Source organism: Pipistrellus hanaki (assembly GCF_964339955.1).
Source record: "Pipistrellus hanaki genome assembly, chromosome: X".
Classification (NCBI taxonomy): domain Eukaryota; kingdom Metazoa; phylum Chordata; class Mammalia; order Chiroptera; family Vespertilionidae; genus Pipistrellus; species Pipistrellus hanaki.
Window position 1 is genome coordinate 26,543,604 of NC_140524.1, and position 69,030 is coordinate 26,612,633.

The 69,030-nt window shown below is 37.9% G+C and overlaps 1 protein-coding gene and 1 pseudogene across 6 annotated transcripts; one reads left to right on the forward strand and one right to left on the reverse strand.

Moving 5' to 3' along the window:
• The first annotated feature begins 8,275 nt into the window (after positions 1 to 8,275).
• ZNF280C (zinc finger protein 280C) lies at positions 8,276 to 58,870 on the forward strand. Of its 5 annotated transcripts, none has more exons than XM_084870717.1 (22): positions 8,276 to 8,422; positions 15,318 to 15,363; positions 15,480 to 15,526; positions 15,861 to 15,934; positions 16,695 to 16,849; positions 21,857 to 22,003; positions 25,281 to 25,346; positions 25,442 to 25,575; positions 29,151 to 29,265; positions 34,286 to 34,453; positions 34,589 to 34,692; positions 35,374 to 35,594; positions 39,189 to 39,346; positions 39,992 to 40,092; positions 40,765 to 40,911; positions 45,278 to 45,409; positions 49,910 to 50,220; positions 50,670 to 50,810; positions 53,676 to 53,738; positions 56,782 to 56,900; positions 57,048 to 57,084; positions 57,209 to 58,870. In XM_084870717.1, exons 6-22 carry the CDS (start codon positions 21,868 to 21,870, stop codon positions 57,222 to 57,224), a joined length of 2,169 nt encoding a protein of 722 aa, XP_084726843.1. In that variant the 5' UTR covers positions 8,276 to 8,422; positions 15,318 to 15,363; positions 15,480 to 15,526; positions 15,861 to 15,934; positions 16,695 to 16,849; positions 21,857 to 21,867; the 3' UTR covers positions 57,225 to 58,870. The 5 variants fall into 5 exon arrangements, with proteins under 5 accessions (XP_084726843.1, XP_084726842.1, XP_084726840.1 ...); XM_084870718.1 differs by having other exon boundaries at positions 8,422 to 8,523; XM_084870716.1 differs by lacking the exon at positions 15,861 to 15,934.
• Positions 48,028 to 49,124, reverse strand: LOC311615345 (midkine-like; annotated as a pseudogene). Its single transcript has one exon. The product of its transcript is annotated as a midkine-like (transcript).
• Positions 58,871 to 69,030: the final 10,160 nt, after the last annotated feature.

The window sequence follows — 69,030 nt, forward strand, 5'->3', positions numbered from 1 at the left end:
TCCGAGTTCGATTCTGGTCAAGGGCATGTACCTTGGTTGAGGGCACATTGCCAATAGAGAGTGTGCAGCAGGCAGCTGATCGATGTTTCTCTCTCATCAATGTTTCTAGCTCTCTATCCCTCTCCCTTCCTCTCTGTGAAAATCAATAATATATATATATATATATATATATATATATATATATATATTTAAAAACCTGTAATATCCTTATAATAAAATATATGTATATTTGACTTTGGATTATTCACATTTCTTAAACATGGCACCAAAAATGCAATTTTGTCTTCAGAAAGAACAATGAAGAAGAATGCAGCCTTCGCAATTTCAAAACTTACAGCAAAACTGAAGTAATTAAGACAGTGTATTTCTGTCATAAGGATAGTATCATAGAAAAGTAAAATAGAGTGTACAGAAATAAACCAATACTGAAACAGGATGAATTCAAATTCTAAGCAAGGTTACAGACAGAACTTCCTTTTTTTATTAAAGAGCCAGCCCTATGTGCACTTAGTGGTTATCTCGATGCTGGCCTTGAAAACAATGCTGTTCTATCCAATTAAGAAAATGCACCTGGCATGGTATTCAGACTGTGGGTATATCTGGTCTCTGGCCTGCAAGGTCAGACAGCTAAGTTTATCTTCATCATTCTTCAAACGGGCTAAAGCAAACTAGAAAGCAACATTTTATCTAGGAAGAACAGCAGAAAATTCCAAACAACAGTTTGTTGTAGAATGGGGGTTTTCCTTCTCAGAACCTTTAAAAATAACTACCTGCCCCTAAAGCCTCGCAGTCGTGTAGGGTCCGCCTGCGTGTGGTACTCTTGCGGCTGACCTGGCTAGTTCAATAAATCCTTGTTTGCTTTTTTAATAAATTATCAGCCTCTGGTGGTCTTATTTTGAACCCAGGGTTCGACCCCACAACATTTGGAGGCCCCCAGCGAGATACCCGAGAGGAGAGAGGGACCCCCCAGGAGCAGGAAGCTCTCCCTCCAGCAGGAGGAGAGAGGGACCCCCCAGGGGCAGGAGGCTCTCCCTCACGCAAGAGGAGAGAGGAACCCCCCCGGAAGGGGCAGGAGGCTTGTCCTCCACAGGAGGCTCTCCCTCCTTTCGGGGACCTTAGCTGGAGAAGCCGCAAGGATTTATTGAAAAAGGGAAGACCGGTCTCATAAGGTAAGGCGCCCGGGTTATGGTTGAGATCTCAAAAGGGTAAGAGTCCTTGGAGGGCTGGACGCGGCTTAACCTCCAGGCTCTGGCCGGACTCGGCCCGGGAGGACACTACGGTGTGTGTCCTCGGACCCAGGTGTCCGGACGGGTTGTCTTGTGTTTTGTCATGCTTGTGTCAGGCCTATTTGTTTTGTGTTTTGTGTCTTGTGTTTTGTGTTTTGTGTTTTGGTCTCCGTCAAAATGGGTCAAGGTCTGTCAGTGTCTCTGTGTTCCCTTCTACAGTGTTTTTTGAAAAATTTACAGGACTTCAAGAAACGGGCGGACGAATACGGCTCTGATGTTAATGCTTTTGATTTAACCACTCTTTTTCCCAGGTCAACGCCGGTCTGTAGGATAACTTTCCCCTCACAGTTCCTAGAGTATGTCTTATTTCCTTTGTCCAACATGAGTGCCATTTCTGTTTTGCTGAAACATTGTAATAATACTTGTTTACTGAAAGGGTATAAGTACAGACGTTTGTTTGATGTTTTGTTTATCTACTTGGGTATAATTATTTGTTCATATAAGTGTGAAAATCTGTAAAAAAGGAGAAAGAAACCTTTAATTTGTTTAAAGCTGAGTGCCCTGACGGCTAGCAAACCGCCCCGAGTGGCCACTGGGATTCCTTTTTCCCAGGGGTGCTTTGCTTTCTGTCAGAGGGGAATCAGCCCGCCTAACAGGATTTACGTCTATGTGTATTAATTTGAAGGTATGAAATTGTAACAATTGTGGTACAAAAAGTTAAAAGCAGAGACCAAATTCTAAAGTTAACTATTTACAAGAAGGTCGCCAAGTCTGCCCAGCAAGCTCAAAAAACTAAATGAATCTCATTTCTGCCACCACCCAGTCTTGATCAGTTTCAATTGATCAATTTAAGTTTGATGTGATTAATGATTACAGTACATTGTAAAATCTTTAAAAGATAAGGAAAATATTTTGAGGGCAGCTTGGTCCTTATATGTGTATGTCAACTCTTAAGTTATAGTTTTAAAATCAGTAATATTAATAGAAACACACGCAGAAGAGCTTTTCAAAAAGTTCAGGGAGTCTGATTGCAGTATAGGGGTCACCAGTTCCCCCACACCACCTTAGTTAGCAAGAGGCAAGCGATGAAAACGCCTTGCCTGTGTGGGAGCTCCTCCTTCACCACCTGGGACCCATGCACTCCCTGCCTCCGCCCACCTCCAGGGGTTGTTTTGAGTTAATGGAGGCGGCTTCGGGCTAGGAGAGAAATTCCTTTGTGACCCCCTGACCCCAATGAGACCCCAAACCCCCGGGTGACTGCTTGGACACTTTTCACCGTGTTCTGTTAGGGGGCTTAAAGGCGCAGTTAGAAATTCTCCCATTCCCCGTTTCAGGCCTACAGAATCTGAGATCTATATCTGTAGGAAAAATGTGGCATTTTAAATTTCAAGCGGCTTAGAGGCCTGGAAACAGGGTGCTGGGCCTGCTCCCTCCTCCCTCTACCTTTCCTAAATAGTTTAAAATAATGAAATTTGAGACATGGTTATACATTTTTGAAAAAACATAGAAAGAAGGTTTAAATGCTAATATAAAATAGTAAAAGTTTTTGTGAAGATTATACATGTAATGAGAAGGAGAAACAGGGAGAGAGAGACATGAGCAAGAGATGGGAAGGGACAGAGATTAGAGAGGGAGAGAGACAGAAGGTAAGGCCGGAAGAGACAGAGACGGTCTGAAAGAAAGGGAGACTTAGACTCCAAGGGTTTTTTAACTTAGAGGAAGAAGACTGACAGGACCGGGGCTCCTTTCAATTAAGCCCCCAAGGGTAACCTTGCAAGTAGAGGGCAAACCTATTAATTTCCTGGTGGATACTGGGGCAGTCTATTCAGTCTTGACAGAGCCGATGGGACCTCTAAGAAGATATCAGTCCAGGGAGCCACCAGACAAACTGCCTATTTTCCTTGGACATCATTTTTTCTAGAAGCTGCTCTAATTGGGTATTTTTTTCCATCTTGTCTTCTAGCTCACTGATGCGGTCCTCTGCTTTATCTAGTCTACTCTTGATGCTTTCTATTGAGTTCTTCATGGTAGTGATGTCATTTTTCATTTCTTCTTGGTTCTTCTTCAGTTCCTCTTGGTTCTTCTTCAATTCCTCTTGGTTCTTCTTCAATTCCTCATTGTTCTTCCTCATTTCTTCTTGGTTATTGTCAAATTTCTCTTCCATTCTTTTTAGCCATCCTATGATCATTATTCTGAATTCTTGCTCTGATAGGCTGCTTGCCTCTGACTCCTTTACTTCCTTTTCTGGTGATGCCTGCTTTTCTTTCATATGCGGGCTATTTCTTTGTCTCCCCATGGCCTCTCTTTTCAGGATGTCTGGTTATGTGGTGTTTCTTCTCCGTGAACGGAGTATGCAGGACTAAGTTGCTCTGGGTGGGTCAGTGAAAGGTGAGTAAATATGAAGGCCTAGAACATAGTGTCGTCAGGCAAACCGTTGGCAAACCGGTAGACGTATCCTCCGACAGAAACTGAAAATACTCTCGAGACTTATAATCTGATGGAAGCACATCTTATACAAGGCCCTGTACTCTCATCCAGGGTTTTTCTTTGTTACTGCTTCTCATGTGGTCAGGTTCAGTGTCAAGATGTCGAATGCCTAAAGAATTCAGGCAGAAGGCCGGATGGGAAGGCTGGGGGGGAAAACCAGCCGCTTTTCTGTTTTCTCTGTGGTGGCAGCAGTTGGGGTGAAGGTGTGACCTGCGGCAGGTGCGCCTCCTCCCACCCCGCGCCGCTCTGTTCCTCCCGTGCATCTCCTTGGACATCATGAAGGACTATGGACCTAGGAAGGAACACGTACTGGGGGAACGCAGCCGCTGAACTGAACCAAAGTGGAACAACGGGCCTTTGCGGAGCTAAAGAAGGCTCTCGTCTCAGCACCTGCCCTAGCCTTGCCAGATGCCAGATTCTTTCCACTCCTAATGGACTGAAAACATGCTCACGCAATAACTTGTCCATAAATGTTCATAGCAGCATTATTCTTAATAGGGAATAAGTAGAAACAACCCAGATGTCCATGAATGAGTGAATGGATAAACAAATGAGGTAAAATCAAAAAGCAAAATACTATACAGCCATAAAACGGAATGAAGTACTACTACGTGCTACCACATGGAGGAACCCTGGATACATTTTGTGCAGGGAAAGAAACTAGACACTAAGGCCACATAATATGCATCCTAATTGGTCTCCCTGCACCTAGTCTTAATTCCTAAGACTCTTTCCATTTTGAGTCTAGACCGATGAAAGTAAATCACAAAATATGCCCTTCATTTTTCTATCAAACTCTTCAATGGTGTCCTGGCCAGGTGGCTCAGTTAGTTGGAGTGTTGTCCCATACACCAAAAAGGTTGTATTTCTCTGTGCCCCTTTCTAAAATATAGCATAATGCAAAGTACTGATTACAAAAATTTAGAACATTCAACTGCCTGCAGTTACCAGAGGAGCGTGAAAACTCTTTATGTAGTAATTATACGTGTGGGTGAATCCTCTTTGAGATTTATTCAAGAGCCCTCTAGTGCTAAATCGGTTTAATAAGAAAGGCCTTAACCAGAATCTTAGAGACATAGGTAACTAAACGAGTTACTTCCACTAAAATTTATAATAGGAGTAACTTTCTCTTTCTTTCATATATATATATTGATTTCAGAGAGGAAGGGAGAGACAGAAACGTCAAGGATGAGAGAATCATTGATTGGCTGCCTTCTGCACATCTCCTACTGGGATCCAGCTGCAACCTAGGCATGTGCCCTTGACCGGAATCGAAACCAGGACCCTTCAATCTGTAGGCTGGCGCTCTATCCACTGAGCCAAACTCAGCCAGGAGTGACTTTTTCTTAATGGGAGATTCATTCTGATAAGTATTTACCCTATTGCACTTATTCTACATGAAGGCAGCATTGTTTGATATCCCCTTTAAATTTATATATCCTCAAGAATCTTTGATCCCAGTCTCTTAAACTATCTATACATTTATTCATTAATTTAACACATGATTTAGATCTAAAATCTAAAGAGATAGGAGTCTATAATGGCTAAGATTATAGAACCAAAATACCTGGGTTCAAATCCTGGCTTTATCATTTGTTCAAATCCTGGCTTTATCATTTGTGTTGTGTGACTGCAAACAAAATATTTACTATATCTGTGCCATCTGTGTACGGGGATGATAAAAACAGTACTTTCCTGATAAGGTTGTATGAAATAATTAATATTAAAGAGTACTGAGAACAGTGCTTAGTACACAATAAATGCTATATAATTTTTAGCTATGGTTTTAATTATTACTATATACCCACTGTTTCTAGAGCTAACTCTCCTGTCTTTCCTGCATTCAATTTCTTTCATTCACTAAAGTGTTCTGTGGAGGCAATTCCTCTAAAAGGCCCACTCAGAATAAATATACATTTCCTGGAATTTTGATTACTCTATCAGATGTACTACTTGACATGTGGGTTTTTTTGTTTTGTTTTGTTTTGTGTGTGTGTGTGTGTGTGTGTGTGTTGAAAAATATTTTTATTGATTTCAGAGAGTAAGGGAGAGGGAGATAGAAACATTAATGATGATAAAGAATCATTGATTAGCTGCCTCCTGTATGCCCCCTACCAGGGATCCAGCCCACAACCTACAACCCAGGCATGTGCCCCTACAAGGAATGGAACTGTGACTTCCTGGTTCATAAATCAATGCTCAACCACTGAGCAACACCAGCTGGGCTTGATATTTCTCTCTCTCTCTCTCTCTCTTTTTTTTATGGGATGAGAAACAGAACAGGGAAACTTGAGGAAGACTTTTAAGAATAAAGTAGTCAAAATCATCAAATTTCCCATGTGTGGATTCCATTCTCACCAGGCATCCCTTTTATTATATCAATAATTTGGCTTCTCATGTACATTTCCGTTGTTGTTTTGTTAACCCTCACCCAAGGATTTTTTTCCATTGGTTTTTAGAGAGAGAGGAAGGTAGGTAGAGAGGACAGAGGAGAGAGAGATTGTTTTCCTTTTGCAAGCACCCCTACCAAGGCTGGGATTGAACCTATAACCCAGGTACATATCCTTCACCAGGAATCGAACCCAAAACCCTTTACTCTCTAATCGCTGAGCTAGGGTACATTTCCCTTTGAGAAAACATTTGCTGACTAGAGTTTTCGGGTCTTCTTGACTGTTATATTTTTTTTCATGGGGAAAAAAGTAATAATAGGTTGGATCGCAGCCAGTGTGGCTTTGTGGTTGGATTCCTGGTCAGGGCACATCCCTGAGTTGTGGGCTCAATCCCCAGTAGGGGATGTGCAGGAGACATCTATTCAATGATTCTGTCTCATCATTGGTATTTTGTCTCTCTCTCCTTCTCTAAAATCAATAAAAACATACTGAAACGGAATAAATAGGATTGAAATTTTGCTTTGGTTTATACATGTTTTCTGGCCATCCCACTGAGGCATATTTTCCCCTCTCCCCTCCTAATTTTAGTTGCTTTGTGCAGGCTCTTGACACTGTATACACGGAGAGAATCTGAGATAAATTTTATTAGTCTGGGGCTCCTGGGAAATAAATGGATCTAAATAGATCTGCACTGGCTTGAAAGGAAGAGGGAATGGGCTGGGACTTTGCAGTCTCTAGGAGGGTGGGGCCGAGGTAAAGCTCCACATGATGGGCTGTAGATTTGCAATTTCCCAGTGACAACAAAGGAGAAAATTCTGGCCTTTCTTATCCGCCTGCTCAGAAGTGTGTGTGTGTGTGTGTGTGTGTGTGTGTGTGTGCGCGCGCGCGCGCGGAATGGGGGTGGGGGTGGGGGTGGGGGTGGGGGTGGGGTGGGGAACGTACCTATAAATGCTCGAAGATTTTCCAATTTTTAACTTTCCGTGTTTTTTTATTTTTATTATTTGCTGTCTTTTCTTGTAAAGCTTATTTTCAGGGTCGGTCAGTGGCGAAAAACATGGGGATAAGAAAGAAGAAACTAGCTCAAATAGAATTGGCAGGATTCTGTGATTGACTGAACTTGCATATGCATTAAGGAACTATTATGGCAAGGTTTTCAGTCTGGGTTAACTCTTGAGAGGATGGCCACTATTGCCACAAGAATTTGTGAGGTAAATTGAGAAAGGAAATTTTCTTTACCGTTCAAAACGCTTAGAAAATGTTTGTGCAAGCGGTGTCTTGGCAAATGTTTTTCTCCTAAACCTATTTTTCCCTTAGCATTTTTTTTTCATATTTTGCTCAACAGTTTTATTTATTTTTATATATCTCTATTGATTTCTGAGAGGAAGGGAGAAGGAGATAGAGATAGAAACATCAATGATGAGAGAGACTCATTGATCGGCTGCCTCCTGCAGGCCCCACGCTGGGGATAAAGCCCGAAGTCCAGGCTTGTGCCCTGACTGGAATCCAATGAGGATCCTTCAGTCCGTCCGCAGGCTGATGCTCTATCCACCAAGCCAAACCAGCTTGGGCCCTTAACATTTTCATAACTACTCTAAGACATGTATATGGCGGGAATAACGTGCAAGCAAAACCATGCGTTTAAAACAAATTCGGTAAAATTAACCTGATTTTTATGCATTTTATTCACCACGTTTAGGTCTTCACCGGTCGGCTATTATTTTATTTATTTTTTTAATGGTATCTCTAACCCTTAAGCACAGGGAGGATCCTAAAATCGTGTGCTTAGATACCTTGGGCAGCCCGAATTTTTGCCATTGCTGCTCGGATTGCACATCGGGGTCGCGGAGGAGAGGGCCTCAGCCTCCAGCACTTCGCTCTGGCTCGCCGCCTGCAGCGCGAGACCTGCAGCCCACCGCGCATGTCAAAGCGCTGCCGCCTTCGAGATTGTATAAGGCCGTGCACATACATGTACGCGCCCACCCCCTCCCCCTCCCCCTCCCTCTCCAGAGCCCTTTCGTAAAGTATCATAGAAGCCCGGATGTGCGGGGGCCCGCGCGGGGGCCGGAGAGCGGGCTGGAGCGGGAATGGCGTGGGGGCCGGAGCGGGGGCCAGCGACAGAGGAGCTGCCGCGTACCCATGAGGCAGCGCGCGTAGTTATATACCCCGCCACCGCGGGCCAGGCAGCTCATTCGGCGCCGAGAGGCACAGGGGCGGCTGCTGTCGCAGTAGCCGCCGCCCAGTCTTTTCGCGCTCCTCCTTCCCTCCTTCCCTTTCTCCTCCTCCTTAGAGCCCCATTCGGGCGGGCCGGCTCCGCTCGCGGTAAGTGTCCACCACCCCGCCTTCGCCTCGGGGAAGCGGGCGGAGGCTGTCGCCCGCGGCGGCGATCGCCGGGCAGAGGGGGCGGCCACGGAGGCCCGCGGGTGAGGAGGGGAGGCCGAGGGTCTGGACGCGGCGCGAGTCCAGAAGAGTCGAGGGCGCGCGCGGTGGAGGAGGAGGAGGAGGAGGAGGAGGGGATGGCGGGGTGGCGCGGTGGCGCGGTGCCGGGTGGGCCACCATCTTGAGCCATCGCTGGCGGGGGGAGGGGGGGATCGCGGGAAGGTAGCCGTTCGGCGGCGGGGGGTTTGGCGTGCGGCTCAGGCCGCGGTCGCGCGGGTTGCCGCCACTGCCTCTTTATAGTCTGGGGCCTGCGCGTGGCCGTGGGTCCCCAGACGGGTTTTGGCTTTTCTTTCTGGAGACAACTCCCCTCGGTCTTTTGTACATTTGATGTCGATGTCTGAGGAGCCCCGCTTCCCCCCGAGTCTCTAAGCGAGGCGAGAGGAGGTTCCGAACTTAGAGGCTTCAGAGGCCCTTGGGGCCATCGTTTGCGTGTAGGTTTCTCCCACCCAGATTGCTGGGCGTCGAGTGCTCGCACCTCGCACCCTCGTTCTAGCCAAAGGGACTTAGCTCCTCCTCATAGAAACCTCGCTCCATTCCGTTATTGTCTAGAGGAGAACAGCCCCGGGGAAGAAACGTGGAGTTAGAGACTCATTTTTTTTTTTTTTTTTTTTTTAACAATGAGCCTTGCAGGTTTTACTTAATGGAAAAAATTATCTCATTCTGGGATTTTTATCCTTCTCGAGAGGCGGAGGGAGCTCCTTTTCACTTACCTCGAGTTTTAATGCTTTTGTGAAGGAGAAATTGGAATAAAATGTTAAGGGTAGCAGCTTCTTGCGGGCACAGGAAATCTTCAAGGGGTTCTCTTTGTTTGCAAAGATTTTTTTTTCGTGGTTTTTATTTTTCATATGCGGGCTCAAATTTCGCCTTTCCCTCAACCCCCATTTTTGGTCTGTGAGTTTTAATGTCTTTGAGTGCCATTAAATATAGTCTTGAAACCAAGAAATAATGCTTTAAACACAAAAAGTCTTCTTAGCATTTGTGAGATGTCCCGCTTTGGGGGTTACTGTGAAAACTCAAACCATCTCCTGAAGGATAGATTTTATTGAACCTATGAAGGCACTGGTTTGCTTATGAAATCAAATTAGGGTTGTATGCCCTTGATGTTATAATAACATTGGTACATATTCCACTATAATTGTATTCTGCATTTGTATATTTCATGGATTATTGCCCATTTTGAGGTATTGATAGAACTATTTGGAAGGTGAGGAAACAGCCTAAGTAGAAGACTTTATGAAGTCATAATGGGTAGGAATTTATATATCTGGTTCTTAAACCTAAATCTTCTAATTCTTCAGACAATGTTTAATTTACTGTATTCACTTTTCATTGCAGTGAAGTGGTTGAAGAGAATAAACAAGGAGGCTCACCCCTCCAAAAAAATCAAGAAATATTTTCAATTCCCCTTTCCTTTAAATTTTTATTTTCAATACTTCAGATCTTTTAAACTTTTTGTATTTGAATAATATTGTTATTATTTCCAAGCATGTTGAAAAGTTGGAGAATAGTCCATTGAAAAAAGTTCAGATGTTGAAAGGCTCCAAATTCCAGTTTCCCTTGTTCAACCTATTTTCCTCAGTTAAGTTTTCTAGTCTAATCCCATTTTCTTCAGCCCAGTGTTTTATTATTCAGCATCAACTTTTTTGTTTTTTAGTTGAAGAGATGAGTTAGGGGAAAGGAATATATAATTCTGTATATCCTCTTCTCTCCCATTTGTTCTCTTTATTCAAGAGGGCATTTAGAGCCATCCAAAAATATTTTTGTTGCTGTTGTTACACTGATAGAAAAGGGGAAATACCTAAATGAATAAAAATTTTTGTAAATAAAAAGCAATCCATAGTTTTAGTGACAGGATATTGGAAAATTATGTTTAAAATATTTTTCATCTCAAAAGTAACTTGAAAGGTCAGAAATATTTATGACTTATTCATTAATTAAATATATAACTGAATATTTTTTCTGTCTTCCTACACCAAGAGGGACTTAAATATATTTGGTTTTTAGGCAGGTTGTTTTAAATAATTACTCAAGAAGATGTTTACTCAGTAATTTATATTTTTTTAAAATGTGTGTCTTGTCCTGGCTGATGTGCTTAGTGGTTAGAGCATCAGCCCTTGAACTGAAGGGTCTGGTGTTCTTTATTTGTGACAGTATTTTAACAGTTCTTTACATGAACTAGAATTTGTTTTATTTTTAGTGCAAAGTACTGCACAATGATTTTTCATGTGCTTTATCTTCTCAGTAGGTATTACTGTTTTAATTTTACAGAAAAACTAAGCTCAGAGAGGTTAATTAAGCATTCTGTATGTTTGGCGACCAAAAATGGCAGACTCTAAATTCACACTCATTTATTCAGCCCATGTCCAGTGTTCTCATCATTGTACTGCAGTTTTTACTTGACATTTCCTCTAGTGGATAAAATATATCCCTCTAAGATGTGTGTCAGTATCCAGCCTATCAAATAGGCCCCCCCCCCAAAAAAATCACAATCTTTATACCCAATGATGATTGTTTGAATTTTATTGAGGAAAATGTTCTATTCGCTGTCTTTGGTCACAAAGGTCATGCTGTTGGTGATATTTCTGTAGTCTGCTTTAAGGTTGTCAAAGTAGCCACTGTCTCTCTTTTGGCTTTATACAAAGGCAAGAAGGAAAGAACAAGATCATAAGTTTTGATGGTGAAAACAGAGTAGTAATAGATTTTCATATATCAAAAAACAAAGTAATTAAGTAAAACTACAAAATCAATGCTATCTGAATCAGTATTAATACATTGAACAAATAATATATTTTTATGAAACAAAGTCACTGCCTATGTTTTAGTTTTCATACCTATAATTCATATCTATCTAAACAATAGCAAGATTTTTCTATTTGAAACTTTTCAATACCTTCGTTTCTGTAGCTAAATGTATTATTTAAATACTATCTCTCTGATATTTTATTAGTCAGCATCAATTAAAGTTACGACACTTGATGACAATGCAGTAGTAAATACAGACAAAAGCATGAGCACTCATAGGATCCAGCAATTCCATTTCTGGGTATTTATCCAAAGGGAACAAAAACATTAACTTGTAAAGATACCTACACACACACACACACACACACACACACACACAGTGTTTATTAAAGCATTATTTACAACTAGTTGCCTGTTGCACGAAATTCGTGTGTGAAGTGTGTGTGTGTGTGGGGGGGGGATCCCTCTGGGAATAACGGGCAGTCGGATGTAGGGATTGGGCTTAAACTGGCAGTCAGACATTCCTCTCGCAATCCTGGACAGCTAGCTCCTAACTGCTCACCTGCTTGCCTGCCTGCCTGATCGCCCCTAACCACTCTGCCTTCCAGCCAGCTCTCCCCCAACTTCCCCCAGCTGGCCTTCTTGCCAACTGCTTTCCCCTCCTCTCCACCTCCCCATGTCTGCCTGCTCACCCCCAACTGCTTCCTCTGCCAGCCTGATCACCACCACTGCCTCACAGCCCGCTCAACCCCAGCTGCCCCCCCACCAGTCTGATCACCCCCAACTGCCCCCCACTGTCAGCCTGCTGGGCCCCTCTGATGGCCTGCTTGCCCCCACTGCCCTCTCCTCCTTGCCTGATCGCCCCTAACAGCCTCTGCCTCAGTCCTGCCACCCTGGTTTTGTCCAGAAAGATGTCTGGAAGGTCTCCCGGAAAGTCTCCAGGTCTAATTAGCATATTACCCTTTTATTAGTATAGATAGCCAATGCATGGAAACAATCTAAGCATCTATGGGCAGATAAATGAATAGAGAAGATATGATGTGATGTGGCGAGGTGTGTGTGTGTGTGTGTGTGTGTGTGTGTGTGTGTGTGTTTATTTTTAATAGCTTTATTGAGATCTTTCATATAACATACAATTCACACATTTGAAGTGTACAATTCATTGGTTTTTAGTATGTTCACAGTGCTGAGAAAACACCACCACTATCAATTTTAGAATATTTTTTAGATGGCCACTACTTTAATATATATTTATTATTGATTTCAGAGGAAGGGAGAGAGAGATAGAAACATCAATGATGAGAGAGAATCATTGACGAGCTGCTGGGCTGCCTCCACATGCCCCACACAGGGGATCTGGCATGTGCCCTGACCGGGAATTGAACCGTAACCTCCTACTTCATAGATGGAGGCTCAACCCCTGAGCCACACCAGCCAGGCTAGAATATTTTTATCACTCCCAAAAGAAATCCCATACCCCTTTAGAGTCACTCCCCATCTCCCTCCAGCCCTCCCAGACCTAAGCAACCACTATTCTACTTTCTATCTTTATGAATTGGATATTTCTGGGCATTTCATATAAGTGAAATCATAATATGTGGTCTTTTTTACTGGCTTCTTTCACTTACTATAATGTTCTCAAGATCTATTCATATTGTAGTATGTATTAGTACTTCATTCCTTTCTATGACTGAATATTATTTCATTATATAGATATGTCACATTTTGTTTATCTATTCATCAATCAGGCATTTGAATTGTTTTCACTTTTTGGTCATTACCAGTAATGCTGCTATGAACATTTGTGTACAAATTTTTGTGTGGACATATGTTTTCAATTCTCTCTTGCCAAGATTGCCATTGCTGAGTCATATGGTAACTTTATGTTTAATTTTGTGAGGAACTGTCAAAGTGTTTTTCCAGTGTCTGCACAATTTCATATTCCCACCAGCAGTGTATGAGGTGTCCCTTTTTTCCATATCCTTGCCAATTCTTGTTATTATTTGTCTTTTTTTTTTATTATAGCCATCCTAGTGGGTGTGAAATGGTATCCATTAAATTTTTAGGTATTTTTTCTTGTGATAAAATACACATAATGTACCATTTGAACTATTTTAATCCATTGTTTAAAACTTTTTTGTAGAATGAACTCTTAAAAGAGTGTTGAATTTTAAATAAATCTGAAAACAAAAACTATCTAAATAGTAATTGCAACTACTTAAAGGCAATCTCCAAAATCTGAATGGGTGTGTTCCAAGAGTTGTTTGTCAGTTACTTGGAAGTCATTTACTTGAGATTTATTCCCCCACCCTCACAGGAACAGTATATTAAACATGGGCATAATGTCTCTGAGTCAACAGCTGGAATGGAGAGGTCTTTACTCTTCAGCCTATTTTAATGCCAACTCTGAGTTGCATAACCTAGACATCCTTTGGTTGCTATTATAGGAGCACCAAGGTTCTCACTGTACATTTTGCTGAATATTCCATTTCTTTAACAGATCTCCCACAGAATTCCTTGCTTTGGAACCAAAATTCTGAAATGATGACTTAAGAGTTTTTTGTGGTGATAGCTTTGAAGGGTTCAGCTATCTTATTGGGTTTGCACAGCTTTAGACTGAAGTAGTGGTTCTAAATGGCACCTGAGTATTTCTGGCTTTTTTTAGAGTGTTTGTGAATATATTAATTGAGACTCCTTGGTGGTTGCTAAGGTCCCCAAAAGCCATCTCCATAATCATAGGCAGTAGATGGGACATGTTTATGTATATTATTTGTATATTTAGTACTCATTTTAAGATACTTGTGTCAATAGATACTTTATATGACCATCTAATAAAAGAGTTCTTTATGAGTCTCATGGGCTGTGCAGTTGTGACTCTTAAAAAATATTCTGTATTCTTGACATTAGTAGTATGTTCCTCATGCTGAGCAAGAATTGTCATGTATTTATCTACTTGACATGTGCATTATCTTAATTCTAGTTGCAGGACAAGTGATAACTATTCAAATAATTGAGTTGAAGAAATTTAATAGTCAAACTTCAGAATTACAGAAATTTACTTATGCATTGAATCACTAGAGATTCTTGTAGCAGTAATTCAAACATTTATAGCAGTAACTTCTTCTGGAGTTAAATTAGTTTATTTCCCCTTTGGTCTAGTGCAGGCTAAATTTGGAATTAGAAAAACTAGGAAAGCTTGCTTTTGCAGTCTGCGGATAAAGACAAATGTGAAGGCTCGATTAGTTGTTTATCCTAATATGTCAGATTTCTGATGTCTATTTTTTTTAACTTTTTTATTGTATAGCAACTAGTTTTAAGTATGTTTATTTTATATGTAAAAATATGTTGTGTGCATGAGAATTCTGAACACAAATTCCTGTTTTAAAGAAAGCAAAAATGTTGATAATATTTAATGCACCACCTTTTATAAAAGCCTAAAGAATCATAGACATATAAGTTTGTAAACTTTTGAAGGCAAGGCTATGATTTATTCATCTTAATTATTTTTCTAGAACTGATCACATTACCTTGAGCACAGAAGGCAATGAGTAATTATTTTTAATCAATCTATGATGAAATTTATCCAGTCGCTTTTCTGTTCCTTTTATTCATCATTGATAAGAAACCATAAAAGTAAAATAAAATTTTATTTGAATATGCTTTTGTATAATAATTACATTTATTTATGATATGAAGAATAACAGTTAAAAATTAATGTCAGTATTTCAAAATTCACATTTAATAAAGCATATTGAAGGGTAATTACTCATTTTTATAAAAGGGTACCTTTCATAGATTATTTATAATTTAATAATTCAGTAAGTTTCTTAAAGTAATAAATGCTTTGCACATTCAGCATTCTATTTATTAAATTTGCATTCATTCAGAAATGAACCAAATATGGAAAGTAAGTAGCATGTGTGTATATCAAACACATGAAACTCAAAAGGTAAGCTTTCCATAGGAGAAAAATATTAAATGTGTGTATATCTAATTTAACAAATCCACTCTAATAGTAGGTATGTTTATTTTATAGGTCAGAAAATTAAGACCTAACTTGCTACCTTGTCTGGAGTCATATGGTGAGTTTGCTGGAAATTGAAATCAGACCAAAGATTTCCGAATCCCAATTTTATGTTTCAATATTTGGTGTTAAAGTGACTCATAAAATTGATTGTTGTTATATATTGGTGCTTAGGTGACTCTACAACTTGATGGATGACAATAATTCTTTTCAACCAAACAGTAAGTATTGTTGCTGCAAGTGATACTAGTATGCGTGACTTTCTAACTTATAACCTTGCTTCATGAGAAAAGGTAAGAAAGGTATAGGTGGGCACAGTTTAAACACATGTATTAAATAATACATACTCATAGTTAAAAAAAAGAACAATATACAATAAAAAATGTTAGTAAACTAGAAATTAAATATTTCTTCATCCCCAGAGGTAATTACTAATATCGGTTTGGTATACATAATCAAACTTTTTTTATATATATAGACAAACTAAATTATTTCTAAATAAAATGATAAAATTTTATTTTACTTTTATGGTTTCTTATCAATGATGAATAAAAGGAACAGAAAAGCGACTGGATAAATTTCATCATAGATTGATTAAAAATAATTACTCATTGCCTTCTGTGCTCAAGGTAATGTGATCAGTTCTATTATATCCCTTTTAAATAATTTTACTCAACAATATACCTTGAAATATATCGAAAGTGGCAGTACCTAGTTAAAACAATGAGGGAGATCTATAAACATAGATGTAAATGATTTTTTTATTATCAGTATACATGAGTATCCCTCATTTTTAAATTTTTTCTTAATCTTTATTGTTGAAAGTATTACAGATGTCCCCTATCCAGCCCTTCCCCACACATTTGCCCATGGGCTATGTATTAATATATAAGTTTTTTTTAAATAATCTCTTCCCTCCTCTCCCCTTCCCTCTGAAATATGGCAGTCTGTTGAATGTTTCAGTGTCCCTGGATCTGTTTTGTTTGTAAAAGATAGCACTGCCTGATTTTGCTTAGTTTCTTAGCCTGTAAATTACCATATGTTAAGTGCCTAGTGTATATCCAGTAGACTATTGTGTGTAAGAGGAAATACAAAGGAAGAAGAAAATGTGTTCTTCACTGTTAAGGAGCTTACTTTGGAGTAAGACATGTACAGTTCAGGCACATTAATAGTGAGCAGTTTGAGATCATGTATGATAAATTTTGAATTGCATTGAATATTCTATCAATGTAGTAAGAGGCAGAAGAAAAACAAGGTTTAATGGTTTATTGAGGAAATTTTAATTGAACCAAGAGTTGGGAAGGGGCAGAGAATATTTTGTTGATTATATGTGTGAAGTTAGGTACTTTGTGTGACATTTTCATAAATTTACCTTACCACTTTAATTAGGTTGATATTATACCATTATTAGAAGTGAGGAAACAGATCCAAGCAATTTCTCCAGAGTCATATGATTAGAAGTGGTGCAATGAAGATTTGAATTATTCAATTTGATGTCAAGTTCATGCTCTGTCTACTATACTTAATAATGTGGACAGTCTAAGGTAAGGAGGAAGGATATTATAGATGGAAGAAGCAGTACAAATGAGGGCTTCAAGGGACAAAATGAGGATCATATTTTCAAAGTATTCAAAATATGCAAATGCTAATCTATAAATTACTTTTTAATTTTATTTAGAGCAAGCATATTAAACTTGAGGCCAGTCACCAGCTGCAAGTTTGGCATGCTTGACTTAGAGCATTCTGCATGTATATGTATATTTTTTAAAGTATAGTTTAGAAAATAAAGGGACCAGTTCATAAAACTGGTTATATTTGGGAGGGTGGGAAGGTTTTTTGTTGTTGTTGTTTTCTTTTATTATATATAGGTGGACTACTAACCATGAAGCAACTTTATGCCAAGAAATCATTTAGGCATACAAGTATAAAAGGGGAAATATTAAAGCTTTTTAATAATAACACCAATACGCTGAAACCGGTTTGGCTCAGTGGATAGAGCATCGGCCTGCGGACTGAAAGGTCCTGGGTTCGATTCCGATCAACGGCATGTACCTTGGTTGCAGGCACATCCCCAGTAGGGGGTGTGCAGGAGGCAGCTGGTTGATGATTCTCTCTCATCGATGTTTCTAACTCTCTATCCCTCTCTCTTCCTCTCTATAAAAAAATCAATAAAATATATTTTAAAAGTTCTTTAAAAAAATAAAATAAAGATGAAATACATATATCATTGTCTTAAAAAATGTATTATTGTCTGAGCCAGAACCCTGGGATTATTTTTGTTTTAATTTTATTGTTTATTTGTTCTCACTCTACATATCTAGCACCATTTCTATCCATCCATATTGCCATTATATTAATTAAGTGTTCCCTCAAATCTTTTTAAGAAAACAAAGTTCTTCCTTAAGTGTCTGATTTTTAAACCAGAACAATACATGCATAGCTTTAAAAATAAAAATAATCTTAAAGTTATAAATTGCATAACCATCATTTCTGAAGGGTGTAAAAGAACAAGAGAAAAGGTTGTGCACATGGTTTACATATATTTTGGGTCTGTATATTCCCATGTTTTTTCAAGACACCCACTATTATTAGTTTAGCTGTTTTTCTAATCATCACTTCAATATTTATAAATTTTTAAAACACATGATGCTGTCTCTTGAATCATAAGTTTTTGCCATTATCTAATGATTTTCCTATTAAGTACTATGAAGAGTTTAGGTTTCTTGTATTATCCCTACCCTCCAAGCACCTCCTATTGTAGTTATAGCTTAATTTTTGGTTAAATCCTATTTGATGTTTTTATTATGTTGGTTGACCTTAATAAAATTGTTCCCTGATAAGTATAGTACTATGGTATTATATGTTATAGATACATTTACTTTTTTTCTGTTTTTTTAAAAATATATTTTATTGCCGAAACCGGTTTGGCTCAGTGGATAGAGCGTCGGCCTGCGTACTGAAAGGTCCTGGGTTCGATTCCGGTCAAGGGCATGTACCTTGGTTGCAGGCGTTGGGGATGTGCAGGAGGCGGCTGATCGATGTCTCTCTCTCATCGATGTTTCTAACTCTCTATCCCTCTACCTTCCTCTGTGTAAAAAATCAATAAAAATATTAAAAATAATAATAATAATAAAAATATATTTTATTGATTTCAGAGAGGAAGGGAGAGGGAGAGAGAGAGATAGAAACATCAATGATGAGAGGGAATCATTGATCCACTGCCTCCTGCTCGCCCCCCACTGGGGATCAAGCCCACAACCCAGGCATGTGCCCTTGACTGGAATCAAACCCGGGACCCTTCAGTCCCCAGACCCACTCTCTATCCACTGAGCCAAACCAGCTAGGGTACTTTTTTCTGTTTTAAAATATATTTCTTTATTGATTTCAGAAAGGAAGGGAGAGGGAGAGAGAAATAGAAACATCAATGATAAGAAAGAATCATTGATTGGCTGCCTCCTGCATGCCCCCTACTGGGGATCGTTCCCACAACCTGGACATATCCCCTTGACCAGAATCAAACCTGGGACTCTATCCACTGAGCCAAAACGGCTAGGGCTACTTTTTTCTGTTTTAAAAAATATAGGCATCAATTTAAATTTTTTATTTTTTAAAATTTGCTAAATTTAGTTAAGGCCTATAGCCAAGTTATCTCACACCCTTCTATGGCCTCTTAACTCAATTTTCTACATGGCAAAACTTGTAATCTATCAATTTAATTTTTAGTGTTTGTGTGTTTGTATGTTTTCTCCTGGAGACATTCCTCCTGGGGGTAATGTTCTCCTGCTCTACATTGCCTGGTTACTCTTTACAGCTATTGTCCTGGGACTTTCTTTTGTCTTTGCATTGTATTATATATTGTATATATCACATTTTCTGCATCCTGGTCTTCCTCCTTTCTCTCTTTTTTTAAAAATATATTTTATTGATTTTTTTTACAGAGAGGAAGGGAGAGGGATAGAGAGTCGAGTCAGAAACATCGATGAGAGAGAAACATCAATTAGCTGCCTCCTGCAAACCTCCCACTGGGAATGTGCCCGCAACCAAGGTACATGCCCTTGACCAGAATTGAACCTGGGACCTTTCAGTCTGCAAGACAATGCTCTATCCACTGGGCCAAACTGGTCAGGGCTTCTTTTGTTTTTGTTTTTTTGTTTGTTTGTTTTTTAATATATTTTATATTGATTTTTTTACAGAGAGGAAGGGAGAAAGGATAGAGAGCTAGAAACATCAATGAGAAACATCAATCAGTTGCCTACTTCACACTCCCCACTGGTTATGTGTGCAGGAGCCCTCAACCAAGTCACATGCCCCTGACTGGAATCGAACCTGGGATCCTTGAGTCCTCAGGCTGACACTCCATCCACTGAGCCAAACCGGTCAAGGCACTTTTTTTACTTTTTTAAAAATCTGTTTTTAGCTGAAACCGGTTTGGCTCTGGATAGAGCGTTGACCTGCAGACTGAAAGGTCCTAGGCTCGATTCCGGTCAAGGGCATGTACCTTGGTTGAGGGCACATCCCCAGTGCAAGAGGCAGCTGATTGATGTTTCTCCCTCATCAATGTTTCTAACTCTATCCCTCTCTCTTCCTTTCTGTAAAAAATCAATAAAAATATATTTTAAATATATATATATATATATATATATGTGTGTGTATATATGTATATGTATGTGTATATATATACACATTTTTAAAAATTGATTTCAGAGAGGAAGGGAGAGGGAGAGACAGAAACATCAATGATGAGAAAGAATCATTGATGGGCTACTTCTTGCATGCCCCACAATAGAAATTGAGCCACAACCCAGGCATGTGCCCTGACCCAGAATCGAACCGTGACCTCCTGGTTCATAGGTCGATGCTCAACCACTGAGGCACACCAGCCAGGCCCTTTTTATTTTTTAAATTTTCATCCAAGGATTTGTTTATTTTAGAGAGCAAGAAAGAGAGCATTGACATGAGAAACATCCACGGGTTGCCTCCGTTAAGCACCCCAACTGGGAATTGAACCTACAACCTTTTTGGTGTATTGACAATGCTCCAGCCAACTGAGCCACCTGGCCAGGGCTCTTCCTCCTTAAGTGTCATATTTTGGTGGATTCTTTCTAAGAACAGATGAATTGGGAGTAAATTTTATTTAATGTTTCTTGCCTTTATTTTTTATGAAAATATGTACCTTATGCTTAATGAAAATCTTGGCTGGTTATACAATTCTAAATTGAAATCTATTTTTACTAAGACTTGTGAAAACAATATTCTTCTCTCCACTCTCACTCTCTCAGATGTCACAATATTCCCTTATCTTCAGCATTCTGAAATTTCACAATATGTCCCTCAACTGTTTCTTAATTATTGTGCTAGGTGCTGGTGAGCCCTTTCTATCTGGAAATTTATATCCTTAAGACCTGGGAATTTTTTATTGTATTTTTTCATTTGATTATATTCCCTCTCCTTTTTCTTTTTCTGGAACTTTTATTACGGTAGGTGAGTTGTAATTTTGAAATTTATTTGCCAACACACACGGTGGGCAAAAATAGGTTTACAGTTGTGAGCACACAAAACAGTTTATTCTTGTATTATTATTTATTAAGTATTATATTATTTTCCATACAAACAACTGTAACACTACTTTTGCTCAACCCTGTATATATATTTTAGTTCCAGTTATGGGACATTTACTCAAGTATGGCATTTGGTTTTTTACTGAATTTTGGCTGTATTATTATAATCTTTTTGTTTTCTAAATGTTACTTTTAATAGCTTTCTTGTCTTATCTCTCTAAAAATGTTAATTATATTCTCTCTAATTTTCCTGCCCTATATATTATCTGTTTCCTTTAAGATCTTTTATTTTGTTTTATTGTTTTTGTCTTTCACATTGGAAGTTTTAGTCATATTTCTGATGATCATTAGTTGTACATCCTTATTAAGAATGAGGCACCAAAATGATCATTTGCTCTGTCAGCACTGTAGCTTGGTGGTATTCACAGTACTGTATGCTCTTTGCTTAGTTTCTTCATGTGAGAAATGTCTAGATCTATCCTAAGATGGAATAAGCCTCGCTTAACATTCTCTATTTTCAATGTAGCACCACATTCCTGCTTTGCTCTGTGCCTAGTATCCCTCAATCTGGTTCAGTTTTTCTATTATAATATATCTCCCACCTGTTGCCTCTTATTCTTTATTTATCTCCCTTTTAGTTAATGTAGGAGTTGGGGGAGGGTTCAGATAATAGGTATAGGCAGTCCTTTTCATAGATATAATCATATTCTAGTTATAAAACTAAAACTCAGTTTGATTGGATTTTAATGTCCCTAAAATCTATTGGCCACTGTAAATAAAACTATTGTCATCCATTATTTATCTTTCTAGCATAATTTTACTAGTTTAGATATTAGATATTGATTTTTATTTTCTTAATTTTGCTACTATTTACTGATTATAAATATCAATTCAGTAATTGCTATTCGGATTATCAAAGTATACATTACATATACTATGTGTTGCAAGAAGTATTTTAAAAATAAGATTTGCTTCCCTCCTTTTGCAAATTAGATAATTCAAAAATGGCAGAACTCTTTATGGAATGTGAAGAGGAAGAACTGGAACCATGGCAGAAGAAAGTAGAAGAAAAGCAGGATGAGGAGGATGATGAGTTGATCTTTGTTGGAGAGATATCAAGTTCAAAACCAGCCATTTCAAGTAAGCATTAACTTTCAGTGAAGTTTTATAAGATGTTTCCAATGGAAAAATATGTGTGCTGTCTTATATCAATATGCCCTTGTTACTGTATAAGGTAAGAAGGAGCATAGAGGTCATTAATAATTTGTGAGAATCAGAGGGAGAATGTGGTTGGGACTTTTACTTAGTGGCATTGTAAGCCTTCTGAGATTGGAAATCATAATTTTTAGTAGAACCAAGTAGCCTATTTAACTGTTTTTGTTTTTTGTTTTGTAAATTTGTCTTTATTCCCCTAAAGCCCAAATGTACCTAGAAAAGGAAATGTTTGGACTGCTTTGTTTAAAATACCAGAATACTAAATAAGTTTGTGTTAGTGTCTAAGGGGGTTCTCATATCACAGTGTCATCTTGATTCATGGCTACAAAATGAACATACACTGCATGATATACAATCTCTGATCTGTGTATCTATGTGGGCTGTAACTTCTGAGCACAGCCATCTTCCAGCAACTCCTGATTATATTCGTGAAGGAGGAGGGCATGGTGTTCAGCCTATGTACTTGGATGATACAGGCAGTCAGCACACTTAATCCTCATGCCTTTCTAGCAGAACATGACCAGTACCATTGTGGATTATTAGATTTCATTTATAGTAATTAGACTTATCATTGTTATAATGTTAAAGTGAAGATATTGATGACATTTCTTTAAATGTCCAATAATAAATGTGAATATCAGGGAGAAAGAGGAAACAGATTCTTTCCCTTTGTAGTTACTTTTTTTAAGCTAGGAGAATTTACAAAAGAATGTAGCCAGCATACCAGTATTTTCTTACTTACCATGGCAATGCATAATAGTATGGTTGAGAGACAAGTTTTTTTGTTTTTGTTTTTTGTTTTTTTTTCCTGAAAGCCTAGTTCTTTCTTCTCTTGATTCTAAAGTTGAAATACTACTTCTATTCAGTTTCATCAGTGGTAGAATAATTTATTTAATTCTCAAAATTATTTCTTGTGGCAAATTGAAAAGGACTAAGTGGAGTGCCACTTCATGTATAAAACGAACTAGGCATGGCTCTGTCCATTGTTCTCAATGGTTAGAGCACTGGTCTGTACACTGAAGGGTAGTAGGTTCAATTCCTGGTCAAGGGCATGTACCTGGGTTGCAGGTTGACTCTCTGGCCCCGGTCAGGAAACCTTACCTTACATTCAGGAGGCAACCTATTCAATGTGACTCTCGCACAAATCATTCTTTTTTATGACCAAGTAATATTTCATTGTATATATGTACCACAGCCTTTTTGTTTTGTCTTGTTAATCCTCACTGATGATTTTTCCCCAATTGGTTTTTAAATTGTGTGGAAGGGAGGGAGGGAGGAGAAGGGGAAGAGAAACATTGATGCATCAGAGACACATTGATTATTGCCTCCCACACCTGCTCCAATTAGGGGCAGGGCTGGAACCTGCAAGCCAGGTATGTGCCCTTGACCAAAGAATTGAACTTAAGACCCTTCGGTGCAACGACCGATGTCCTAACTACCAAGTCACACTTGTCAGAGCTGTACCACAGCCTTTTTATCCATTCATCTATTGATGGGCACTTGGGTTCCTTCTATATCTTGGCTATCGTAAGTAATATTTCAATGAACATAAGGGTGCATATATTCTTTCAATTTAATGTTTCAGGTTTCTTCAGACATACTATACCCAGAAGTAGAATCACTGGGTCATGAGCCAGTTCCATTTTTAATTTTTTGAGAAAACTCCACACTGTTTTCCATAGTGGCTTCACCAATTTGCATTTGCACCAACAGAGCATGAGCGTTCCCTTTTCTACACATCCTTGCCAAAACTTGTTTTTTGATTTATGGATGATAGTCTTTCTGATAGGTGTGAGGTGGTTTTAATTTATATTTCTCTGATGATTAGTGACCATGAGCTTCTTTTCGTATGCCTTGGCCATCTGCATGCCCTCTTTTGAGAAGTATTTATTTAGTGCCTCTGCCCTTTTTTTAATTGGATTGTTTTCTTGGTGTTAAGTTGTATGAGTTCTTTTTTAAATCTCACCTGAGGATATTTTTTCCATTGATTTCTAAAGAGAGTGGAAATAAGGGAGGATGGGGGGAAGGAGGAGGAGGGAGAGAAACAGACAGACAGGGAGAGAGAGAGAGACTAATGTGAGAGAAATACATCTATTGGTTGCCTCCCACATGCGCCCCTACAGGGCTGGGGAACCTACAACCGAGGTATATGCCCTTGACTGGGAATAGAGCCCAAGACACTTAGGTCTAAAGGCTGATGCTCTAGCCACTGAGCAAACCTGGTCAGGGTGAGTTGCATGAGTTCTTTATAACTTTGTATAGCATTGGAGAATATTTTCTCCCATTATACCCAGAAGTAGAATCACTGGGTCATGAGCCAGTTCTGATATAGCATTGGAGAATATTTTCTCCCATTCAGTAGGTTATCTTTTCATTTTGTTGATGATTTCATTTGTTATGCAAAGCCCTTTTAATTTGATTTGGTTTGGGATTTTTTAAATGTCTTAAACCTTTTCCTGATTATCAATTTTAGGCAAATCTCTACTGTTCCAAATTTTCATTTGATTCCTCAATAACCTACAACTTATGGGTTCACATGGATACAAGAGTGAGCAATATTAAACTGATCCAGAGGATCATATCAGCCACAAATTTACTTTTGGTATAGTAGTAGATTTGAGATACTCTGATAAACTCTGGTTCAATTTATTGTGCAGTCTCTGACAGTGTTCCTTATAGAGTTCAGGAGTAATGGTACAGATAATCCAGTCAGTTTACCCATAATGAAACTTCTAGATTTTTAGGGGTGTGAATGTGGCATGGGGATTAGGGAAGGGCTTGAGTCACAGGAACTTATGCATATATACAACCTTGTTCTATTATTATCTATTAAAGTCAAATAAGTTTTTAAATAAATTTATTTTTCAATTACAGTTTACTTTCAATATTGTTTTGTATTGGTTTTAGGTATACTGTATAGTGGTTAGACAATCATACACTTTACAAATTGTTCCCCCTCATATATCCAGTACCCACATGGCACCATACATATTTACTGCAATGTTATTTAATAGATTTCCTATGCTGTACTTTATATGCCCATGACTCTTTTGTAACTACCAATCTGTACTTTTCAATCCTTTAACTTTTTTCACCCAGTCCTCCAAACCTCCTCCCCTCTGGTAATCACCAATCCGTTCTCTATGTATATGAGTGCATTTTAATTTTGTTTATTTGTTTATAATAACTGTAATTTTTATAGATATTTTGAACAGAGGTAACTCCAGCTCGTCTTCAAAGGCAATAAAGAATGAGGTACTCAGTCAAGGTAGAGTATTATTATGTTAATTTTAAAGTGAAATATTTTGACAAAATTTCTTATAGAGAAAAATATTTAATGTGTTGTGTAATTTTAAAATACAGGTGTTCCTGATGCATTCAAGCCTACAAGTCCACACTACAAAGACCCAATATCAAATCCAGTGGCTGCCTTACCTAGATTTCATCCTCAGCCTAAACCTTCACAAAGCTCTATTATTCAGAACGTGTCTAAATCTGTAAGTGTTTCTGAAACCACACAGTTAGCTCAAGGACACATTGGATATTATAATAACCTAGTTATTCTAACCCAGTTAGAATTATGGACTGTCATAGCTAGTCACCATTTTGGTAGAAGCATAATCACTATGAGAAAATATCCCCATCTTTATGATAGCTCAACCAATACTCAAAGTAATAACTGCAGGAACTAACTATCCAACCTGTTAATAAATCAGGCAGTTACATTTAAACTAGAGGCCCAGTGCACTACATTTGTGCACTGAGGGTGTGTCCCTCAGCCCAGCCTGCACCCTCTTGCAGTCCAGGACCGCTCAGGGGATGTCCGCCTAGCAGGCCTAAGCCAGGGAGTGGGCCTAAGCCAGTAGGTGGACATCCCCCAGGAGGTCCTTAGTGCTGCTGCAGACGTGGGAGAGGCTCTCACCACCGCCACTGCACTCCCCAGCCATGAGCCAGGCTTCTGGCTAAGTGGCACTCCCCCTGTGGGAGCACACTGACCATCAGGGGGCAGCTCCTGCATTGAGCGTCTGCCCCCTGGTGGTCAGTACACGTTCAGCCGTTATGTTGATTTGAATATTAGGGTTTTATTATATAGGATAGGTATAATATTGAAAACAATGCCATCTAAAAAGTATAATTAGTAATGAATATTGCATAATGGTAAAATTTTTAAGATGATTATTTAAACCAGGTATTCTTAATTAGAAGATTGTTCTAAGGTCATTGTTGCTGTTTATTTTGAAAACATACCTCCAGAACTTAGTTTTTAACAGAAATAATAGGTAATGGTAATATTTAGTATTTGTTAGTCTGTTAATATCGATCTCTGTTCTAAATGCTATATAAAAATTAATCTAATTTAATTCTTAATGACTTCTCTAAGATGGAGGCACAATAGTTATCCCCATTTTATAATTGAGAAAACTGAGGCTCAGAAAAGCTAAATAATTCACTGAAGACCATATAGCTAGTAAAAGGTGAGTTTGAGATACCAATCCAGGTTAACCCAGAGTTTATTTTAAAAATTTCACATAAGCATATCTATCCATACACTTAGGTATATACTTTTAAAAATAGAAGCATTCTGCCTTAGCTGGTTTTGCTCAGTGGATAGAGCATTGGCCTGCAGAGTGAAGGTCCCAGGTTCGATTCCAGTCAAGGACACATGCCCAGGTTGTGGGCTCGATCCCCAGTAGGGAACATGCAGAAGGCAGCCCGTCAATGATTCTCTCTCATCATTGATGTCTCACCCTCCTCTTTCCCTTCTCTGAAATCAATAAAAAAAAATTTTTTTTTAAATAGAAGCATTCCCTTAGGGCAACAGTATAGACCTCAGACTATTGAGATTCCTTGAGACTCTTTCAGGGTTCAATGAAGTTAAAATTGTTGTAACAGTATTTGCTGTTTCACTTATCAACATTTGCACTGGTGCTACAAAAGCAATGGAGGGTAAGACTGCTAGTACCTTAAATATGAATCAAGGCAATGGAACCAAACTATAATAGTATCTTTGTATTAGTGACTGTTGTGAACCCAGAGTAGAAATGTTTTTTTTTTTAAGAATGTTTCATTTAAGAATATTCTTGAAGTAATTTTTACTAATTTTATTAATTCTCAACCTTAAAATATACTTCTTTTTAAAAATTATGTGTGATGAAATGGGTAGGGTGCATAAAGTATTTCTGTATGTGCAGTATAAGCACTTGAGAAAAAGCAAGTGTGATTCAACTGCAAGCTGAACTTGCTGTTCATTTTTAAAATATATTTTTATTGATTTTAGAGAGGAAGGGAGAAGGAAAGGTTGAAATGTCAGTGATGAGAGAGAATCTGGATGTCTGCCTCCTGGGGACTGAGCCTGCAACCCAGGCATGTGCCCTGACTGGGAATTGAACCATGACCTTCTGGTTCATAGGTCGATGCTCAACCACTGAACCATGCCAGCTGGGCCCACTTTTTTTTTTTTTTTAATGGAATGCCATTTTTACTTTAAGGAAAGATTACAAAGCACATATATTAATTACTCATTGGTGCATGAAAATACCATAAACTTAGAAGCTTAAAGCAATATACACTTATTTTCTCATGATTTCTGTAAGTCAGGAGTCATGGCATGGCTTAACTGGGTCCTCTGCTTCAAGGGCTCATGAAGCTGCAATCAAGGTATTTGCCAGAGCTGGGTTGTACTGGGAACCTTGCTTAACCATATTTAAGCTTACCTATTTATAAAATGAGAGATAATATTAGGCCTTTATTAGTACTGATAAGACAACTACTTGGTAGAATACATGTTGTGAAAGAGGCAAGTACATTTTAAATAGACAATAATTGGTGGCTCTTACTTCAGTTGGAAAGTTGAATAACCTGAACCTTAGAAGTGACTTGCCCAAGGTTTCATAGTTAAATAAATGGACAAGTTTTCTGAATCCCCAGTAATTCCCAATTAGAGAATTATTTTAACATGTTATTTGTTGAATAATGTGTCCGCTCTTTGAAATGGTGGTACTTAATTGACCAGAGTTATCAACTAAGAAAAGGTTTAAAGTATTAATTTTACTTGGAGGAACTTCTGTTATAGGAACTATTTTGGATCATCTCTAGTGAATATTTTCCATTTCTAAGAACAGATATTTTGAAAAAATCTATCTCGCAGTAATATTGTGCTTGGTTACAATTAAGTCTAAAGTCATTATTGAGTTTATATAAACACACAGTAAGATTCAAATGCAGAAATCTGCCTGCTCTGCCTCAAATTATAGGAATGGAATGGCTTGGGTCACTTCAATATCTGTCTCCATTACTTTAGAAACCTATGTCAATAGAAAACTTAGGAGCAAAGTAAGATTCTTAAAACCTGGTTGTGTCTCAGCTTTAAGCACAAAACACTCAAGATTTTTATATTCCCATTTTAAAGGTAATATATATAGGAGGTAGAAAAGAAACAAGAGAATGCAAGGGTATTTTTGCTATTGTTTCTGCAAATGGTTAGTGTAGTATATAGAATAATAATCAATTAGGATTATATTTTATACACATATCTGTTCTTTTTTCACTGAAATTTATATTGGAAACATTTTTCTTTGTCATTGGATATTTCTCAAAAATATGTTGCATGATAATATGTCATTTAATTTATTTTACCATTCCTCCATTGTTGAACATACAGGTTTTGATTTTTTGCTATAGCAAATAATTTTCCATTAAATATTTTCATTTCCTTAGCATAAATTTGTGGAAGCAGAATATTTGAAATAAGTAGATCAAAGGATATGAACTTTTTAAAGCCCTTAATAGATACTGCCAAAATTTTCTTGCAGAAAAGCTTGCCAAAATATAACCTCTACTTTGCCAATAATGTGATTGTTTTAACTAAATTTTTATTTCAAACTAATTTTCTATTTCTAGAAAAATTATTTTAATAATCCAGAAAGTTCACATATATTCCTTATTCGGTAGATGCTAATTTGACAGAGTAATAATTACCTTTGTGTTTTTTAATCATTTTTTATGGTCGTGGCATACAGTTAAAATTACATTTATAAATGTTTATGAAATAAAATAATTGTAACTTTCACAGTCATTTATAAGGAGTTCATCACAAGTTGAAATGGATGATTCTTCTGATTTACTGTTTGACCTGACCCAGGACACAATACCATCATCCCAAGGCGGATCGAAAGTTTATACAGAAGGTTTGGTTTATAACTTTTTAGAAATATAATAAAGAGAGAACTGATTAATATACATATAGAATGAATGTCTACTTTGAAACTCATACCTTTGGGTTAAGTTTTTCATACATTGTAAGATGGAAGTTAATAGTTTCTGTTGCTTTCTTGGGTGGTTTTATATAAAATTGTATTTAATAATAGAATATTTCATTTATTTTTATAAGTTGACTAACATGTATTCTTTCAGCTCATTCTCACTTGGAACCACCATAGGCTATGAGTCAGGGAAGTCCCTTGGTATCCTAATACTATGGTTATTTATTCTTTTTTTTTTAAATATATTTTATTGATATTTTACAGAGAGGAAGGGAGAGAGAGAGCTAGAAACGTCGATGAGAGAGAATCATCGACCAGCTGCCTCTTGCACACCCCCCACCGGAGATGTGCCCGCAACCAATGTACATGCCCTTGACTGGAATCGAACCCGGGACCTTTCAGTCCGCAGACCGACGCTCTACCACTGAGCCAAACCGGTTTCGGCTATGGTTATTTTTTTAAGTATTAATTATTTGGTAGGTCATTAATAAGAGAAAATTTGTGTAGTTATAGTTGATTTTTTCATAGACTAGTTAGTGTCTTCTAGAAAATAAATCATGTAGAAGTGATAGTTAAATATGATTATAGAGTAATCTTGTAAAATGGCAGTATAAAGAAACTGATTTGCACATAGTACTCAGTAAATACCCATTGAAGGAATAATTAACTATAACCCTATTTACTATTAGGGCAATATTCCAATCCTCATAGCACTACAATTATAGAGTAGGAGTCACTGTCTTTACCCCCTAGAAGCTTAAAGAATTCAAGCTTTTTCTATGAAAAAATACCATTTATATAATAAAAGGGTAATATGCAAATAGACCAAACAGCAGAACTGAACAACCAATCAAAGCGTAATACGCTAATGATATGCTAAGGCTGCTCAACCGCTCGCTATGATGTGCACTGACTACTAGGGGGCAGATGGTCAACTGGTTGATCAGTTGCTATGAGGTTCACTAACCACCAGGGGGCAGATGCTCTGATCAGTAGGTTAGCTTGATGCTGGGGTCTGAAGGATCAGGACTGAGAGAAATGGGCCCGACACACCCTGGAGTCCTCCTGTGGCCCCTCCCCGGCCCTATCGTGCCGGTGGGGTCTCTTAGCCTGGCCTGTGCCCTCTTGCAATCCAGGACCTGTCGGGGGATATCAGAGAGCTGGTTTCAGCCCGATCCTGCAGACCACTTCCCTTAGGTGGGTGCCAGATGTAGGTCTCATGGCTAGCAAGCGCTGCTGGGGCAATGCGAGCTTCTTCCAATCAGGACTGATTGGGCGCAAGCCTGCGGCAGGCACAGTGGGGCCAGGATGAGCGGGAGTGTTAGATAGGAGCTTCAGGCAGTGTTGGACTGCGGGTTTCAGCCTGATCCCTGAAGGCCACCCAGAGGGACTCCACCCGTGCACGAATTCGTGCACCAGGCCTCTAGTGTACTTTATAAAATCAGATTTCAGACAAGTACTTTTTCTCCTCATTTATTTTGGATCTTGGCTATTTTAGTAACTATATAAGTGACACCTAGATACATGACTATCAAGCCAAGTATTTTTTAGAATGGGAAAATATTTTTTTGGTACACATACAGTAGGTCCTTGGGTTACATTGGAGATCTGTTCCTATGGTGCGACATAATGTAATTTTCGTGGTAAGTTGGAACCCACCTACATAAGCACCTACAACACTCACATGGAGCACATACACAGCAGTAATGAAGTGAAACAGTAAAAAAAAAATTAAAAGAAAGATAATAATTCCTGGCCTTTACTTGTGGTAAATAAATAATAAAAAACATAAAGCACATATGTACATATGTCAAAATGACGGAACTTTTAAAAAAAAATAAATAAATGGGAGATGGCAACGTAACCACGAAATGACGTAACTTGAGTCCGATGTAACCCAAGGACTGCCTGTATTACTATAAATTTCTTACTGTTTTGATTTAGTAAATGCATACTAATTTGTTACGTAAACAATTTAAACATGCAAAAATGTCCTGTGTACCTCTCTCCATTTAGTGAAATATATAAAATTTGCCAATATAGAAATTGCTTTGATTATAAGACATTTTCAACTCAACAAAATCCCTTCAAGGCATACTAGTTTATTTAACAATAACGAAGAATTTTATTATGGTATACAATCAAAGAATGGTAATTCTTTTTCAATTAGAAATTTAATTAGGAAGATATAGATTTCAGCAATATTTTTGTGGTCTTTATAATTAACACCTTTACACCTAATTTTCTCATATTACTAAAATAGATGCTTTTGTTTTTCCTCACATAATGCATTCATTCTTCAGACCTGAAATTGGTTGTTTGCAGATATAATTTCAATTCTTGCTCTACTTACCTCAGAGCTTTTTTGAGGCTCAAATGAGAGAAGTGAGAAATACATTAAAGTCTTAAACAGTTGTTAACATGATAATTATGAATGCTTATATATGCTATCTGTTCAGAAAAAAAAGATTACTGGACTTCTGTCTAGGATGATTGTAGAAGGTTCTTGGAGAATTTTGGATTTGAATTTGATTTTGCAGAATGATAGTGAACAAGGCAGAGGCAACAGATATAAATTCTAGTAAGTTAAAGAGTCAGAATTTAAAACTATTGAGCTCAGAGTAATTTTATTTAACTTGGAGATTTAGTCATACTTCAAAAAATTATATATAAAAGTATATTTTTGCTATACAAGTCGTTAGATAATCAGTTGCCTAGTCCAAAACAACAGCACTCATCAGTTGTTCAAATAACCTGATCATCTGAGAAGAATGTTAATGTGATTACAAAAAAGACCAGTCCCAAGTGTTTGCAGTATTGCTATCAGTAATCATGTGCTTAAAAGTGGAAAAAATAATTTCTATGTTATCTCAAAGAACGAAACAGATTTGACAGAGGAACCCATTAATGTAATACTCTTATTTTCCTGGAGTATATCTATGATACTACTACTCCTTTAGTGTACAGTTGGGAACATTAAAATATAATGTAAAGTTTTAGAATTTTTATTACAAAGTACAATTGTGCTATTTTTAAGAAGAACTTTTGCAGAATCTGGTTATAGCCTAAATAGCCCCACCTTTCTTGCAAATTCCCTGAATTGCATGATCTTTTTGCCTTTAAAAGATTGGGTTTTCAAACTCAAAACTTTCTAGCAATGAAATCTCTATTTAACAAAATTTTATTTAACAGTCTAATTTTTTTTTAAAGTTTAAAGGGGACTTCTTTATCTGACATGCCCACTATATTCCCTAAGACAGAGCCATTAGACTAAAGGGAATAAACAGATTATTTAAACTACCTGTCAACTTGTTAAGTGTTAAAAGAACCAACTTGAAGTTTCCATTAGACATCTTAAGTTTTAAGTATCTTAAAGGGTTTCTCTAATTTTTAGAATAGAAATTGTTTTACTTACAAGCACTATGTCTCAGTATTGACACATCTAAAAATAAATTCATATTTGGAACTGAGCTTAGAGTATTCTTTATAGTTTAATTTTTTTCTGGGGATTGTTTTGGACTGACTGTTTTTCATACTACCTGTTTATTCAAAAGCATCTTTAGCATTTTTTGTATTAAAGTTTATTTCATGAGTTTAAATATGTGTACTCCATAATAGCTGCTTGTGCAATTTCTTTAAAAAACAAACAAACCTGTTTTTATTGCCCTGGTCTGTTTGGCTCAGTGGATAAAGCTTCATCCTGAGTGTAGACCAAAGAGTCCTGGGTTTGATTCCATTTGGGGCATGTACCTTGGTTTCAGGCTCCTCCCCAGACGGGGCCCTGGTTTGGGTGTGTGCAGAAGGCAATCAGTCAATGTGAGAGAAACACTTGATGTTTCTTCCACTCTCTAATCAATGGGAAAATATCAAAATATCCTCGGTTGAGAATTCACACACACACACACACACACACACACACACACACACACACACACTAGAGACCCAGTGTATGAAAATTCATGCACTGGAGGGGGATTCCCTCAGCCTAGCCTGCCTTCTCTCACAGTCCAGGAGCCCTCAGGGGCAGGAGGTGACCCGGCAATCAGGGGAAAGTGATGCCCCATCACACCTCTGCTGCTACCACTGCCAGCAAGCCTCAGTCAGCCCTGGTTACCTGAGCCTTGGACAGCCCTGGGCGGCTGGGCAGCCACCATATGAAGCTTGCCTGCACCTCAGGCCAGCTCTGGGTGGCTGGGCAGCCGCCATCCAAGGCTTGCATGCAGCTCTGCCATTGGCTAGGCAGCTGCCATCTGAGGCTTGCCTGCACCTTGGGCCAGCCCTGAGAGGCTGGGGGGCTGAGAGGACTTGGGGGACTCTGGAGGCAAGTGCCCCAGCAGAGCTGAGGGGACTGGGCACTGCAGTCTTGTGGCTGTGGGTGTGGCAGTCAGTTAGCATATTCCCTCCTTATTGGCTGTGGGTGCTGCCATCTTTGAGGGCATGGCAGTCAGCATATTCCCTCCTTATTGGCTGTGGGTGCACCATCTTTGCAACGGCATGAGGGTCAATTAGCATATTCCCTCTTTATTAGATGGGATATGTTTTCATTGATTTCTGAGAGGAATGGAGAGGGAGAGATAGAAACATCAATGATGAGAGAAAATCATTGATTGGCTGCCTCTTGCACACCCCATACTAGGTATCAAGCCCACAACCTGGGCATGTGCCCTGACTGGGAATCAAGACATGACTTCCTGGTTCATAGGTCAATGCTCAATCACTGAGCCACGCCAGCTGGCTGTGCAATTTTTTCTACCTATTATATAAATTTTTATCATTCTTTATTGTCATTTGTATGATATGGTAATTTAATTGTATTACCTTTAATTTAGCTCTGAAGTACTTTTACTTATTTTTAAAGGTAAGACCATTTTATTAGCATTTTTAAGCAATGTTTTGTTCTATACTAAAGCATTTACAAATATTATTTTCACTATTCAAATTATAGCTGTGGGTGAAACTCTACCTATAAGGAAACGTCCTAGTATTATAGCAAACAGAGTTCATCCAAAAAAGCCAAAGACCAGTGACGATGTTTCTGAAATTGATTCATGTGCTACACTATCTTTAGACAGCTCTTCTTCAGTGACATCGTCCTCAGTTATGACATCAAAAGGTAAATATGAATGTGGTATATAAAAAAGAAATTATATATAAATTTTAGAAATTGTGATAAAATTTAAAACTATTATTACTGGCTGTTTAAGGTGTGAAAAAGAAAAAATTGAGTAATAAAAATCCTTTATTTTAGGTACCTCATCAACTGAACATAAAACTGGAAATCCTTTTCAAAGATCTTGTCCAAAGTGCAATGTTCAGTTCAATAATTTGGATGCTTTGAAGTATCACATGAAGGTAAGAACTTTTTCAAAATTTTATTTTTAGAAATATCAAAAAAATCTCTGAAAATATTAAGAATTGATATATGCCGAAACCGGTTTGGCACAGTGAATAGAGCATCGGCCTGTGGACTGAAGGGTCCCGGGTTCGATTCCGGTCAAGGGCATGTACCTGGGCTGCGGGCACATCCCCAGTAGGGAGTGTGCAGGAGGCGGCTGGCCGATGTTTCTCTCTCATCAATGTTTCTGGCTCTCTATTCCTCTCTGTAAAAAATCAATAAAATATATATTTTTTTAAAAAAATGAATTGATATGTGATAAATGCTAATTTCTCCAGACATTTAGGTAAGAAATCTCCTCATTGGAATTTTTATGTAACTTCAGTAAAAATTGATACTCATAATGATTATCTTCCTAGAAGATTTAAAAGTCCTTATCAAGCATCAAAGTTTGAAAATTAAGTTTATATACACTACAGCATATGTATAGTATATTTTAATTTTTAATGAAGATAATATATTAGAATATTTTATTAGGTGCTAATCTTACATGTAATTTTAGAATTCCTCTTTTTACCTTATTTTTTATCCATGGTGACATGTATGGCACATTACTTAATGAAAAATCTTAGTCTTGCATTTTAATTTTTAACACTCAGACATAAACTCATAGTTGCTTATTTTTTCCCCTCTTTCAGCGTTGTTGTCCAGGCATGGTAAATAAGTTTTTGGAGATGATTAAAGTAGAAATTTCAAGTACTGAAAAGAAAACTAAGACTGGTTCAGACAAAGAAAAATTGATCATGTTAGTTAGTGACTTTTACTACGGAAAACATGAAGGAGATGTTGACAATGAAGAAAAGACTTACACAACCTTTAAATGCTTCAGTTGCTCAAAAGTTCTTAAAAATAATATTAGGTATGTAAATATCTATGTTTCTGTTTGAAAATTTGGATGCTACAGATGTAACTATTGTATCTTTATTTTTCTGTGCCATCTTAGGTAAGCAATTTTCACACTTTCTATGAAGAGCAAAGACAGATTATCATGTTGAAAAGCTTTTGTCCTTTCTTGTATTTTAGGAGTTTGACCTTTGGGCCCATTTAATTGTATTTCTTTCAGATAACTTAAGGACAAAATTTCTTTTAACCTATGGCAAAATTACATATATATATATATATATATATATATATATATATATATATATATTTATCCTTGATCTAAGAATTTTCGTGAGGCATTTTTATTTTTTTAACTATTTTTTGAATCTTATATCACAGAAAGAACCATTTCATCCAGTTTGACCTCCTTTGTTCTAATCTTATTTAATGCTCTAATTTTCAATTCATATTTATAATTTTTAGCACATTTACCTTGCAGAGAAAGCGATCTTTTTTTGGTAATCTTTAAAGGACTACCAGTTCTTTGAAACATGTCTGTTTTGATTTTATAATTTAGCACATTTTAAAAGCAGAAATTTAATTATCAGTGGAATTTTGAAGGTTTTTACATATATGCTTTAAATTTTAGGAACTTGTATTTTGCAGTCTTTGAATTATATGTCATATTACATATCTATCATCCTAAGTGAGATAGTGACAAGAACAAAGTAACAAGACATTGACTCCTATTTTTCATTGTTTATACTGTATAGCATGACATTATTTTCCTAACATTTTATTATAAAAATTTTTAAATGTTCAGCAAAGTTGAAAATTTTTACAGAGAAAATATATATGTTTGCCCACCTCATTTCTACTATAACATTTTACTATACCTATATTACTACATATTTATATATTCATCCATAGACCTGACTTTTTTATACATTTCAGAGTAAATTGCAGACATCATTGCACTTCCTTCTGTGAGATGCATATATGTATATGTGTACATGTACTTATATTTTGACACATATGTAAACTTAAAAATATTTACCCTTGATAACCATCACTTGTAACTAATATTCTTAGGTATCCTATAGGTCATTTCTAAATCCAGAATTATATTTTATGGTGAATTTGGGTTTAAAAAGTACACAGAAAAACACTGAAATAAACTGTAATATAAATGTAAACTATGAATACTACATTTAGAGGTAGTACTTTGTAATTTTCAAAGCTCTTTCAAATACTCTTTCATATGATTTTTCATACTTCTGTACCTTCTTTTTATCAAGCCCTAACATGCATCAATTGCTAATGGTCTCAATAGCTTAACAGAAGAGAAATTGTACTTTGAGATCAAACACTGAAACACTGTGACCTCCTTACATCATTTTTACAGTAAAATTTATCAGAAAATAGCATTACTAATTTTGGTAAAATTCATAGAAAGTGGCTCATTGGGTAAGTTCCTTATACTTAAATGTTATGCATATTACATTAGAAGTTCTTTTATTTTTATCAAAAGCTTTTTTTGCTCTTTGAGGTTAGCCATTTAATATTAAACGTGAAACTCTCTTTTGTTTTCATTTCAAAAGACTGGTTACAGATTTGTGGATTATCAAACTGTCTAGAAATTTTAAGCTAACCATATTTTATAACATCTAGGAATTTTGTAGCATTTAGGCAAGACTAGGATTTTTAAAATAGATTTGAATAGAGATGATGTTAAATGAAAGGGGAAAAAGACATTTCAAAATGTACTATAAGCAGCTCTGAAGTGAAGTAGTGTTTTGAAAGTGTGAAAAGATAAATAGTAAAACACCTGTGATGATTGCTATCTAAAAAATACTAATAATTTGTCCTTTAAACTATTAATACTTTGAAGCCTATGTTATATACTTAAGGCCTTCAAAAGATTTCTCTCATGAATCTATAACTACTTTTGGTGGTAAGGTTTTCTTCCTTTAAGTATTTTAAAACTAGAGGCCCGTTGCATGAAGATTCGTGCAATAGGCCTTCCTTCCCCTGGCTGCTGGCACTGGTTTTCCTCTAGCACCCAGGACCCAGGCCTTCGCTCTGGCTGCAGCGGAAAAGTCAAATCTCAAGGCTAGGCTTCTCCGCTCTGGTCACATTGGAGAAGCCAAGCCTCTTCAGTCTTCAGTCGTCTTCAGTTTTCACTCAGGCCAGAGCCTTCAGTCTTGGCTCTGTGCCTGCATATGCAAATGAACCCACCATCTTTGTTGGGCTCATTTGCATACTCACTCCTGATTGGCTGGAGGTATGGTCAATTTGCACATTTCTCTTTTATTAGTGTAGATGTATATAATATTTCATATATGGAAAAGAAGCCTGATGTTTTTCTTTATAAAAATTTTTATCTGAAATAATGAAGTGTTCTAGAAAATTCATGGTATTTCATATTAACTATTAATAGGTTGTTTTAAAACAAAGAGATTACAGTCAAACCTTGTTTCTCAAATGTCTCCCATCTTGAACAATTCGGTTCTTTTTTTTTTTTCTTTATTGATTAGATATTACATATGTGTCCTTTTCCCCACATTGCCCCCCATCCCTCCACTCATGCCCTCACACCCCTGGTGTCTGTGTCCATTGGTTAGGCTTATGTGCATGCATACAAGCCCTTTTCTTGAGCAAGTTGTTAACAGGAAAAAAATGCCTCCATGGACCAAAACTTCAGTTTTTGAACTGACAGCCTTTTCATGTTGATACATCAGCATGACAAAAAGCATCTAGCAGGCAACTAGCAAAGGAGTTGCTGGCAATTAGCACAATTTTAAAATATAAATATAATGTTGCTAAGGGTGTGAAAGTGCTCACAAAACAGTAATCACAGGTAATTGAATAGGTAGAAAAACTTGTTGATTGGATAAGGAAAAAGCAGCTGGTGATAGCATTTCAGAGGCAGTGATATATGAAAAATTCCTTTAAGGCTAGTAGGGGATAGTTCTGTAAATTCAAGAAAAGAAGTGTTTATTTATAAACTAGAGGCCCTGTGCACAAAATTCATACACTTGGGGGGTGGCCTCAGCCCAGCCTGTACCCTCTCACAGTCAAGGAGCCCTCAAGGGATGTCTGACTAATGGCTTAGGCCCACTCCCTATGAGCCTGGCTTCTGGCTGAGCAGTGCTCCCTCTGTGGGAGCACACTGACCACCAGGGGGCAGCTCCTGTGTTGAGCATCTGCCCCCTGGTGGTCAGTGCATGTCATAGCGACCAATTGTTCAGCTATTCATTCAATTTGCATATTAGCCTTTTATCATATTAGATTAAGCGGTGCATTAGGCATTTACTGTATATAAGAAAGGTTTGAAAAAGAGAATCATTTGGGGGTCTGGAATGGATTGATTAAATTTACATTTTTTCTAATGGGAAAAAATTATTCAGTTTTCAAACTGCTTCTTGAACAGCCTTCTGGAACAAATTAAGTTCAAGAAACAAGATTCCACTGTGTTTTACAAATAGATTTATTGAGCCATTTAATCAAAGTGATAACTTGAAGTGTATACTTTTCTAGAGGTTTTTAAGGCTTAGGTTAAGATGACTACTTGTGGAAGTTTTTTTTGTTATAAATCTGAATATTTGCACCTGTTGACAATTATTTATAGGTTTATGAACCACATGAAACACCATTTGGAACTTGAGAAGCAGAACAGTGAGAGCTGGGAAAGCCACACCACCTGCCAGCACTGTTACCGTCAGTATCCTACACCATTCCAGCTGCAGTGTCACATTGAGAGTACACACACACCTCATGAGTTTTCTAGTAAGTAGTTTCACTGTAGTGCTGATTTTGATCATCTAAACTATGAGGAATCCTTAATAACTCTGATAGAAAAATAAGAAATAGACTTTGTAGTTTGAGGGCAAAGTTGAAAAGCAAATTTTAACTTGCAGGAACTTTTCAATAAAATTACTTAAGTTGAGATCCCTCTTACAAATAGGACATATCTCCTGTATTGTGTGTAAGGGGTAAGCTAAAAACCAGAGTCCCTGGTTTGCAAATATGAAATCAATGATCTGATTTATAATCTAATAAGAAAAATAACTGCAATGAAAGTTAAAATAACAGAGTGTGGAGTTAGGCAACTTGGACCCAAATTCCAGTCTGCCTCTTAATACAACTGTGAGATCTCAAGCAAGTTACCTAAACTTTCTGTGCTTCAGGTTCCTCATCTGAAAAATGGGAATAAAAATAACAGTACCTCTCTCAACTATGGAATGGGAATTATTAAGTAAGCTAATACAAGTAAAGTCCTTACTACAGCATTAACAGAGTTAACTATAGAATTATTGGAACCACCATCACTGTTACTATTATTACTTTTTGCTGTTGTTATAGATGTACAGAATGAACCTTTTATTTATATACATCCTTAAAATGATGTAATGTGTGTTTTTCCAATTTCAGCGATTTGTAAAATCTGTGAATTATCATTTGAAACAGAACATACTCTTTTGCAACATATGAAGGACACTCATAAACCCGGTGAAATGCCATATATTTGCCAGGTACACACACATTTTATTGTGTACTTAGGTGGTAGTTTCATTATGTACCATGAAATAGTATTTTATTATTTTTTAAACATTTAAATAAAACAAGTGACTAAACTTGAAGATCTTCTTTAATCGTAGAAACTCCCTTGGCTTAACTTGTGTATGTGTGAGTGGTGGGTTGGATTTGGCCTGTGGGTCATAGTTTGCTGACCCCCGTACTAGAAAAACAAAATAACCTGCTAGAAAAAGACAAACATATGGACCTTGTTACTAAGTAGGGGAAATAAAGACATGCCAGAGAAATAATAAATGCTGTTAGTTATGGGAAACTCAACTAAATACTTTGATTTTCCCATAATTTGAAGTGGTTCCCAATAAGATAGCAAGATAAAGATAGATTGCCTCTATCATATCCTGGATGTTATTTCAAATCCAAAGAAGAGAATACTCTCATTTTATATAGCAGGATAGGACAAGAGGTGTCAGTTTGAATGATACTTTTCTGTTTCAGAGATCATCATTATTATTTTAAGTAATAGAATTCTTGATTGTATAGGCAGCAGAAATTAATTAGAATGTAATGTTCCTCTGAACAAATGACTTATCATTGCTACTTTAATGTAATTGCATATTTAAACATGTTATACATGTTCAAGTTAAGATAAACCTTCTTTATATGTCTAGGTTTGCCAGTTTAGATCATCAACATTTTCTGATGTAGAAACTCATTTTAGAGCATCCCATGAAAACACAAAGAACTTGCTGTGTCCATTTTGCCTCAAAGTTAGTAGAATGGCAACCCCCTACATGAATCATTACATGAAACATCAGGTAAGTTTTAGCAGTTCTTATTTATTTTGTCTTAGTGAAAAGCTACACACACACACTAGAGGCCTGATGCATGAAAATTAATGCACTGGAGGGGGTTTCTCTCAGCTGGTCCTGCCCCCCTCTACAGTCTGGGAGTCCTCAGGGGCAGGAGGCAACCTGGTGATCAGCGAAAGGCGATGCCCCCATCACACCTCTGCTGCTGCCACTGCCAGCAGTGCAAGCCTCAGCCAGCCCTGGTTACCTCAGTTTACCTGGTTACCTCAGGTGGCCCTGGGCAGCTGGGTAGCTGTCATCAGTGGTTTGCCTGCATCTTGGGCCAGCCCTGGGGGGCTGAGGGGACTAGGGGACTCTGGAGGCAGGCATACGGAGCGACCAGACCTGCCTGGGGGTGGGCCCGACCATGGCATGTGCCTGCTGCACCAGAGGGGCTGAGGGGACTGGACGCCATCATCTTGTGGCTATGGACACCACCATCTTTGAGGGCCTGGCAGTCAATCAGCATATTCCCTCCTTATTGGCTGTGGTGCCACCACCTTTGTGAGGTCATGACAGTCAATTAGCATATTCCCTCTTTATTAGATAGTATGTAAAACTTAGATCATTGGTTAAATTTGTTCTACAAGGAAAGCAAAGTTGTTACAAATGACACAATGTACAATTTATGCTAAATTACTGATGAAACTTCCACTTTTTTTTTTACTTTTCTCTTTCCTCATGATGTGGCTCATGAATAGTGAAAATTCTGAAGCATAGGTAGTAATAGGAAGCATAGAGTAGAGAAGAAGAGGGAATATGAGTGGAATATTTAGGTTGGATATTTAGGAGGTCTAAGAGTGTTAAGAATGGGGATGATTTTGAGAAAAGGATAAGTATGAACTGAGGAAGATATAATTGAGGACTCAGTCTTCTCTTTCCTTTTGCTCTTCAAACATTATTTCTAACTCTGGCCCATTTTTTATTATGAGAAGATGTGGTTCTCATCAGTGACCTGGAACAGTTTTTTGTAGCCATCAGTGATAAAGGAAACAGCAATGAGACTTTTTATAGAATGTGAACTATGCCAGAGAATCATATTTAGGTTATAACTTGTTTCCTGGATGACTTGCCAGTTCTTCTATGTAATTTCTCAGATACCAGTATTAGTGCTTTCATCTCTCCTTTGAATTATCATATTATGCTTGCTTGTTCTTTTCCTGACACAATTAGACCATCCTTTATTTGGGCTGCAAACTTTTTAAATTAAATTTGTTATGGTTCCATACAGGTTTCTAGTGTACATTTTTATGATACATGATCTGAATATTGCATTGTGTGGCCACCGTCCACAGTCAAATCGTCTTCCATCACTACGTATTTGTCCCTCTTTGAAGTAAACGTATTCTTTAGTATTTGAAAGAGCAATGGTACCTTTGCCAAAACCAGTAGCAGTGAATTCCCTAAATCTGATTATGTAATCAAGTTCTGTCTCCTCACTGATCAGCTCATTACCTTTTCTTAGTATTGATTGCACTGTGATGGCCAATTTATTCCACACCACTGCTAACATTGCCTTTAGTTCCAGTCATTAGATAATCATGAAATCAACTTGTAGTTGTTAATTAGAAAAAAATCATAAAAGTAGCATATCCAAATACATTTAGGATCACTTATGTCATGACTGGGCTGGTACCAACATGCCTATTTTTTTTTATCTTGATATGCCACCTCATCCTTAAGAACATATGGAAAAATCTTTCTGTTCTAGCCCTAGCCAGTTTAACTCAGTGGATAGAGTGTCAGCCCTCAGACTGAAGGGTCCTGGGTTCAATTCCAGTCAAGGGCACATACTTGAGTTGCAGGCTCAATCCTTGGCCCTGATTAGGACGTGGTCAGGAGGCAACCAAGCTATGTGTCTCTCTCACATCGATGTTTCTCTCTCTGTACCTCTTCCTCCTTCCACTCTCTAAAAATCAGTGGAGAAATATCCTTGGGTGGGGATTAACAAAAAAAAATCTATTCTAAGGTTTTTCCACACGGTTCCATCAGATGTTAACAGAGGTTCTGCTCTAAAATTGTCTCCAGAGCCGAAACCGGTTTGGCTCAGCGGTAGAGCGTTGGTCTGCGGACTGAAAGGTCCCGGGTTCAATTCCAGTCAAGAGCATGTACATTGGTTGCGGGCACATCCCTGGTGGGGGGTGTGCAAGAGGCAGCTGGTTGATGTTTCTCATCGACGTTTCTAGCTCTCTATCTCTCTTCCTTCCTCTCTGTAAAAAATCAATAAAATATTTATTAAAATTGTCTCCAGAAAAAAAGAGATTCATTAAATGTCTAGGTTTACAAAATAAATATTTTTTAAAAACCAAGATGTTAAGAGCTTTCAATATGCTAAAAAAAAAAATTATAAATCTTCAAGCAAGGAATAAGAGCTTTCAATATGCTAATATATATATATATATATATATATATATATATATATATATATATATATATTTAAAAATAAAATCACTCAAAACTTAATATATAAGGTATATTGCATATATTTTTCCCAAAACTTATTTGACCATTGCACCCTTTATTTGTGCAATAACTATTAACATTTCTTGAGGAATAGGATATTGGAACCACTGGTCTTGGTGCTCTAAGTTTTATCTTTTAACCTTTGATTTTGAAAGGAAGTAAGAGAATGGGTTTGTTATGAGGACTTTTATGTGGTTTACATGATCTGTGGTCACTCTTCAGACCCTGAGTTGTATTTCTTAACTTGCCATGTATATGGTTAACCCAGCAGGTCTTGAGTTACTCAAATCATGCACATTTTCAGAAGGGTCTTGCATAACTGGCCTTACCTAACTGAACCTTTGTTATTAACTGACGAGTATTTTACATGCCTGGAACTTTGAATCATGTTTACCAGCTTTTCTAGATCATTTATGCAATATATAACATGATTGTAGTGAACACTTGCTTTTCTACTTTTCTACTGTGAATCTGAAGGTTAGTGACGGAACCCCATAAAAAAAAAAAAATCAGGGCCATTAGACTCAAAAGAGCTTCCCTGGCAAAAAACAAAACAAAACAAAACAAAAAACAAACAAAAAACCACTATTCATATTGCTAGGGGATTGATTGTGTCCTATACAACTACGTCGGGAGAAGCACTTGGAAATTGGAGCCAGTATCCTTCAGACTCCACCCAAAGTACTTTTCTTTCCTTTATTAATTCTGCTCTGTATCCTTTCACTATAATAAATCAGAGCTACAGGTATCACAATTTCTAAATCTTAAAATTCCTCTTATGAGATCAAAACTGGGATTAATTTTAGAGATAACTGACACACCTTGAGTGCCCAGATTTTTTTTGTAAGTTTCAAACAAATTAACTCATCTCTAATGCCTTGGCTGGACCAGACCAAATTATTTTGTAGGCTTTATATGGCCTGCAGACCAGATGTTCCCCACCCTGCAGTAAAGGAAAAACTATTAATACAAAGATCACCAGGCATCCTTCAAAGTATTTGCAACTTGTATAATTGTTCACAAAATACTCAAAAACCATAGCAGGATTATAAGCTTGTAATTGAGATCATATTAATGCCATTTTAGACAATAAAAATGTTTGAATCTATAGTCAGTTTTATTCTTTTTGAAGACTTCAGATGAAACTTTTTCCTAAAAAGAATACATTAAGTTTTGAGTGATTTTATTTTTTTTATATATATTTTTATTGATTTCAGAGAGGAAGAGAGAGGGAGAAAGGGATAGAAACATCAATGATGAGAGAGAATCATTGACCGGCTGCCTTCTACACACCCCACACTGGGGATCAAGCCTGCAACCTGGGCATGTGCCCTGACCAGGAATTGAACTGTGACCTCCTGTTTCATAGGTCGATGCTCAACCACTGAGTCACTAAGTGATTTAGTTTAATTTAATTTCTTTGCACTGAGTGATTTTAGAGCTAACTATATGGATTGTAGAACTTTTAAGAAAAGGTGAAGGATTTCAGAAGTGTTAAATAGCCTCATTAAATCTTTATAATAATAAGGCAATTAAGTGAAATAAATCAGTCAGAGAAAGACACGAACATGATCTCACTCATATGTGGGATTTAATTAATGAAATAAATTGGTGAACGGAGTGAAAAAATAATAACAAAGCAATTGACATATATTAATCACTTGCCATATGACAGTTACTAGTGCTTTTACTTGTATCATCTTGTGTAATTCTCACCACCACTCTGCAAAGCAGGTATAAGGTCATTTTCATTTCATAGATGAGAAAGCAAATGAAACTAAAATAGTAATAAAAACACATTATAGAGAGTAACTTGCCCAATGTCACATTCTCTAATAAATTATTATTTCTAATATTATTTTTTAAACAGAAAAAAGGAGTTCATCGTTGTACAAAATGCAGACTTCAATTTTTGACCAGCAAGGAGAAACTGGATCACAAGACCCAGCATCGGACTTTTATAAAACCTAAAGAACTAGAAGGCTTGCCTCCTGGTTCTAAAGTGAGCTCTTAAATATGTTGTATTTTAACATTCTGTGTGATTATAGAAATAACCTCCTGCCTGGTTTTATCTATTGAATATAATATTAAAAATTTACTTCTGATTGTCATTAAGATTTTAATTTTAGGTTTTATCTTATGTTTAGAAAGAAAAACTTGTTCCATTCTTTTTTGAGTTGATAGACATGTGCTATATTGGATCATATTCCTTTGTAGTGAGTGCAAGTAAATTAACTGTAGTTTGAGTCAATGGTTTGTTTCAATATTCTGTAGGCTATTTCTGAGCTATTCCAGTTGGCAGCATATATATCTGCTTCAGCCGCTAGACTGTAAGGTCAGGATCATGTTTAATTTATCTTTGTGTCTCTGGAATTTGTCATAGTGCTTGGGTGCCATAGTTCATTGAAGTGGTATTATTGAGTGTTCTCAGAAAAGCAAATTCTGCTTCTGAATACCGTTGCTGTTTTAAGAGTGCAAACATGTCTGACTGCAAATTTCCTTTTCCCTGTTTGCTTTATGTACATTTTCTCTGACTTTTTTTTAAATGTAAAGTCAGCTCTTGGCTATGTTCCAGTGGAGAAATGCATAATCCAAAGTGAACAATTCCCAAACATTTATATTTGGCTTTGAGTACTTACCTTTGAATGTGAATATGTCTACTGTTTGAAAATAATGTAAAACAGTGCTCTGAAGATGTAGAGTGAGAAAAGCTATCCAGTATCCTTCCCTGTAATCCATTCATTCCATGCTGAGACTAAGACATGCAGAATATTAATGTAAGCAGTGCAGTCCTCCCTTATATCTTCCTTTATTAGTAGTAATGATTAGTATATTGCATTATAATATTAATCATAAGGATTGGGACTAAATGTCATACTTTAGAATTAAGCTTTCTGTGTGTTTTTTCATAAATTTTATTATGTAATCCATGTAGCAATTCAGTGAGGTAGACAAGGCAGATATTATTCCCATACCATAAATGAGAAAGCTAAAAGAGGATAAGTTACTCAAGGAAGAGGTGGCACTGAGATTTAACCTTGGGTCTTTTAACTCCTAGTTCAGTGTTTTTTGTGTGATACCAAACCACATGTATTACATATGACTTCTATGGCTGCTCCTCAAGTATGTGGGGGTAGTATAGTCAAATGATTAAAGAATGTAAATAGGCAACTGTGTTTTTCATTATATTAATTAATGGATTTAATCAAAAATTTTCTTTTTCTAAATACTAATGATAAATTTTATATTAGGTCCCTTAAAGGAAATTCTGAATATTATTAAATGCTCCATGATATATGATGAATTGATGTAACCACCACAGTAACCTTTGGAACCATAAATTCTGCCCAGTGAGTCCTGAGACAGCAGGTCACATTTATTGGAGATCTATTTTATACTTACCAAAAAGTAATTTAGGCCTTTCCATATTTATTATTTGGGGCCTTTGAGAATAAATTTTGACCTCTAAATTTGTGAAAGCTATTTAGTTATGTCAAAGTATAAAATAGCCATGGAATGTGCTGTTTTGATATTCATAAAATTAGTACAAACTACTATTTATCCATATCTGTGTTAACATATAAATACTATCGATACAAAATTGTAATAGTATGACATTAAATAAATTTCATTTCATTGGTATGACCATTTAGAATAAATGGAAGATTTAACTGATTGTAATTTACCCTTGCCATTTTCAAAGTAATGATTTTTAATTTTTTGTATTGCAGTGATTTTTGAAACAGCTTTATTGATATAAATCATATAGCATACTATTGATCCATTTAAAGTGTACAATTCAGTGTTATTTAGTACATGCACGAAGTTGTGCAAACATCACTACAATCCATTTCTGAACATTTTCATCACTCCCAGAAGAAACACCATACCCATTGGCAGTCACTTCTATTTCCCTTCTACCAGCTTCAGGCAATCCTTAATCTATTTTCTGTCCCTGTGGATATTCCTGTTCTGAATATTTCATATAAATGGAATTACCACAAGTGATTTTTATAACTGTCTTATTTCACTTTGCATAATGTTTCTGAGATTCATCCATATTGTAGCTTATATCAACATTTCTCTCTTTCTTATGGCTGTATCAGTCAGTACTTACGTACCAGTACTTACATATCAGTACTTCATTCTTTATTTATGGGTGAATATTATTCAGGTGTAGGGATATACCATATTTTATTAATCCATTCATCAACTGATGGGCATTTTGGTTGTTTCAAGGTTTTGTCTATATGAATTATGCATCTATGAGAATTCACGTACAAGTTTTTATGTGAACACAATTTTTTATTTCTCTTGGGTGGAATTGCTAGGAATTGAATTGCTGGGTTATATGACAACTCTTATGTTTAACATTTTGAGGAATTGCCAAACTGTTTTCCAAAGCTACTGAACCACTGTACATTCTCACTAGCAATATATAAAAGTTGCGATTTCTCCATATAATTGGCAACACTTTTTATTATCTGCCTTTTTTGGGGGGAGTGGGGGGGGGATTCGTTTTATTTGTTTTTTTAGCAATGGCATCATTGTGGGTAAGAACAACAGAGGCATGGGAATCAGTTCCTTTGGGGGAGGCTCAAACTGCCAGAATCCCTTTTCCCTCCCCCACTTAGGGCACTTGGGGGTTTGGGGAGAGGAAATGGAAAGGGCAGGGCATGATTGATAAAGCTGAAGAGTAACAAAAGGTACTGGTGGGTATATGGGAGGGAGGGCAAGGTCCAGGGGCTCTTTGGCATTCAGGCCTAGCCTCTAGTCCTTTCCCTTCCCTTTCTTGGCTTTGGCCTTGGCTTTGGTCCTGGGGCTACAGGGCTTGGTTATACAGATGGTCTCCTGGCACTGGGCATTGTACCAAGCCTTCTTCAGGGTGCCGTGGTGGGCTTTGGTACTCAAGCTCCCAGCACATGACCCCCAGCTCTCAAACTTGTACTTGCGTCAAACTCCTTCCATATGCATGGCACCCTGCACAGGATGCACTGAGACTGGGCCCCACAGGTACCATTGCGGAAATCCATCCCAAAGTCCTTGCTGCTAGGGATGCAGAGCCCCTAGGTCCACTCTTTGCATTCGCTCCCCGAGCCACTCTTCTTCACTTTGTCTTTATTTTTGGCCACCACGGATATGAGTGCCAGCAGGGTGCAGAAGGTGAGGAGGAAGAAGCCTCAGTGCTGTATCCCGCTTGCTGCCCTCCAGTGCTGGCCTATCCCACTCCAGCCACTGCGGCCCCTTTTCTTTCTCTCTTTTTTTTTATTTTTTATATTTTATTGATTTTTTTTACAGAGAGGAAGGGAGAGAAAGGGATAGAGAGTTAGAAACATCAATGAGAGAGAATCATGGATCAGCTGCCTCTTGCACACCCCCTACTGGGGATGTGCCTGCAACCAAGGTACATGCCCGTGACCGGAATCGAACCCGGGACCTCTCAGTCCGCAGGCAGACGCTCTATCCACTGAGCCAAACAGGTTTTGGCCCCTTTTTTCTCTTATCTGCCTTTTTTCTTATGGCAATTCTAGTTGGTCTTAAGTGATATCTCATTGGACTTTTGATTTACATTTCCTTGATGACTAGTGATGTTGAGCATATTTTCATGTGCTTATTGGCCATTGTATCTTCTTTGAAAAAATGCCTATTCATATTACTTGCCCATTTTTCTAAATTTTTTTCAATTATAATTTACATTCAGCATTATTTGCTTTAGTTTCAGGTATACAGCATAATGGTTGGACAAGTATATACTTTACAAAACGTTCCTCCTGATGTTTCTATTACCTACCTAGCACCATACATAGTTATTACAATATACTTTCCCATTTTTAAATTGGATTATTTGTCTTTCTTTCCTTCTTATTGACTTTATTGGATTGACACTGGTTAACAAAATTACACAGGTTTCAGGTGCACAATTCCACAACACATCATCTGTACACTGCATTGGGTGTTCACCACTTCAGGTTATTTGTCTTTATTACTGAGTTGTAAGAGTTCTTTATATATTCTGTATATAAGTTCCTTATTAGATATACGTTTTGAAAATATTTTCTCTCATTCTATGGCTTATCTTTTCACTTCCTTAATGGTATCCTTGAAACACAAAAGTTTAAAATTTTTATGAAGTCCAATTTATGTTTTTCTTTGGTTGCTTATGCTTTTAGTGTCATATTTAAGAAATTATTGCCTAACCAAAGGTTACAAAGATTTATTATGTTTTTTTCAAAGAGTTTTCTAGTTTTAGCTCTTACAATTTGGACTTTTGGTATATTTTGAGTTAACTTTTATATCTAGGAGGGATCCAACTTGATTGGCATGTAGAATATCTATTTGTCCTAGCACCATTTGTTGATAAAACTATTGTTTCCCTCACTGAATTATTTTAGCACCCTCGTCAAAAAACAATTGACCATGCTGTGAGTGCTTGCAGTGACCTTTTTAATATTTCTTTGATGATTCATTTTATAAAAAATATATATTGCCTTCATATTTATAGGTTACTATTCGAGCTTCATTTGGATCTCATTCAAAGCCATCAACTGCATCTTCCAGTGATACTCCAAGCACTTCTTCTCTTCAGGTCTCACCTCCAAAGTCTAAAAATACAACTGCTAAAAGCTCCACAAAGTCAAATGCAAGTAAATCTAAGACACGTAAGGTTCGTTCAACTATTTCCAGTAAAAGTAAACTAGCCAATTCAAGTAAGCAAGGTAAAGGTGCATCTAAAAGCAAAGGAAAAACCTATTGCAAGCAAAAGAAACAACGCAACAGAAAGAACAAAATCATCATAGCTTTGAAGAATTTAAGGTAATCTGATTTGCAAAATCAATTCAGTATTCAAATTAAAGGTTTATTTTAATTTACCAGATCACAAAACTCCCTTGTACATTTACATGATGATTATTTATCTTAAAGGCCAAGCAGTAAAAAGGTACTTTTTATAACTGTTGGACAGAACTTGAATTACTGTGTTCATTGTATAATTGTCATCTTTTACACTTACCTTATATTTTGTGTTTACATCTTACGATAGTTGAATTGGTTAATATAATCTTTTTTATTTCAGGGAAAGTATAACTACTGTTAGATTTTTTATACTTATTCTAGCTTAGCTTATTTCAAAAAAAAATTCAAATTATAAGTCTGAAGATGTTAACTTAAATATCTTAGCTTCAATTAATAAAATGTTAATAAGGTTTTACCTTATTATTTTTGTTTTACAATATAAATTTTATCATTTTTTCTGTTTCCATAAGGTGTTATCGAGGAGTTCACAAGTGCATTGAGTGTCATTCCAAAATTAAAGATTTTGCAAGCCACTTTTCAATACATATCCACTGTAACTTTTGCAAATACAACACTAACTGTAACAAAGCCTTTATCAATCATATGGTGAGGTGAGTTAAATATGTACACTGTCAATCAAAATTGCCATTTAAGATGTTTGTTTGTTTGTTTGTTTGTTTGTTTTTCAAATAAATCTGCACTATTAGAAGCAGTTTGTCACATCAAGGAGCTAAAAGAATCTAGCAAATAGGGAACTCCTATTACCCAGTACTACTTTCTAGCATAATAATTCATGAAATTAGTAGCACAAAAATTTCAAGAAGCTAGACTAATGAAATTAAAATAAGTTTGTTAGGGAAATTTGTTTTTCTGGGTCCTTCAAAAAATGGTTATTTCCAAACAAAGCTTTTTAAATGTTTCAAAATATTTATTAAATAAATACACGTAACCACATAGCAGTCGCTTTGAGAGACATCATATTTGTCAAAGATGCTAAGACCATTATTGGCATCTTAATTCACATATGCGCACTCACTCTGTCCCTCCACCCCTTTGTCTCTCCATCCACCCCTCTTTGAAGCCATCCATCTTTGCATTCATTTCAATGAAATGTGAAATGAAATACTATAGGGATATTCCAGGGATGAATCTACTGTTGAAATTTCTTTTCATATATCAATTCAATTTATATTATTTTAGTACCTACCATATACTTTATGCTAGAAAAAAATACTTCAGAGCCCACATTACTTTCATTTGCATCTTACTGGTATGTTCTTCCTTCAGGATGGATTATTTTTAATAGACAAAAAAATTTAGTATAATTATGCTGTTGATTCAAATTAAGGTAGTTGCCCTTATTTTTTTAATTTTTTTTTTTGTCAGAAATAAAGTATAACCACTAAAAGTTGTTTTCTCTGAAATCATAACAAGACCTCTGTGTTACTTTCTGGTCATAGTTAACTTCCAATTTATAGGATTTGCCCAGGTTCCCCACCCCTTCCTTGCTGATGAGCCTGACCTCATGGTACCTTGACTTCTTTAAAGCCAACACTTCATATCCACTTTACATTTTGACTTCTTACCACTGTCCCATATTACCTCATTGTATACAATATTCACTTTGAATTATCATTACTCCATGACTTTGAGTTTTGACCCCTCTTTTTAGTCCAGCAGCACCAATCCAACTTTATAGTCAACCTCATCCTCAAAGTCATTTGTTTGAATGTTGCTTTGTTTTTGCCCTATAATCCTTTACATCTTTAGTCATGCTTAACCTTGCTATCCTTGAATCTTTTGTCCTTTTTTTAAAATATATATTTTATTGATTTTTCACAGAGAGGAAGAGAGAGTGATAGTCAGAAACATTGATGAGAGAGAATCATCAATCAGTTGCCTCTTGCACACCCCCTACTGGGGATGTGCCCGCAATCAAGGTACATGCCCCTGACCGGGAATCGACCCTTCAGTCCCCAGGCCTATGCTCTATCTACTGAGCCAAACCGGTTTCGGCTGAATCTTTTATCCTTTTTGATCTGTCTCTATGTTCAGTTATAGACTATGAAGCTGTGCTCGATTCGGTCAGCTCTTAATTCGTTTTCCACTTTAATTTGGTCCTCTTTTTAAAAATAACTTTTATCTACAAGATCTGTTTATTTTTTTAAATTAATCTTTATTGTTCATATTGTTACAAAAGTTCCTCATTTTTTCCCCCTCCACCAGGTTCCCACCCCACCCTTTGCCCCCTCCCCACCCCCCATTGTCCTCATCCATAGGTGCACACAGTTTATGTTCAGTCTCTTCCCGCACCCCCCATTCCTCTTTTCCCCGAGAATCGTCAGTCCACTCCCCTTCCATAACTCTGATCACGATCTGTTTAAATCCTTTAAAATACTCTCAAAATTTATTCTAACCTCTCAGATGTTATCCTTTTTTAATTGCTCAGAGATCACCCTTTTCCTTTTTCCCAAGATTAGCTTTTCTATCTCAAGTTTTTCCCTTCATCCAGATATTAATCTTAGAAAAAAAATGGTCCATTTTTTTCATTTTACCCTGCCTCTTAGCTCCTCCATTTCCTCTGTAACCTTATTGAGTTATTTTGTGCCTTCATTTGTTCTTTTCCTCCCTACTATTCCTTCTGTCTGCAAATATTTTCAGGATTTTTTTTAAGATGAAGGGAATTTACCTTTGCTCTGCATATTTTCTTCCTTTTATTGACAACATTTATAGTTTCCTTTACTATCATTTCTTTATCCTTTGTAATCTGAGTATCACCCCCGCCTATCAGTTAAAGCTGCTTCTTTTTAACAGGTATGCCCTAATTAATAAATCTACTCACTATTTTTCATTCTTATTCCTCTGTGACTTCTTTAGAGTATTTGATATTTTTGATAACTCGCTTTTGAAACTCTTTTCAATTTATCTTAAACTGTTACCAAAATTTTTTTAAATTTCCTTTTTGGCTACTCCTCTATTTCATTACTTTTTCTTTCTCCAACTCTTTTGGCCTCTTTCCTTTCTCGGTCCCTAAACCACTCTCAGATTTTTATCTTTTACCTTTCCCTACTTCTATGGACTGAAAGGTCCCAGGTTCGATTCCCGTCAAGGGCATGTACCTTGGTTGCGGGCATATCCCCGGTAGGGAGTGTGCAGGAGGCAGCTGATGGATGTTTCTCTCTCATCGATGTTTCTAACTCTCTATCTCTCTCCCTTCCTCTCTGTAAAAAAAAATCAATAAAATATATATTTTTAAAAAGAATATTCTCAGGAAAATACGTTATTAGAAAATACACAAGTAAAGTGAAATATACAATACAAATTTTGAAGTAAACAGAGATGACTAATAGAATTTCATAATCTAGACCAGGATCTTTTATTCAAAACTAATAAACTGATCATAGCCTTGAAATATAGTCAAAAAATTAATATGATTTATTGTATAATAAAATCTTGTCTGTGTTTTATTTCCCCAGTTATCATAGCAGCCATCCAAGTAAACAGTCTCCTCTTTTTCATAAACATTGTGGAACTCGCAGGTAATTAGCTGATCTTTTTCTGTTTTCTTTATTTAAAAATTATAGTAACTTTTTCTAACCTGATGCTGGCATGCCTAGTTTGGAAAATGAAATGATTGCTACTAAATATAATAGAGTTTTATTTATTATATTCTTAGATCAAAGAGGGGATATGTTCTCTAAACTTTGTTTCAGTGGCGTTAGTCATTAATAAGAAACTTCCAGCCCTAGCCAGTTCACTCAGTGGTTAGAGCACCAACCCTCAGACTGAAGGGTCCTGGATTTGATTCTGGTCAAGAGCAGGTACCTGGGTTGCAGGTTCAATCCCTGGCCCAGGTCAGGGCATGTGCACGCGAGGCAACCAGTTGATCATGTTTCTCTCTCTTTCTCTATCTGTCTCTCGCTCTCCCTCCCACTCTCTCTAAAAATAAATGGAAAAAAATAGCCTCGGTTGAGAATTAACAACAAAAAAGAAAGAAACTTTCATGGATTTGCATTAAAAAATAAAAATAAGGCTCTCCAACAATATTTGAATATTAAAGATATTTAAGATACCTAGTAAAGTAATTAACACTTTTTTGGTTTTAGCCAATATATAGCTTCATAATTCGTACATTTTTTCCTTTTTGAAATAAAGAAAATTGTGCAACTTATTTACTTTACAAAGAAATTGTCAATGAACATTTCTAAAGGTACTAATAATTAACTTTGGTTATACCTACCACACACACTTAGCTCAGAATCCACTAAAAAACTACAGTAATACAAGGAGGTTTGTAATAAGTGCCATGAGAATTAATGATTTCAAAGAGAAGAGTGGTTTCTATTTATACAAAGAGGCACAAGGGCATTATAGTTGGAAGGAATAGCATGAATAAAAAAGCAGAAAGGAAAAAAAAAACAGAAGTGATAGTACAATTTGGGTAGATCACGAAGTACATATAAATACCAGAGGCCTGGTGTATGCAATCCGTGCACTGGTGGGGGGGTCCCTCAGCCCAGCCTGTGCCCTTTTGTAGTCCAGGACCCCTTGGGGGATGTCCATCTGCCGGCTTAAGCCCGATCCCTCTCACAATCTGGGATCCCTCGCTCCTTACCGCCTATCTGCTCGTTTCTTACTGCTTGGCTCACTACTCCTTAGTGGCAGGCTCCTAACTACTCAGCTTGCTGCTCCTTACCACTGCCTAGGACATGGGAGAGGCTCCCACCACCGCAGCTGCACTTGCCAGCTGTGAGCCTGGCTTCTGGCTTCTGGCTGAGCGGCTGCTCCCCCTGTGGGAGTGCACTGACCACCAGAGTGCAGCTACTGTGTTGAGCATCTGCCCCTGGTCATCAGTGCACTTCATAGCAACTGGTCATTCTACCATAATGGTTGCTTAGGCTTTTATTATATAGATAGCTTCCCAAAAATGTATACACGCAATTATAAAGGAAAGGCTTTATTGAAATACATTTCATTTTCAAAATTGAGCTCAGCTGTTAAAGTGTGTATACATGTTTTTGGGACACCCTGTAGTATTGAGATCGAAGTCTGGGGGAATAGTTTTTAGATCAAGATTATGCTCTCGAAAAAGGATAGGGAAATTGGACTTAATTTTAATTTGAAGGCATTGGGGAAACCATGGGTGTTTTATGCAGAATCAAGAATACTGAAGAAAGATCAGTTTGGAGGGGTATAAAAGATGAGTTGTAGCTGGATAAAGCACAAAGATAGTTCAAGATTATTATGCTACTTAAGACTGATTTAATAAGAACATGGGTTAAGGCAACAATGTGTTATTATATCATGTTTAAGAACATGGGCTCTAGAATCAAAGGGCTGAGTTTCAAACCTGGTCCTGGCCTTGCTAAGTTTCCAAACCTGACTTTGTCCTCTATAGAAAATCAGTTATTAATAGCACCTACTTCTTTGGATTTCTGTACTATTTAAATGAGATGATATGTCTAAAATCTTCAGCCTGGCCGAAACCGGTTTGGCTCAGTGGTAGAGCATCGGTCTGCGGACTGAAAAGTCCCGGGTTCGATTCCTGTCAAGGGCATGTGCCTTGGTTGCAGGCACATCCCCAGTAGTGGGTGTGCAAGAGGCAAATGGTCAATGTTTCTCTCTGATCTACGTTTCTAGCTCTCTATCTCTCTCCCTTCCTCTCTGTAAAAAATCAATATATTTAAAAAAATAAAATAAAATCTTCAGCCTGGCCCCAAGGAGTGCTCAATAAATTGTCAATATTTAAAAAAAATGTTTGAAATATTGACAGTTTTAAGGAAAAAGAGAGTTAAAGATAACTGCGATTTTAAATCTTTGTCTTGGGGACATGACCTCATAAGAGAGGTCATTCGAGAGGAGTGATTTTTAGGGGTGAGGAGGAAAGCGCATGGCTTCAGTTTTAGAAAGATCATTTTTGATGTGACAGCCAGATGTAAATACACAACAAACTGTTAAGATTAGAACTGCAGGGGAGAAGTCAGTCTAAGGAATGCTACTGATTTTTATTTCTATACTGATGAAATACTCAAATTTAAAGTATTTAAATTTAAACTGAACTATAAAAGTATATTTATGCTTTGTTATTAAGCTGATAATAACAATAATTATATTATTTTTTATGATTTCATTTTTTTCTGATTTTATTGTGACTTAAGATTTTAGATTGTAGGATCTACAGAGTGTATAAAGAAGGTCCTCAGCAAATGTATATTGAATGAATCAATATTATATACTTGCTTTGCATATAGGCAAAGGTATAGAAAGATTGTGCCTTGCACATATTATGCAAATTGTTAGTGGAGCCACAAGTGGGCTTTAGGTCTCTTGACTCCTATCTTTTAGCAACTGGTATGAGAGGGAACAGTTTATAAAGTACTAAGTGTTAGCATAACTTAGACATGGTTATACCATTTTCTAAAGCACCATTTCAGGTATATCAGGCTTATATAACAAAATTGAAAAGTGATGGTTTGATGCATAAAAAGTCAAGTGTTATTACATGGAAAAATAATTATTGAACCTATATATGGATTTTCATAAAAGATAAAAACCTTTTCTTTCTGTCTTTTTTTTTCATAGGGGCATTACTCTAGTGTGCCTTAAATGTGATTTTCTGACTGAATCTTCTGGCTTAGACCGTATGGCTAAACACTTATGTCAACGTAAAACTCATACTTGCCAAGTTGTAATAGAGAATGGTATGTATATATAATTGCATTACTTTGAATTTCTGATATATATTACTGTATTTTATCAATCACAATATGGGGTTTTAATTTTATTAAGCTATAGTCTCACTTATCATATATGCTATTTTAAATGTAAAACTCTTCTTCTAATTTCAGTTCCCAAAAGTACCTCAACTTTTGAATCCTCTTCTGAGTAAGTTTCTTTTCATTCAGTGCACTTTTCTTTGATGGATTTTAGCACTGTTGCATAATTTTAATGTATAATTAATAGAAATGAAAAATATTAAAGTATTTTGTTTTTGTTTTTGTTTTTAAAGCTGCTTGTTGAAATAGATTCCTGCTCTATGGAGCTCGTGCAACCTGGTGCAAGACAAGTTGGAATTTCCTAAGTTCAAAGTTCTGAAGTGTTTTCTTACACAGAGCCAGTTTCCTAAGTTCAAAGTTCTGAAGTGTTTTCTCACATAAAAATGGTTAAATACCCAAGTTCATGACACTAGCTCTCATTATTTAGCTCTTTTCAGCTTTCAGATGGCACTAGATTCTTATTCCACCTTATCTTTGTGTCAGGTTAACATATCTTAACATGCTCTTTTTTTCTCCAGTTGGCTCTCTCCAAAAATAACTTTTTGTTTGCTATGGTCTCTCTTTGCTTTGCTTTAAAATAATTTGTGTTTTTCTCTGCTGTACTTGCCTTCAGAATATTGCATTCCAAATGATATGGCTATTCATCTTTTTGTGTCTGTTTTGTCTGACTTATTAGTTAATTTCATACAAATCTTACATTTTTAGGTCAGATAGCTGTCTTCTCGTTCCTTGTCTGTCATTGTTCTATTTTTCATATTTTTCAGATGCAGAAGCAACACAGAAATTTCAAAAAATGTCCAGGGTACTCCTTGTCAGTGTCCCCCTTCGTTGAACACAACTGATGCCTGTACTCTCTTTCCAAGGAATGTGAATTGTTTAACTGTGAGACCTCCTGTAGGTTGTGGCCTTAGGAAATCAGATCTTGGGAAGAGTCACTTCCTTCATGACTGTCCGATGCTAATTTGGCCAGAGATGACCTCAAGGCCCACCAATTTGAGCACAACTTTCCATTGGGGGCTTTGGTTCTTGATCTTAAGCTTATGGTTTGATTCTAACCAAGAAAAGCCCATCAAATCAATGCTTTATCCACCCAAGTTGAAGTTTAATCATTTTGGCTGCTGCCCTTTAGTCTCCTAGCATGCATGCAGTCTAAGGAATTTAAAAACTGACTGTATAGGGAACCAAGGCTACTTTCATGCTCTTAGAAAAAAAAAAGTTTTCTAAAATTACACTTCCAAAGTTACAGTTGTACTATAGTTTTAAAATTTTATCCAGTATTAAACCTAGGAGTTTTCAACAGTACTAATAGTTTTAAAAGTTGAAAGTTTATTTTAATTTTATCTTGGTTTCATGTTGTTCTTCAGAAAATCTTTTGATGTCTTTTGTTATGTCCACTTTTATCTCTTTTCTTTAAAATGTTCGTGTTTGTTTCATTTTGTTCAGAAATTCCTTAGAATCCTCTCTAGATATCATTTAGCTACCTATTGGTACCTTCTTAATTTGCTAATTGTTCAGACCATTAGATGTTATTACATCCTTCGTCCATCTTAGGACTATTATTAACATTATTTAGTTATTTTGAGTTCAAAGACATAATAAGTTTGGAAAAACATTTTCTGTAGACCTTAAAACAAGTTTAAAGTTACATTTCTATACATCTAATACATATTATCTTCTTAGCCATTAATGTAATCCCTTTGGATAAAGATAATATATTCAAAAATATTGGGACCAAAAAACGCACTTGTTTCTTGCCCATATATAAATATATATATATAGATGTATATATTTTTTAATTTGGTGTTTGTTTATTTTGGTTACATTTATTATAGATTTTCTGAACAGTTTTGATGTTATTACTTATTTTTTTAATAAAAGTTGTATTGTTAAAGTGCCTCAGGGATTATTTTTTAACAAATAACATCATATTAAAGCTGAAGATTTTATCATACAACTAGTAGCATAGCTTTGCTTCTTACATGGAAGCCTGATTATTTAGCCTATAGATTGAGGGCTTTATCTACTGAGTGCATGCTACCATTTTTTCTCCACCACAGTTAAAAGCTCACTATTTATACTTTACTATTCTTGAACTTTAAAGGCTGACATAAATTCCTTTGTGATCTTTATAACCATGAAGGTAGGTGAACTCTGAAGTTGTTTGATTCAACCATGAGTGGTTTTTCACCTCTTAACATCAGAAACCTTGAACTATATTTTGAAACAGTCTTAGCCTAGCTGGTGTGGTTGAGCATTGACCTATGAACCAGGAGATCATAGTTCAATTTCCAATTAAGGCACATGCCTGGGTTGCAGGCTTGATCTCCAGTGGGTGGCATGCAGAAGGCAGCCCCAATGATTCTCTCATCATTCATGTTTCTATCTCTGGCTCCTTCTCCCTTCCTCTCTGAAATAACTTATAAAAAATAAAAAGAAACTGTCTTAGTCCACTTGGGCTGCTATAACAGTACCATAGACTGGGTGGCTTATAAACAGTAGAAAATTTTTCTCACAGTGCTGGAGGCTGGGAAGTCCATGACTGGTAGATTTAGTGTCTAGTGAGAGCCTCTTTCCTGGTTCATAGACAGTTATCATATTGCTGTGTCCTCACATGGTAGAAGGAGCAAGAAAGTTTTCTGGAGTCTATTTTATAAAGACACTATTCATGAGGGCTCAACTCTCCTGACCTAATTACCTCCCAAAGGCCCCATCTCAAAATACCATTACATTGGGGGTTAGGTTTCAACATATGAATGAGGGAAGAGGGACACAAATATTCAGCCTATAACAGAAACTATTAAAAGCCAGTTTTAATTACCACTTGTAATATATATAATCTTTGCAATTCATACTCAAAAGAGTTAAATCTATTAGTTTTAATTTTCCAGACTGATTTCTGTGTAAATGATTTTCCAAAATCTTCAAAAGTAGATTATTTCTTAGAAGTGGGCTTGGTGATATTCTACTGTTTATTTCCATATCTGTCTCTGGGATGGCTTTTAATCCACCACCTTTCTTTCTTTTTAATATATTATTGGTTTCAGAGAGGAATGAAGAGGGAGAGAGAGAGAGAGAAACATCAATGATGAGAGATAATCATTGATCAGCTGCCTCCTGCATTCCCCACACTGGGGATTGAGCCCACAACCTGGTTATATGCCCTGACTGGGAATTAAACCATGACTTCCTGGTTCATAGGTCGACACCCAACCACTTACCACACTGGCCAGGCTAATCCACCATCTGTCTACCTAATTTTTTTTTAACTTTACAAAAGGAGTAGGACATGTGCTGGGGATTGGGAATGGCTGGGGAGAGGTCAATGCGGGGGAAAGACTTATGTAATACATTTAACAATAAAAAAATATATATTATATATAATATACAATATGTATAATAAAATTTGCCATTTTAACTATTTTCAAGTGAACAGTTCAGCAGCATTAATTATTAACCATACCAAGTTTTAAGCTTTTTCCAGAAATAACTTATTTGTGATTTTAACATAGCTTCTCTTTTTATATATTTTCTCTGCTTCTGTCATAATTTAAAAATATAAATTACGTTCTTGCTATAGCAATATTTTAGGTAGGGGTACAGTTTGTATTCTTCCATAAGACTCAATTTCTTATGGCAAATTTCTCATTTTCTTTAAGTATAATACTCTTAAAATTCTGTTTCCTATAGCATAATTTTTTTACTTGTTTAAAACATTTGAGTTGGTCAGTACTAAGCTTACTTATTTGCAGATTGTTGGGTGAGTTTTAATTGGTGCGAATGAGTTTTGGTTTGACAGTCTAATCCCTTTACCTTCATGTTGTTCTAATAGTCATGCTTTCAGCTGATTCAGAAATGGCCATCTTGTACATGTGTGCTTTTTGCTTACAGCTGCGTAAAAGATGTGAGTGACTCTGTTTCAGTCCGTCACCATTACTAGAAAAATAACCTGTAAACTATAGAGATTTAATTTCTTGCTCTTTTATTGTCACACTTTGCCAAAACACTTCTTTGCGCCTCATTTATTTGTTCAGCAAATATTGAGCACTTACTATGTGCCTGACACTGTTCTGGGTGCTGGAAAATAGACCGAAATCTCTCTGCCCTGTGGAGCTTACATTTCAGTGGAAGAAAAACAATAGAAAATTATATAGTGTGTTAGATGATGGTTAATACCATGGAGAAAATTAAGTAGGGAAGGATAGTGGGTTAGAGATTGGGGGTTGGGAGGCTGCCATTTTTAATTTGATGGTCAGGGAACACCTCCATGAAAAGGTAACAATTGAGTAAATATCTGAAGGAGGCGAGGAAATGAGCTAGTTGGGTATCTATCAGAAAAGTCTTCCAAAGAATAGCAAATGCAAAAGCCTTGAAGGGGAAATTGGAATGCTCATACATTGCTGGTGGGGATGTAAAATGGTTCAGCCACTGTGGGGAAAAGTTTGGTAGTTCTTCAAAAATTAAACATGGAATTACTATATGACCCAGCAATTCCGCTTCTAGGTATATATCAAAAATAATTGAAAGCAGGGTGCTAGCTGGTTTGGCTCAGTGGATAGAGCACCATCCTGCAGACTGAAGGGTCTCGGGTTCGATTCCAGTCAAGGACACATGCCAAGGTTGTGGGGTTGATCCTCAGTAGGGGGCACACAGGAGGCAGCCAAACTACGATTCTCATCATTAATGTTTCTCTCTCCCACTCCCTTCTTCTCTGAAATTAAAAAAAAAAAAAAACAACAACAACAAACAGCCAAAACCGGTTTGGCTCAGTGGATAGAGCGTCGGCCTGCGGACTGAAAGGTCCCATATTCGATTTCGGTCAAGGGCATGTACCTTGGTTGCGGGCACATCCCCAGTAGGGGGTGTGCAAGAGGCAGCTGATCGATGTCTCTCTCTCATCGATGTTTCTAACTATCCCTCTCTCTTCCTCTCTGTAAAAAAATCAATAAAATATATATTAAAAACAACAACAACAAATAATTGAAAGCAGGGACTCATATTTGTACATACATGCTCATAGCAACACTATTCACAGTAAAAAATGGAAACAGCCCAAACATCACAACAGATGAAGAGATAAATAAATTGTAGAATATCCATACAATGAAATATTATTTAGCCATAAAAAAGGAAAAATAAAAAGTTACATATTATATAATTTCATTTATATGTAATCTCTGAATAGGCAAATCTATAGAGTCAGAAAGCAGATTGGTGGTTACAAGGGGCCAGGGGAAGGAGGGAATGGGGGGTGACTGTTTAATGAGTTGCAGGGTTTCTTTTCTCAGTGATGAAAGTGTTTAGTAACTAGATAGAAATGGTGGTCACACAACATTGTAAATGTACAAAATGTCACTGAATTGTTCATTTTAAGGTGTGGAGTTTTTTTCATTTTATTGAATTTATTGGGGTAACAGGTTAACAAAACGATACAGATTTCAGGTGCACCATTTCCAACACTGAATGGTTAGTTTTATGGTATGTGAATCTTGAATCAAAAAAAAAACTTAGCTGGCCCTGGCCAGGTAGCTAAGTTGTCCTGATATACCAGGGTTGCAGGTTTGATTCCCAATCAAGGCACATACAAGAATGAACTAATGAATTCATAAATAAGTGGAACAACAAATGGATGGCTCTCTAATTTCGATTAAAAAAAAAAAAAAAAACATTGGCAAACTAGGAGTATGAAGGCAACCTCCTTAACCTAATAATAAAAATCTATAGCTAACATAATGACGAGGAAGGGAAAAAAGTGGGCCTTGAAGGAGGATCATGCCTGACTCAAGGAATAGCAACAAGACTGATGATACTATAGTAGAGGGGGTGGGTTGGAGGAGAGAATAGTACAATATGGGGCCTGAGGGGTGATATGGACCATGTAGTATAGGGCCTTAAAAGCAATTGTAAGGATTTAGCGTTTATCCTGAGATGGTAAGCCATTAATGGATTTTGAGTAGATGAGTATTTTACACCTCAATGAAAAACAAAAATCCTTTATAGTCTTAACAGAATCAGTGTAGCTGCTATCTTGAAATAAGCTTCAGGGACCAAGGGCAGAATCAGGGAGATAAGTTAGGAGACTATTGTGTTAATCCAAGCGGGGAATGATAGGGGTTTGAATCACTGGAAAGACAACCCTAGGTTTAAATCCTGGTTTTGTATCTAACTAGCCAAGTAGCCTCAAGTACATTGCCTAAACTTGTCAAGCCTTGGCTTCCTTATCAGTGAAAGGTATCCTATATAATAAAGATGTAATATGCCAATGGTCATTACACCTTGAAGTAATGACCAACCGCTTAACAGGATCATGGATCACCAGGAGGATGGGGCATCGAGGTACAAGTGGTGGTGGAAAGCTACAGGAGGGGGCAGGGCAGCAAGCTATAAGGGGAAGGCAGGGGACCAGAGGGAACTACAGGAGGGTGAGGCAGTGGGGAGAGAGCTACAGGAGGAGGCAGGGCAGCAAGCTGTGGGGGGAGCTACAGGAGGGTGGCAGTGAGCTACTGGTGCATGGATTCATGCACAGGGCTACTAATTTACACTAATAAAAGAGTAAGATGCAAATTCACTGTACCTTCAAGACACCCACCAGCCAATCAAGAGTGTGTATGCAAATTAACCCAACAAAGATGGAAGGTTAATATGCATATGCAGTTGCCAAGTGGCCATGGCAATGATGCAGGTATTCTGCACCACCCCAGTCGGTCTGGGCCTCTGAACAGCGTGGGAAACCAGAAAGGTGGTTCCAGCCAGAGCAAAGGTGGTGTTGGCAGCCAGAGGAAGGAAGGCCCATTCTTGCATGAATCTTCATGCATTGGGCCTCTAGTATATATATATAAAAAGCCAGCAACCCTAATGGCCATAACAACCTTAACAACTGGTCATCATGACGCCTACTGTGGCCAGCGAACCAGCCTAATCAGGGGATAGGGCAAGCTGGCCAACCTCACAGCCCCTCCCACCTGCCAGCCTGCCCCTGATTGGAATCTCCCATCCTGACCAAGAGCAAGCTAACTGGCTAAATGCCCCCTCCCTTCACCCCAGCCAGCCCCACCTCCAATCAGCTCGCCCCACCACCATAGGCCCACAGCCCCATCCCCTGGCCAGCCTACCCTTGATCGCACCCCCCATCCCAATAGAAGGCAGAGGTGGCTAGCCAACCTCCTGTAGCCCTTCTCTGCACCTGGCCCCATCCTAGATTGCCCCCCACTCCAATCAGGGGCAGGGCCAAATGGCCAACCACCCATGGCCCCTCCTCCAGGCTGCTGGCCCCTGATCAGACCCCTCCATTCCATTCAGGGGCAGGGCTAGCTGACCCACTTCCCACAGCCCCTTCCCACAGCCAGCCCCACCCCCGATCAGCCCCCACCACCCCTATTGGCCTGTGGCCCCTCCTCTAAACCAGCTCCACTTCTGATCACCCCCTCACACCAATCAGGGGCAGATCCCACCAGCCAATCACCAAAAGCCCCTTCCCCCCAGCCTGTCTGGCCCTGATCTGCCAGCCAGCCAACCTCCTGCTCTCTCCTCCTCCCAACAGGCCTGGCTCTGATCCTCCCTGATTGGGGCCAGGCCAGCTGGACCCCACCAGTACATGAATTCATGCACTGGGCCTCTAGTATCTATACTAATAAAAGAGAAATGTGTAGCCTTAGCTGGTTTGGCTCAGTGGATAGAACGTCGGCCTGCAGACTCAAGGGTCCCAGGTTCGATTCCGGTCAAGGGCATATACCTTGATTGCAGGCACATCCCCAGTGGGGAGGGTGCAAGAGGCAGCTGATCAATGTTTCTCTTATAGATGTTTCTAACTCTCTATCCCTCTCCCATCCTCTCTGTAAAAAATCAATAAAATATATTAAGAAAAATACTTAAAAAAAAAAAAAAGAAATGTGTAAATTGACTGTCACTTCACAACACCCACAGCTAATCAGGAGTGAGTATGCAAATTAACCTGGAAAATATGGTGGTGACCCCGCCCCCTGACCATTCCAGGCCTCTGGGCAGCGCACCTCCTCAGGGCCTCCATGTCACACTCCTCACCTATCAACCGTCCTTGCAGCCTTCCTGTGGCCCAGCCCCTGGCCTCAGAGGCAACCCTCTGGTGCCTGAAGTTGTAGCTCCTAGTGTCTGGCATCTCCCTCTACCCCACCCCTGCCCTGCTGCTCTGATAAACAAAACCCTAGAGTTGGAGCAGCCCTGCGAGCATGGATCCATGCAGGAGCCTCAGTGCACAGTTAGCGTGCCCTGGGATCCCCCGGCCAGCCAACGGGCAATTGTGGCAGTCATGGTGGCAGCGACAGGGGGCTCAGCTTTGTTTTGAATAGATGAAAGAGGCCACCTACACAGTAACCCAAATTATCAGATCTCCCTCCTCCCTATCTCACCAAATCAAGAAGGGAGAGGCAATGGGCATGGAAGGAAGGCAGGCAGGCGAAGCTCGGAGGGTGGAAGAGGAAGAGGATGAGGAAGGGGACCAGTTGCATCCCACTTTCACAATGGGAATGTGAAATGCACTAGGGCACCCAACCTTTCCAGTCATCCCCGCCTGCCTCACTCCCCCCACCTCTTCCCCTCTGCACCTCCCCAGGAGCACCAGCGCTGCACAGAGGAACTCTCCGGAGAAGGGGGGCAAGGAAGAAGCAGCACAGGATTGCACAGGGCTTGCCACCACCGCCGCTGCTACACAGGCTGCCAGAGTGAACCTGCCACGTGCCAGTAGCCAGGGGAAGGAATGCCTATTCTTGCACAAATATTCATGCATCAGGCTTCTAGTATATCTAAAAGCCTAATATGTAAAGTGTTCCCTCAGGAGTTTGACAGACTTGGAATTTGATTGCTAACTATGATGTGTGCTGACCATCAGGGAGTGGCACGGAATGAAAGAAGGCCCCAGCTGGCGGTTAGCAGCCAATAGGGACCCTACCCAGGCATGAGTTTTGTGCACTGGCCTCTAGTGTAATGATAAGGACCACAGATAATGTATGATAAATAAGTAGGTAGATACCATGTTTCCCTGAAAATAAAACATCCTCCGAAAATAAGACCTACTTACAGGTTTCCGTCTGAGTGAAATATAAGGCATCCCCCCGAAAATAAGGCCCCCTCCAGGCTCTGTCTCAGAATGAAAAATAATTTACCGTAAACTGGTCGCTAGGGCCTGCCCCAACTGGCGTCTAGCAACCAGTGACATTACTTGGAGTCCTGATGTCACTGTTATGTGGAGGCAGAGCGGAGGAGGTTGGAGTGAGCGTTGAGCGCGGGGCGGAAGAGAGGAGGAGACTTTCGCAGATGTGTGTAGAAGAACAGGAGGATTAGAGCCTACGAGATGCGGCAAAGGTGGTCAGTGCTGGTCTGTCTTGCGGCCGCCCTCATGATGACTGAAGGTTTTCAGTCAGTGGCAGACCCTGCTCCAGCCCAGATCCAGGCCTCAGCAAGCCCAGTGACAGTCCCCAGGCAGGCCCCAGGGGGTAAATATCTGATAAAGGGGTAGGAGGGATGTCTGTTGAAGGTGTTCAGTGGCACAGGGGTGGGGGCAGGGGGATCACTTAAAATGACACAGGAGGATCAGAGGGGGCAATCAAAATGACACAGGAGGATCAAAAGGGGTTACTAAAATGGTAATCCCCCCTCTGATTCTCCTGTGCCATTTTGATTTCCCCCTCTGATCCCCCCTGTGTCATTTTAAGTGATCCCCCTCCCCCCACCTTGATACCCCAATCCCTTTTTTTTTACCCCTAGAAATTAGCGCAAAAAGAAAAAGCTACTTCGTGGAGTACAAGAAAGGAATTGTGGAAGACTTGGGGCCAAAATCTTAGTGCTTTCTGCAAAGAGATGTTGAGTATTTGATTGGTCCGAAAATGGCGAGCAGAGTACGGTAACCTCATTGAACAAGTGGACAAGGGAAATGCTAAAAAGCACAAGTGTGGACCAGGTCCGCAGCCATTATTTTCCGAACTGGAAGACCTGATCTGTGAATGGGTTGTTGACAGGAAAGCAAAGTCTTTGGTTGTGAATAGGGCTCAGATTCAAGAATTTGCCCTTGCAATGGCACCACAGTTTGACATAGCCACTGAAGACTTCAAAGCATCACAACACTGGCTGGATAATTTCCTTCAGCGAAGTGAACTGTCTTTAAGAAGATCTACAACATTGTTTAGGTTGGAAGATACTCAAGTTATTAAGCGAGCACTTGCATTCAAGTCCTTTATTGATGATGCTGACTTCTCTAAATACAATCTTTCCAACATGATTGCTATGGATGAAACTGCAGTGTTTATTGGCCAATCATTTCAAACAACAATTGAACAGCAGGGTGCCTCCTTAGTGTACATTCCCTCCACTGCTTACAAAAGTGCATGTGTTTCCTGTATTTTGGCAATTCGTCTGGATGGCACTAAAATCCCACCTTTAATCATTTCTAAGGGCAAGAAGGAAAAGATTGAACATGTTTTGGGCGTTTTTATTCTTGAAACTGAAAAAGCCTGGCCCACACAAGCAGCTATCAGGAAGTGGGTCAATTTAATTCTGCCCCTTGTTATGCGAGGGAGCCAAATAGGTCTGCTAGTCTGGATGCAGCCAGCACTCACCGTGCTAAAGACATGAAGACATTTCTTCACGAAAGAAAAATAGATCAGATTATAGGGGTGTCGAACTCAATCAGAGAAGGGGCCAAAATCTAAAATCCAGCCTAAATTGCGGGCCGAATGGTTTACTGAACAGTCATAAACTGACAATGTCATAAACTGACAGCGGAGTGCAGTGATGACAGCGCGGTGCGGGCCACATTGCAAGGCCTGGCGGGCTGGATTTGGCCCGCGGGCCTTGTGTTTGACACATGTGGATCAGATAATGATTTCCACAGGAATGACGGCCTATCTCCAGACTCTTGATATTGCAATAAACAAGCCATTCAAAGACAATTTGCACATGGAAATTAATGACTACTTTGAAAATAGAATGGAGAGAAATCAGCGTGGAAACTTTGTGAAACCTAAACTGCAAGAAGTTGTGACTTGGGTGAAGAATTCATGGGAGTAAATCACTGACAGTTGCGTTGCAAAGGCACTGCAACCAGGCTACCTTGACAAGAAGTACTCATTTAAAGACAGTGCTATTGCTAAAAATGAGAGATTTGGTCCACTGATTCTGAAAGAAATGGAGTCACAAGAAATTCACCAGGAAATTCAGGAATTGGATTGTTATGATGATGTTCCAGAAGATGATGACATGATTGTCATTGAATAAATGAGTAAATTCTTGATACTGTAGGATTCACTGTTTGTCTGGTTTGTGTTGACAACTACCGTATACAGGTAATAAATTTCCTTTATTTTCATTTAACAATACATGTGTACCGTATTCTTCTTCATGGAAAAATAAGACATCCCCTGAAAATAAGACCTAGCGCATCTTTGGGAGCAAAAATTAATATAAGACACTGTCTTATTTTCGGGGAAACAGGGTAGATAGGCAGATAGATAAAATTTGGTACTGGCCTGACAAAAGTAGGGACTCAAGTGCTGCTGCTTACACTATTACCACTAATGTTAGTGCTCTTTCTGCTGCTATTCCCACTGTTATTGCTATCATTGCTGTCACTTTTACTACTGCTCAAAGGAGACCCTGGAACTACACAGCAGTGGAATCTTCTCATTGACAGTTTTCATGGCAATCCATCAGCACTGTGGTTATCCATAACTTTGGCTTATAGTTCCCAGATCTTGCAATATATTCCTCCAAACTTCTGGATGGATTGCATTTTATCACAGTGCTTCAATTACATGTGTTAGAAGTCTCTAAAGTTGTAAATGAGTCTAGTCCTGGCTTTTCCTGTCTAAAGACTATGAAACAACACTGCCTTGCTGAAAACTAGTACAAAATCAAATCTTCTTTGGAGGGAAGTATTCCTTCTGCGTCTAGAGGACCCCTTCTTTACTTTTTAGTAATTATTACCAGGAATTCATTTTCAGAAATCTTGGTCACTTATCCAATACTATGAATTTTATGAAAAGTATAATTGTAAATACCAACAATAAAGTGGCCTTGCTTTTTGTAGGAC

Bases quoted from the DNA above. Each gene is read 5' to 3' on its own strand.
- ZNF280C (XM_084870714.1), top strand. From the start codon at position 15,496: ATGGATGACAATAATTCTTTTCAACCAAACA. The intron at 45,410-49,909 runs GTGAGCTCTTAA...TCATATTTATAG, and splicing joins GCTTGCCTCCTGGTTCTAAA to GTTACTATTCGAGCTTCATT. The intron at 50,811-53,675 runs GTGAGTTAAATA...TTATTTCCCCAG, and splicing joins TTTATCAATCATATGGTGAG to TTATCATAGCAGCCATCCAA.